Source organism: Brachionichthys hirsutus, unplaced genomic scaffold, assembly GCF_040956055.1.
Source record: "Brachionichthys hirsutus isolate HB-005 unplaced genomic scaffold, CSIRO-AGI_Bhir_v1 contig_981, whole genome shotgun sequence".
NCBI classification, from domain to species: Eukaryota; Metazoa; Chordata; class Actinopteri; order Lophiiformes; family Brachionichthyidae; genus Brachionichthys; species Brachionichthys hirsutus.
This window is the reverse complement of record NW_027180464.1, coordinates 59017-129188: the sequence shown is the minus strand read 5'-3', so window position 1 is coordinate 129188 and position 70172 is coordinate 59017. Positions and strand designations below refer to the sequence as shown.

Sequence of the window (70172 nt, the reverse complement as noted above, 5' to 3'; positions counted from 1 at the left end):
AAGGGGTAGAGCTGGAGAGTGCCATTGGCATGCACGTGGCGGATATGGGGCACATCGTAAATGTCGTCTCCGGCTGCCAGGTACCAGCGCAGGACGGCATGGGGGGCACCGCCCGCAGGGCAGGGCAGGGACACCCCCACGGAGCTGGAGAAGGTCACCCGCTGCAGGGAGGCGTTCACAAAGTACAGCCGCGTCGAGGCAACATCCTCAGTGTTGACTGTTAGGATGATAGAAAGAGAGACAGTGTGAGTTGTTGGGTGTCAGATCTACAGGCAACCAGCATGAAAGTAGAGAACGTCTGAACAAAGTCCATTCCTGAGGAACAACTGAATTAGCGATGGTTGAAGCAACACTAAATGAGAGTGAAGTCCATCTGCACCTGACGATAAACAATTAAAACAACAAATACAACTTAGAATTGGCGGCTCGGTGGCGCAGTGGTAAGCACTGTTGCCTCACAGCAAGATGGTCACAGGTTCGTCTCCGGCTTGTGGCCATTCTGTGAGGAGTTTGCATGTTCTCCCCGTGTCTGCGTGGGTTCTCTCCGGGTTCTCCGGCTTCCTCCCACCTCCAAAGACATGCAGCCTAGGCTGATTGGTGACACTAAATTGCCCGTGAGTGTGAGTGTGTGTGTGGCTGGTTGTCTGTCTCTGTGTTGCCCTGCGTTGAACTGGCGGCTTGTCCAGGGTGTCCCCTGCCTCTCGCCCATTGACTGCTGGGATTGGCTCCAGCTTGGCCCGCGACCCGATAGCGGAATAAGCGGTTAGAAAATGAAATGAAATGAAACAACTTAGAATTAATATCTCTAATCCAATACATATGTGGATATCGGAATTCTGCCCTCTCAATTGACAGAGAAAACGTGGTCACGACTCGATGCCACAATGCTCTCATCTTTTCTTTTATTATTCAGGAAAGCAAAATATTCATATTGGCTTGATGGCTTCACACCTGCTCACATCCTCTAGTCTGCAATATTTGCTGTCGGTATTGGATCAGGATGGATAAGGATGGATGAGGATGGATGAGGGGCTGCATCAAACACATTTTTTTCTATGAAACAATGTTTTTGTGGTCCAGATGAGAAAATGCTGCCTGATAAGTTGTTGAAAGTCCATCCGATGGTTCCTCTCTCAAAGACCCGCTTCCAAATTAGGGTAACGTCTGTGTGAGTCAAGGTGTGTGTGTGTGTGTGTGTGTGTGGTGGGTGTAAAGAACTGCAGAGCTCACATGCTATTCCCTGAGTCAGAGAAGTTTCTTCCCGGACAATGATACTTTATCCCTTTTCTATGATTGTGTCAACAATGCTGGATTATGCTTGTGTCTTAAATTTATATTCATGCAGGGAGGAAACTGTGTTTTGAATAAGACATGAAAGAAACAAATAAAACTGCTATCAGACATCATTCATCAATCATTCTGCTTCCCAAAGCTGCTGTACATCAATGGATATAATAAATAACAATCCATTAAAGATAAAGATGGCAAATTATGATTTTTAAAAAATATATATGTTCTATCTTGCATAACTGGTAACAATCAAACACACAACATTAATTTTATATCTGTATTAATTTTATATCTGTCACATTAGAAAAAGCTCATAGGTATAAAAAAAACCTCATGTAATGTAAATGTAATTTTTACTCTCTGCGATTTGGAATTGTATGCCAGACACAGAGACGTAAAGCCACATAAGCTCCTTTAAGACACACACAGCCAATCCACAGTACAATTGCATGGCCGTGGGAGGCCGATGTCCGACTTCCCTGGATCTTTTGCATGTGTGAAGCAGAAAGAGAGAGAGAGAGATTAGGGAGTGCAGTGTTGTAGACAGGATATGGCTGGCTGGCTGGGTGGACAAGGTGCTCAGGTGCAGAAGTATTTGGATGTGCGAGTGACAGTGTGTGTGTCTGTGTGGTCATGTGTAAGTCAAGTAAAAGCGATAGAGAGGTTGTGTTAGATGTTTGATGCTCGGGCAAAAAGCAGAGGCTGAGCAGCGCAGGAAAAAGGTGTGGCCGATGATCGGCGCATCACAGAGAATTATAAGCAGGTAGAGAACGAGCGCTTTGCTGCTTACAATATAGAGCAGATGTGTTAAAAATGAAAAGAAAAACAATGGAATTCAGGTCAAGTTAAATCCAACCCACCCTTTGAATCAATCACTCCGGATAGCCGGACTGATCAGATCTGGTTGGGTAAGGAACGCGAATGTATCCACACCTCTGGACAGAATCCTCGGCTAACGGGTCGGGAATCTGTTGCAGCCATTTGGGAGGCGATAGCCAGTTGAGAGGCGATAGCCAGTTGGGAGGTGATAGCCAGTCATGCACTCGGAACGATTTGACGTTCTCCTTCCACAGCAGTTTCATTATCCGTTTTTTGATCGTACTGCTTTTTCTGTTGTTAGGGTTTTTCTAAACCCTCTTCCGGTTCTTTGTTCTCCTTCGTGGGTGCGTAGTCAATGAGGAGAATGGGGGTTGCGATTATCTGATTCTCTGATGTCAGCCACTTCTTACCTGCAGATGACACTTGCCATGAAAGGGCTTGAACTTTTGCAATAATTCCTTTTCCTCCTTCTGTCTCAGGTACTTACTTCAGTCTGTCCAGTTCTTCTCCCTGGTGTATTCACGGATGCTGCTTGTTTCATCAGTTTCGTTGAACCTTCGTTGATTTCCTTCCATTACCAGCTGACTGTTCAAACTGGGTATCCACTGACTGGTAGGGCACAAATGTTGGTGGCTTGGGTCTCATTGCTGAATTTAAGACGTCGTCTCTGTACTTGTCTTACCCTGCGGCTGCAGCTGCTGGTTGTGTATTTATGATACAGATGTAGGAGCGCTTTAATTCGGAACTACAGATTGTATTTGCTTGTCTTCCCTTGAGCTTTGCCCCTTTATATTTGACAACTGAGGTATGGAAAAGGTACAACAAACATGGGCATTAGCTTGAACCTTAAAATTCACAAAACTGCATTAAACTGAAAACAGAAGAAAATATTCCTATCCGATGTAAAAGTAGAAAATATAGCACAGGTAAACTGCAGAAACAATGCTATCAGCCAAATACCAGGATAACAGTAAATAGCTCATACAAACCACATGAAGTAATAGCCTATAGTTTTTGCACTTTGTTTTGGTAACATCTAACCTCAGATGGTTCTCAGAAACAACGTATAGCCTCGGGCTCCCTTTCCAACCTTTCCCCAACAGGGACGGAAGGAGCAAAAAAAAAAAAAGCAACATTCATCCAATCATGAGCTTTGTTTCGATTTGCAAGCGAGGATGAATAGATTATGATGAAGAAGGTCGAAGAGATTTGTGCTACAACACCCAGAAACCTCTTTCTTATCAGTTGAACCCTTCACAACATTTGTATGCATTTGTTCCTCTCCCTGCTCCTTTTCAAACCTTCACTTTTCATTCTGCCCGTGTTACCTTTACAGTTTTTCTTTCAACTTGAATCTTTCTTTGCCGTACAGTCAAATACTTTTGCACTTATTTTTTTTTCCTGTTCTTGCAGTGGATATGAAAATGGAATATGAATATGTATGCTGCAGAAGCAAAGATATTGCCTATGGTGAACCGCTATGCATAATGCAGCTTTTTCTGTCTCATCTACATTCATTCAGGCACACACACCTACACGCACACACACACACACCCACACACACACACACAGATTAATAACATCACATGCGTGGAAAAAAGGGAATACAAATTGTTCTCTCTCTCTCGAACACACAAAGTCGCATAAATACATGTGCGACTGTACATGTACGTTCATAATAGCAATCAGATCTTATATATGGTGAAGCATGTATTGCACTAACAGCACACAAAAGACATTGAGACCAGCTGAAGCATTGAAATCAGTGGCAGCCTCTGCAGCAACGCTACAGACAAATTGCAGCACATAAAAGCCAAAAGATATGATCGTGTCTGATTGAAGGTGCTGCTCATTTTCTATTCAATGACTCCAAATAGAAATGTGCAGGAGGGTCCCTCTGCTTTCGTGTGCAGTCAAAAAAAAAAAGGAAATATTTTGTAATGTGGTGTAATTTCTCTGCAGGAAACACTGCTGCCGAGACAAAATGCTGCAAAAATAAGGATATTGATAATATGCATGCAGACACACGGAGAGGGGAGGGGGTGTCCGTGATGGCGAAAAACTCCGATAAATAGTTTATGCAGTGTCAGTAAAATATTAGGATGCCTTTTCATTTCAGTTGTTTTTTATTTACATTTTGGTTTCCCTCTGAGGCGGGGCTGTAAATTGTTTATTAGTAAGCAGAGCAAAAAAATTACAGTGGTTGTGAAAGTTACAGTGTGGTTGCTGAGCCATTGTGCCACTTTCTCCCCGCGTAATGGAGAGGACTGCGGACAACAACGCTCTACTGTTGTGCTTAAAACCTGTTGAGCGACCGGTAAATATCATTTTAGCAATATAATTGTTGTTCTATGGACTCCACGCGTGGATAATGATAAACAGCGAGACATGTGGGAACAGTGTGGCGCCTTTGTAATAACTTGCATACTAAACAATAACCGTTGCATAATATCTCTCGGTGTGTGGTTATCCTTCCAAGTCTGTTCGTGCACTTCTCTTCTTTACAACATCTCATTTGTTTTCGGTGAGAATACAACTTTCATCCCAGTTCCTATTTTGATCAAAGCGTGGAGCGCTGCTTTAACGCGCACTCGGGAGGAACACGGGCGCCAGATCACCGTCATATACGGATCGCCCGGCTTGTTTCGAATACAATGACTCGATAAGAGTCGCACGGCAAGCTTCAAATGCCAAGAACAGAGCGCCAACACTCGACAATGAAAACAGGTTTCGCTCGCTGGAGCGGAGCGCAGTGAGGACTGAGGAAGGCGCGTTAAACTGAGAGTGACATGTCGCTGTTTCTCCGCGGACTGCGCGGAGCTGTCGCTCGCCGTGAAAACTGGCAGGTCAACGCAGGAGCAGCGGGACTCCGGCGCGGAGGGAAATAGGGCGCATGACCCGTTTATTGTTCATGCGCTTTATTGAAAGAAGCCGTGCTTGTTCTCGATGCAATCACGATGAATGGATTTTAGGTTACGGTACTTAGAATTACTCATTTCTGTTCGTGGCTGACCCAATGTCAGATATAGGTAGTTGTTTGACAGATAAATTGGCGTGTTTGCTGTTGCTGGAGTATAATCTGACTGAAGTACGATGAAATAATGTCTTACGCATGGACCCTCCCTCTTTACAAACCGCTTTAACTTTGCATCAGATGGACGACAAATAGATACTATTATTGTGTGCCGCACAGCACACCCCCATGGCCCCAAAATAATAACAATTTCACCCGAAATTGACATCACGACTCATAAAATTGGAGCACAAAGACAAAATATATATACATAAAACTTCAAAGTCGTTGTCCCATTATCCACTGAGCCCCATTTGTCCAATCCAGACGCAACATCTGAGTGTGTCGTGAGGCTGTATCCGAGCCACCAGAGTCTGACTCATAGCGCAATTACTGGGCTGCTCCTGCAAACACTTCTCCTCGAGTCTGGTCGGTTTTTCTCACGCAGTCCGTTGTCTGTAACGCCACCGATCACTGGTTCAGGACGGTGAACGAATGAGTCTCAATGGGAAGCCATCGCTCTGACCTCCTGCCCCACGTGGAGGTCAGAGAAAATGATATACCCAAGACGTCATTCATGCGTAATCTATAGGTGTGAATGTGTATATTATTAGATCAATCTGTCAGAAAAAAACAATGTTTTCACGTTCATTGAAATTCTATTTCCCTCTCTTACATGCACACACACACACACACACACACACACACACACACACAGTGCACGTGTCTAAGTATAGCTGAATAAAAAAAGAAACACGATCCACTTGATACTCGAACGAAATGAAGAGGGATCCACAGTGTTTTATATCTGTGCGGGATCAACACCAACAACAGTCAATATTCGGTTCAATGTCGAGCATATGCTGCTGGGTGCCTGTCGGCCGAGACCGGATAGAACCGGAATCACATTAATTGGTGAAATAATTAGAGCAAGAGCTCTCACTCCATCTCGATCAGTGCCTGCATGGCGTTTCTTCCGCAAAATTTAAACAAGTGATTGAAATTCCTAACCAAAGGGACAAGTGGTTTTTCTAACTATAATTGAAACATATATTTATTGTCATAATTATTAAAACTCGGGCCTTGATCTGGCCTAGCGGGCCTGACAGCAGATTCCCACGCGTGGTCTCAATTTTAGTCCCATAAAATGACAAGCAATCTCCCAAATCATGACAAAGAACAATCAGCATGACCCCCCCCCCCCCCCCCCCACACACACACACACACACACACACCAGCCCCACCCTCTCTCTCTCTCTACATCACTCTCTCCCTTGCGCACTCATGGGTGCAGGTGTGCTGATATGCTGCCAAGCCAAAGCGCCAAACGGTTGATAATAACCGAGTGAACGACAGAAAAAAAACTAAAATGTATGTCTTCTCTTGAAAAATGTGATCTAAATGCATTTTCGTACTGATTCTAATCTAGAAAACACCGGTTGAGAATTGTGTGCCATTCTGGGAGGCGTGGTCGAGCCAGGAAAATACGCAGTACTGATGATGCGTATGCATGTCTGATATAATAGACCAACCCTCCTCCTTTAAAAAACATATTAGTAAAATGTACACGCATCTAAAATACACACAGAGCACGAGACGACAAATCACATTGAAAATGAACGAAACGCGCACGCAGTTGAAAAACAACGGAAAGGGGAAGTTTGTTTTCCACTGTGTTATCTACATCTCTCCCATCTCAAGCACTCTTTCCGCTCCAGTGGATGCTTGCAGCCCGAAAAACCCTCCCCACACACAATACATCGCTTTCAGTCACGGGACATGGCGGTGCGTGTGTATAATCGAAATAGACCCTGTAATCCAATTACAAATCACAAAACAACAGAGAAGTCCTCACTGCAGCTGCAGCCTGACAGAGGGCACTGCCAAGGCCAGTGACGGAAACCAGGACCAATTAGACACACAGAGAATTATAAAAACAGCAAAGGGCAGTTTAAATGAGTTCAACAATTAAGGGTTATAATTATTCATACACCCGTGCACGCATAGACGATAAGGATGAAAAAAATGAGATCAAGTCTTGATTCTCTCTCTGCAGATTTCGGTGCTTTCAAAGAGTTTCATTCACCAGAAAAGAAAATATATTTTAATATTTTTTACAGATTAGCTGAATCATTTTCTTCCATCTGCAGCATTTTAGAATTAAGCCAATCAGTAGGATCTGCTGCTAGAGAAAATGGTGGGTGAATAATTAGACCAGTGAAGGCAGCAATTGGCTCTGCGCACACTGGCACGCCTACATTTGATCAAGGAAAATAACGTGTAATATATGGCCTAGTCTTTTAAATGTGCAACTGGGGCACATTACGCACAAATTAAAGGCCAAGCGCTCAATACCCCGAGCAACAGTTCACACGTCTCTCATAAAATGTATTGACCCTTGTTGCCACGGCCGCACACACACACGCGCGCGCGCGCGCGCGCAAACGGGGGGTTATTAGCTATTTTAGCGTTCTTTCAAAAAAAGAAATATGATTCAAAATGATGCTTTAACTCCAGGAGGCCCCCTCCCCTCATTCCATCCCCGCGCGCACACGCAACACACACACGCACACCACGCACGCACGCACACGCACGTCTTGTCTATGTTGGGACAGGACAGAATAAAAAAAGTCAGCATTACACCAAACTCCTCTGCTCCCTTGACTTTCGCAAGTAAACTGCCCACAGATGCGGCCACGCGGCATCAGCGCTCGGGGTCACCCGCACGCCCGTGCGCGCGCCTGCAGATCCTTATCAGCCTCTCCTTCTATTCATCAGCCTCCATATTCACGACACCTCCACGGACTCATCATGCAAAATGCAAATGAGGCTGTCGTTCTCGCAGCATCTGCTTTAGAAATCGATCTGATCTGGCATGCCTTTCATCCAAATGAAGTCCTGATTAATTTTAGATTCACTGCGAGGGTTTTTTTTCCCATCATTAACAAAAATGATTAGCTATAATAAGGACAATGAGAACGGGAGATAAATCCTCGGTCTCGCTCCAGGAGGAATATGATCGGTGGACAAGGCATTAAGCATTAAGATAAAAGTTACCAGTTTTCCCATTAAAGGGAACTGGGAGTTTGGTAAACACGTATACCCCTCATCTCAGAGATGTGTCAATCAAATTCAAGATCATTTAGTGCGCTCATTGCGCACAGCAAAGTTGAGGAGGGAGACGGCGTGCAGATAAGGAAAACTTGTCCCATGTCCCACTTACCTTTTTGCAAAGAATACAGCAGAAGTAAAGTTACAAGCCACATGCCATTAAAAGCAGTTATATTTCACAGGAATGTTGCGCAGCCCCCCCCCCCCCCCTCCCCCCGAGAAGAGTGCACGGCGGGTGCAGCGGTCGGCCAGGCGTGGCTCCGTGCTGGACTACTAGTTCTGCTGATGCTCCCCGGCAGTCTCTCCAGCCCTGGACCCGCAACTCTCCAGCGCCGAGACGCGAACCTCGGAGATAGTACCGCCTCTGCTCCCTGTTCTCCCCTCCCCTTACCGGGACAGGCTGCTGTCGCCCCACCCACCCCGGTATCCTAATGATGCACCGTGATCTAGAGGTGAGCCTTATGGAGGACCGAACGGAATCCAGCGGGACGTCTTTATTACGCGCGCTGGTTACATGGTTCTGACGGATCCCAGAAGTTTATAATGTATACTATCAAATAGTAAAGGACAAAATGATGGGAAACAGCCGTTGCGTGCGTGTCTGCGCGCGTATTTCTTATGCAAAACCAGTCAACTATTTCCATAAATCAGTCGTCATTGTCTTACTGGTGGTGCGCGCTCAGAAAAGAATGTGCGCACCGACAGAATGGCACGGTGGAGTTTTGAGTGTGAAGAGAAGAGCGCAAGAAAGCTGCTGCCTCATGCACGCCTCCAAGTGCGTGTGTGTGTGTGTGTGCGTGCGTGTGTGCGCGGGGGGGGGGGGGGGGGGGGGGCGCTCAGCGTCATTACTACCACTTGTCTTAAGAGCAGACTGAGGAGTTTATTAACAAATAATGACCTACAACATATGACCTTCTTCAGTGTATCAGTATGTTGCTGTGGCCGAGATGGTCGGGTATAACACAATATATGCAAATTAGCAGTGACGCACACCTGTACATATTTTGCATGTGTTTACACAAGTTTAGCATATTAGAGGACAGGCAGGCGTGAATGGAGGCTCCACCTGAAACAGCTTCCGCTCCAGTGCACAAACCATCACTACTGACGTGCTCATCTCGTACTTTACGAATGGAATAATTTCCCTCACGAAGAACTTTTAGTCCAGAATACTTCCGTCCAAACTCACACAATCACTTGTCACTGCACGGATTCAAAGCTGCCATTCAGCACCCAAATGAAAAGCCACGGCTAATCGTTGTCGTTCATGTCAGACCTCTTTTCATTGCAAATCACTGCAACCTATCGGACATGAAAAGCCTTCTTTGTGGCGTGACACTCCGCCGTCTCCCTTTCTCTGTCCTTCTCTATTCAAATATGGTGTGTTGAGTGTTGTTTCCAAAAGCAGAGCTGGTTGTGGAATAGAGTTGAGGCAAGCTGTGGCTTCTCTCACTCCTTCTGAAGAGGCACTGCAGAGTGGCCGGCAAGGCAGCACTTCACTTTCCATTATGTAACAGGTGGAGACGCACCCTCCCACGCACGCACGCTCTCTCTGTGTGTGTTTCACAAACACACCACAAAGCTGAACACACATAAAAACAATGACAGGGACACATTTTGAGAACCGCCATTATATTTGGACATGAGAACTATATTTTTATAGATGAACACGTTTCCAGTTCTATATGTACTCCAGCCACAAACCGTAGTCCAAGCATCAAAGTCCCACCTGAAGTGCCCAGTGAAGGACGTGGACGTTTTGAAATTGGATGGCAACTCGGGGAATATAATCTGTCTCAGCATCATGCATTCTGCATGGCACCTCACACCTAACACCTCGGCACGCCACCCAGCAGATCAAGTCTCCGTCAGGAGTTCAAACACAGGATGGTAAGCTGGTTAAGTTGCTGATGTGAGCCGGCCTGACAGCACCAAGCAGGTCACGCTGTATGTCAGCCAGTGATCATCATGTGGGCCGACAGGCTGTGCTGGGCCAACCATGCAGGCCTGAGAAAAGGCAAGCGGCTCCCAGACAGCTCAAGCGACTGTTAGCAAAAAAAAAGAGAAGCTGGGACAGGCTGCCACCACAACACTAAGAAAAACCCACAGTACCCATGTGACTCATCTCCATCACTGTCTCCATCACTCTGCACCCCGATTGCCTGAAGATAGGGCGGGAGATGAGGCATGTGAGAGGAGGAGTTGTTTGCTGACTGAGGAACTAAACCGGGTGAGCAGGGCAGCTGAGAGACAGAATGCAGGGGGAGGAGTTGGCGGGCAAGCACAGAGGAGAATGAGGTGAATACGTTAACGTGCATATTAACGCTACTGAAACCAAAGGTGCCCTCGGGCCCAGACTCCAAGCTAGGATCGTATTAGCGCTAATGTGTGCATCGTTAATGCACAGCCCCGGGGCAAAAGGACCTTATAAACCTCAATAAGGTCAGAAGTAGGAGAGGAAGAGGGCATGTGGTGCTACCGCTAAGCTCTGGGCAAGGTCACAGGGGTCCAGCTGAGAAAGAGGCGAGAGCTGCAGGAATTGGGATGGATGGGGGGCAAATTTGGATTGAAGGAGTTGAGGCAAAATGAATGATGGTGGCTCAAATGTAGCAGTAATGTTCCTTTAAATCTACATTGTGGCAGTGTGAAAAAAACTGAACATTGTCAAACTCGAGCAATGTGCTGCACAACTTCTCTCCCTCTGTGTGGGCCGCCCAGCTAGCTCCGCATGCTGCCGTGTATCAACAAGCCTCTGCGTCAGGCTAATGTGAATCACACACCACCATACTGCAGGGCATTAACAGGAAGGCGTCGACCAGCGGCGTGCGTTTCCCTTTAACCAAGCATGCACGAGAGTTGTGGCAGATTTGTGAGCGTGTAGATCTGCACAGCCGAGGATGCATGCGTGTGGCAGCGTTTACCTACAATGGTGGCAAAGCACTGGCCATCCAGTTACACGCTGCACACTCATGCATGTGTGCAGTGTCTGCATGAGAATGTACGTACACACCAGGGGGTGTTAATTTATTCAAATGAGGCTGGGGTGGATAACGAGAGGGTGGGGAGGAGGGGAGGAGGTGGCGTATATATAGGGGAGCACCTTCTTCTGCAGGAGCTTCATCGCTCCACCCCCCCCCACCGTTGTTTTTTTCCCGTTTGCAAATGAGACCATTTGCCTGGCTAAGGAGGAGGAAGGCAAGGGAGATGGAGCGAGATGACGATGAGCCTGAAAAAGACCGAAAATATAAACTATTGGAGCTATTGAGCAGAGCAATTCTGAGGCAGACAGAACGCCCGCAGACAAAAAACTCACTATGGCAGGGAGAAACCAGCACTTTCAAGATGGCTGCTGCTGGAGGCGTCCTCTGTGGGACCAACTCGAGACCCACTGGTCTCTCTCCGTTGTGTGGGGGGGACACACACAAACACACCTTCTGACTTGGACTGCATTCCTAGCGTATAACGAGGCAAATAATATTTGAGCGGTTTAATTAAGGATTAACATTTTGAATTTGCATATATTAGTGGCCGAGTCAGATGAAAATGGTTGTGTTTGCACAGATATTGATCAGAGATATCTAGTGACACCCAGTGGTTACAATTAAAGATGTTATCAACCAATCTGATCCTCGATGTCCTCTAATGGCTGGTCTGATCGCACTAAGTTTTCACACGGGCAAACTAAGCTCCGAGTCAATTCATTTTGATTTGAATGAAAATGAATTTGATTGACAAAACATTTCCCTGATAATGGGGAAGTTAATAAACTCTCACAGAGAACAATATAATGTTGCTTCTCTAATAAGGGTGGATTATCATCCAAACAACGTGGGCACAAGTTCACAGCATGTCAATTACTTTAAATGACATGGCTTGTCATATATGTGTGACTAGACTAATGAGAATTCACACCAAAAAGGATCATAAATAGCAAGAAGGCCTCACATTCCGACATAATCCCGTGACTGTGGGCTCAAAATACTGGATTTGTGGAAAAGTCTACAAATGGTTACGTTTTTAAATGTTGCTCACATTCTTACTATAAATTAACTAATTCACACAAAAATTTAGGACAGAAAACCTTTTTCATTCTTTAATGAGTCATTCAAACATCATTTAAAATTTGCTGACTGATTTCCCTGTGTTACAACCATGTAATGGAGGAGGAATATCGTGACGTGAGTTTTATATATATTTTTAGATTAAAGTCAGAATTCTGAGAATATCTGAATTCTGAGAATAAACTAATTCTATATTATGGAATATATTCTTAATTTCTTAAATTCTATATGTCCTCAAATTCTGAATGTTTAGATTTACATTAGAATTACAGTCAGAATTCTGAGAATAAATTCAGAAAACACCTTTAAAAACAAAAAATATTTTTTTGACTGATTATTGAATTTAAATCCAGAAAGATTTTCATGTGGTGATAAGTATCTTCTGTAGGAATAATATTATTAATAATTATAATATTACTTGTAATTCTAATGTAATAATAATGTAATAATGTAATGTATACTACATTATCCTTAATTTACCGATATATTGTTAATTCAGTACACACAAATTAATTGTAATAAGAGGGGTATTTGTATACACACAGTGGCACACAAGTATTCTTAAGTCTCCACGGCATCCAAAAGAGTTCATGTCTAAATAATGGATAAATAAAGCACTGTTTACACCTAAATCTCTCCAGTTCTGCTCTGTTACATCACATGAAGTCAACAATAAACTGGTGCGAGGGAGAGAGAGACAGAGAGAGAGAGAGAGATATGGCAGGTGTGAGAAGTGTTGAAGTGCTTCACTGAGGCCAGACTTTCCATCTTGACCTTCAGGGTTTTGATCTTATCACTTTCCCACGCTGTACCTGCGTGTTAGTGCTGAACCTGTACCACACACAGACCCACACACACACACACACACACACACACACACTGTTACACAAAGCTCATTCACAGTAACTGCACGCGGCTGCCGCCAAACAATCGAAAGCTTAAGTAAAGTAAACCTCTGAAAAAATGTAATAGCTGTAGAATCATGACATGATCAACATTTAGATTGCTTCCTTAAAACGCCCTCTCTTTGATTTGCTCTTTTGTAAAGTGAATCCGATAGCAGATCGTTTGTGTAGTTTAAACTACACAAACGTCAGCTCTACCTTAAAACGCCCACAGCAGTGAATGCAACGCGGTAACAATGATAATGATGATAATGAATCATATTTAGTATTAAAATATTGATAAGACACATTTGACTCCACAATGAGATAATATCATTAGCGTTAATCGGTTAGTATGACTACTTTTATTGAAGTTCAGTAGACAATTAGCCATTTTGCTAAACAATATGTCGAAATATTTACACTATTTAAAGCAAAGTGAAATGACAACGAGAGATGGAGCACAGATATAATCTCAATTTAAACTCAAAGCAAGTAATTGAAATGGATTAATTTGTGAAAAGACAGCTTCTTCAAAACATAATTTAACAACGACAGCAGAGACGCCGGTCTTCACTTTGATATTAGTCAATTTAATTTTTACGCTGTCAAGATCTTATAAAATAATTTGGCTTGAATTCATCCATGCAAGGAAAATGTGTAATCAGTATTTTTGTTTACCCGCTATCCTGATTATCAGGCTTACTCCTAAATCCTTATGGGAACACTAACTGATCAGCTCTCTCACACCTGTCTATAGTGTGCAATCACTGTGTGTGTGGGTGGGTGTGTTATCAGCTTTAAAATCAGTTTGATGAATGGCTTTTCATGCTTACCTTAACTGAAGCCCTCATTGAGAGCAGCTGACCCGAGGCCCCGAGGGCTCCGACCGGTAAAACTGCCTGCTTTCGCTTCCTGCTGCGTGTTAACCTTTACAGGACTGTTCTTGGTTTCTATCGAAGTCGATGGAAATGCGTGTGTGAGAGCATAAATATAACTTTTGCAACCATAAAAAACAGACCCTCCTTTCCAAAGCTCTCCAAATCCAAGATCTGAGCCCAGGGAAGGGGAGCTGCTGAGAACGGCTGCTCTGCATGAGCGATGCCAGAGAAAGACAGCAGACGCAAAAGTTCATGAAGTATAGGCTGCCAACAAATCACCAATCAAAGGCAGACAAAAATAGCATGCTGCCTCTGTTAACAGAGATGCACCTCCTAGCACAATGTAAAATATTAAAATGCATTTAGTTCAACATTCAGTTAAAATAATAAACTAGAAAAGCAATCAATGTTAAAATGTTGCATTATTTCCAAACATCATTCTGGATCCGATCCAGATGTAATTCGGTGATGAGATAGAGGCCCCCACCCTACACAACTGTGTCAAATTCCATAAACATCGGTCAATAATCAACCGAGATTATTGAGGAACAAATTTTGAAGCTCCATTGACTGCAATGTTAACGACATTTTCAAACTTATCCATAATCCAGGATCTCTTCTGGGTCATCACCAAAATTGAAACATCTGTTCCTGGTAACATTCCCAACATTTCCTGAAAGTTTCATCAAGATCCGTCCAGATCATCTTGCTAACGGACGGACAGACAGACGATGACATAACCTCCATGGAGTTTAGTTTTAATGTGAACAGAGGGAGGAAGAGGAGGATGAGGAGGGGGGCACGGGGCCGCTTGCCCTACCCAGTTGACAGCTCCTGTCTCCGCATGTAACGACTTATTTATTCAGGGATAATTAATCAAGCGCAGTTTTCTGGCTATAAGATTAATGCGCCTTGTCATCTCCGCTGCAGCTGTGGGAAATACAGCGGTTTATGACCACAGTTTGGCTTCAGGTGCGTGACGTCACGGCACAGCGGCGATGTCCTGGTCGGAGCAGTGAAAAAAGAAAATGACCAAAAACAATCAGAACACTTCTGCTTGAAAGCTTAATTAATGTCTTTCGCTTTCATTTTGGGAGAAACGAAAGGGAACATCTAATTTTCTCGTTTTATATCCTCGTCAGTTGTGTATTAATATTTGCATCTATTTGGTTATGTCTGATTTTTTAATTCATGCAGTGCACATAACTAAAATTGAGATTGTGAAAACTCTTCTTACTTGTTCTTTCCCGCAGCATTCGGGGTCTTCTTGTCCTCTCCTCGGTGGGCAGCTTCCTTTCAGCTTGTGAAATTCTGTGTCCCTGCTGGTCTTATGGCGCCATCTTGTGGTCATTGTTGTACAGATAAAAGGAACTTCGCGAATGTTTTCTTATTACTATAATAATATCGTTTAAAATAAATACATTATTATTATTATGGTTTTTTTAAACAATTTGTTTTTGTTTAAATTCAACACTATGCGCAGGTAATTCTTGGTAATTTTGAAGTGTAATATAATCTGATTATTTTCATTATCTTTCAAATTTTACTTGATTATGCAGATACTTTAAATGTAATTTTTATTTATTTATTGCAATATTTGGCAGTCTGGTATACTGTATATTGATTCATTTTATTGCTTTTTGCTTCTTCTCTTTATTGACATTGCTTTGTTTGTTGTTATCAATTCGCAAAATAAAGAAAACATCATGATGTTTCAGACTAGTACATGTGATTTAAGAAACACAGCAGATTACATTGCAATATGTTTATTAGTAGAAAAAAAATCTCTTTATATTTAGATACAGAACATTTGAAAGCATCAAAGCGCTTTCTGAAATTCTCCGGGTTTCTGCTCAGTTTACTCGTCTTCAACCTGTTTTGGCTGCAAACAATAAAGTGGCAGTTGAAATATTTATCTGAGTCCAGAAAATGTCATTTCTTCTCATGCTAAACGTTTAAAAACAAATAATCAGACAATAAGGCAGAAGATAAAACACTGATCATCTTTTTGATCCTTCATTATATGACATTTTTTCAGGTTAAAAATAATAATATTCCTAATTCTATAAAGAATTTCTTTAAACTAAGGTAAAGTTGTTATATCTTCTAAGAGTAGGAACCAATTTGAAAAGTGTTTCACTTTTGGGAGTGTTAAGCTATGGAATAGACTAATAGATGAATTTAAACAATGTACTTCTCTAACAGGATTTTAAAAACTGTTTAAGAATATGATTGAATATGAGTGATTACCACAATGTGTAAAATAGAGAGATATTACTTTTCACTTGATGATTTGTATTGGCTAGCTTGATTTAGTGGATAAGCTGATTCAGTTTATTAGAATAAGGATAAGCAAAAAAAATAAGCATTGCTTCAGCCTCTTTGGTTGCATTGATTTGTTTCAATTATGGAAATGTTTGATTTAACTGTACCGATTTAAATGCTTCAATGAACCAAATCAACCATTCATTCATTCATTAATTCATTCATGACCAGCAGCTATTACTAAATAGATAAATGCCATTTAAACTGTTGGATAAACGTCCCCTTACCTTGCTTTTGCCACAGTTGGCGAGCTTGTTGCCTTTAGAGAGAAAAAAAAAACAGATGAGTGATCAATTCCTCCCAAAGTGCAGAACTATCGTGTTGTTCTTTCAACAATAGAAGACCATGACAGAGAGGGAAGGTGTGAGAAACAGATAGTTGGTTTTGTTTAGCATCAAAATACAGATGTTCACTTACCTGCCAACAGTAAGACGGAAAGGAATACAATGATCCCGGCGAAGACTAGACCTCCAACACGCAAAGTGTGGTAGTCTAGAAAGTCACATAAAACACCGTCGCTGTCAACCATGGCAACTGCTAGTCTATTGCTCATTTCTCCTTCATTCGACTCCTTCTTAGTCTTCCACTTTGTCTCTCTGATTCCATCCCATGGATCTCTGGTGTTCTCTTTTTTCCAGTTTACACTCGTATTAAACGTTGCTTTTGGTCTCCATAATTAGGCTCTTTTTATCCGTCATCCACATCTGCTAGAAATGTCTCCCTTTATCCCGTGCAGACTTTTTCTACTCCCTAATTTCATGCTGACAGATGGTAAAGAATTGGAAGATTTTCTGGTATGGTTAATCCTTGCTGACTGCTTTTTTACTTTGTTTTCAGCTTTTACTGGTCTACTGTCACTATTATTATTATTTTTTAATTATTTTATTCAGACCCCTGGAAGACTAATAGCTATGATATGAGGAATAAGGAACATTCCATTCCATTCAGCCCAGTAGCTGCACATTTAAAATTATGGTCACTCACCATATACAAAGTCTGCATCAAGGTCAATAGCTGCATCTGGACATAGACAACGAAAGCACACGAGCAGACATGTGGTTTCAAAATAAACACATACTTAAATGTTTGTTTGTCTTAACTCTCAAGTTCATCTCAATCCTTCTGGGTAGTATTCCGACTGAATATGTCCACCAGGTTAAATAAACAGCCAGATAAACATCTCTGCATCCACTGGCAGGACAATCGGTATGACGTTTTTTTTTTTTGTCAAGGTGTCTTGGGACACTGCGTGGCCTATAGTTTAAAGTTCAAGTTGTTAACAATCATTTATTTAGCTCATGCTACTTACAGTTAATAATTCATCCCACATATTCCATTATTCCATTATTTACACATTGGTGGACGCAAAGTTTGAAAGCAAAAGGTGCGGTGACCTTGAAGATCATTCTAAACGGTGCTGTGTTACTGCGGTTCCTTTTCATGTGCCCCCCCCCCCCTTCCTCTTTGTGGACACTCGGCGGGTCACCTGTTGTGTATCTTACCTTCAGAAGACATGATGACTCGCCTGCGTGTGCGCTTAGCTGACAAAGCTGGAGGGGACATCGTACGAAAGGTTAACAGAAGGCAGGTGATAACAGGCAGCTGGGTGATCTGTGCACGTAATAATTCAACCGGGAGAATCTTGCTTTTTAAGTACAGTAAAGGCTATTATAGCTTCCAATATTAGGTGTTGTGTCTGCAAAGTGGGGTTTGAGGGAAGAAGATGTGCATTGATTTGTTCTCTCCATTTTAATTAGGTTAGGGGCTCTTAGAGCCTCATTTAAATTGGTTTTACTCTCTTTAGCCGAGAAGCGCTCAAAAGGCTCGGAAACGCTATGTTTCCCTGACAAATTGCCTCGCTGGGATCCCGGCTGCAGAACCAGAGGCAAAATGATTGCCTCGCTCTTCACCGAGAACTTTGAGAGGCTAATAGCGATATTGATCCTCTCACTTCATCCATTTCTCTTCCTTTCTCACACGCACTGTAAACGGGCTTTTCCTCTGATCTACATCGTCTGACCTATAATCATTAACTTACACAGATTAACGGAGAACAGAATTCCGCGTGCCGCCTCCATTTGGTTTGGGCGTGCCGCTGTGAACTGTACAGCTCGGTGTGCTTTCATTCATTATGTGTCTGTGTCTGTTTAGTGCACCAATGAGCACAAGGGCATACCAGACAGTCACTCATTAACAGCTCCAATATTCATTAACCTTCACTGTTGCACAATCTAATCAAGGTTATAGATGCGGACCAGAGAGGCTGGTTGCAGCAACACCTGCCTAATAAAGGCAGAATTGATACCCAATGATTTTTGACACAGCACCTTTAACCAGCAGCAACACTGCTATTAGGTTCCTTGTGGGGGTAATTAAAAAGAGCAGTAACAATGCATTATCCTCTACGCCTGCTTTTAAATGAGATATTACTCGGAGCATGTATCCCTCAGTCTTACGACAGTACAGTATACACAGAAATGCATGTTCAGGACATTATCCAGCTCCAAGACACCCACTTCCTTTTTAATAAGTAATAAGTGACAGACAAGCTCCTTAGATGCCAGCTACAGTTTGAATATTTCATTAAGAATGCAAGCGTTCACTCACCAGAGCTGCTGAAGGCTGCGTTTTACCTTTGTTAAGGTGTGTGTGTGGTCCCAGACTGTGGCTGGAGCAGACCAAACACACCCATCCCACAGATCCACCCTCTGACATCCAGAGACGAAACCACCCCTCCACACCCACAGACGTGTTATCGAGTTACACATTTACTCAGACTATAAAAGTTGTGCTCTGATGCCAATAAAAAAAAGAATATATATGTCAGCCTTTGGAATCATCGAGGACTGACCGGCTTGTCTCTATTTATGCAATGACCCCCCCCCCACATACACACACAATTCTGTTAACCTTGGTTGACATTGTTTGAAATTGAACAACACACTGACTTCAATAGCTTTGAGATTGTTGATTGTTAAAGTCACTACAATATTGGAGCAATAAAAAAAACCTAGGAGACAACATGTGTGGCCATACTTTGATTTATTTACGCCAAAAGCACAACAGGTCGGTAGACAAGGCCTCGAGCACACAAAGAGCATCAGCCTGGCCGTGCAGCGGATGTCTTTACACAGTTGGCCTATACCCAGACTTAAGATTGGTGCAAGCCTGACCTGAATGGAGACTATTCATGTATTCTTGCACATAAATTAGGTAAATATTAAGTTCTCTAAAAGAGACTTGGCTAATAAGCAATTCAATAAAACAGAAAGAAGAAAAACAGAAGCAGGCATTTCCATTTGCAGCACTTGTGAGTGTGTGTGTGTGTGTGTGTGGTGAGACTAATCACAGTTTTGTGACGCGTATCGTTAATCCTGGCGGCGCCGGTGACGGTGCATGGGTGGAGAAAAAGGCAGTGAGACAGCTGATAGAGGAGCTCCCTGCTGCCGTGGAGCTCATGCAGGTTACCTGGAAACAATTCCAGTGCTCAGACAGAGAGCTATGGGAGTCGAGATTGTCTTATGTAAGGCTAATCACATTTACATGTAAAGATACACATGCACATGTGATACACAGGCAATCGTACATGTACAGAACATGCGTGCACATGCAGTAGGTACCCACATGTGCACGCACATAGACAAATCTAAATGAACCCTACACAACTGTATAGCTTCTTGGTGAGCTATCCGTATTCATGTATGTATTTATATAATGTATATAATATGAATATATCTTACATAACCTAACAAATCTGACCAATTGTTTGTTTTTTTTGGGGGGGGGGGGGGGGCAATTGACACAAACACGAACTGACACTTTCTCAAAGGAGATAAACAAACAACAAACAGCAGACTGCACAACATTATAAATTGTTCTACTAACTTTTTCAGTTAAACGTTCTACTTTAAGACAAAGATCCAAAGTGAAAGAGACTGTCACGGAAAGGCACAGGGACAGACAAGAGCACGGAGGGAGGGACTGACAGTCACGACGAAGCACGACACGGTAAAGGTTTCCCTTCAGGGAACACATTGTTTATGTGTATATTACACCTGGAATCATATATTTCTGTTTCTCAGTGCTGATGTCATCATCATTTTTTCCCAACGTTACAGTGACTTGATTTCAAATAAAGGTGATCAATTCAGAGGGTAGTCCGGTCCAACTGAGACGCCTCATTCCTCCGCGACAGTTTCTGCAACAACTTTACCTGAAACAATTCAACAATTCAGATCAAGCTCAAGATTAAGAAACTTTAAGCTTTTGCCCAAAGTTATTTTACTCGACGAGTGTGAGCAGTACTTGAAAAAGTGTACGACTAACGTCGTTCTTCATAATATCGCTATTCCCCTTTTCCACCAAGTAGGATCTCGACTTATTTCTCATCGCCTCTGCTATGGGCATCTTACCCTTGGGGACAATCAAGTTCTCCTCCTGTTTCTCTTCATCTCCAGGGGCCCTGAGGAGAAGATCCACAAGATGCCATAACCAAAACATGTCATATAAAACAATCCTTCACATCAACAGATTTTTGGTTCATTTTCCCCGCTCAGAGGAAAACTAATGTACCTGGGCTTCTGGTTCACGCCGCAGCGGCATCGCCGACCTAGAAGCACGAGTTCAAGACTAATTTAGTTTAGGTGTATTATCAAAATGAACAAAATGATATAATCAATGATATACAGTATTACTGTAATATAAACTGATGCAGAAACACAACACAGACAGGTCGACTTACTGAGGATGAGAAGAATTCCTAGTGTGAAAAGTACAACGGCAAGTGTCAGCCCTCCAATCCTCAGGCTCTCATAGTCTGCAGAGAGTAGAGACACAGAAACAATTTGGAGGAAGGAGAAAGGCTTGCTACCACTGTGCTGTTCCCTCAGAGGTATGAGCACAGAAAACACCAGAGTCTTCTAAACTTACCATAAACAAATGGGTTTTCTTCTTCCTCTTTGCCATCTGCAAAAACAAAGGCATATGCATCACATGTCCCTGAACCTGAACCAAAGGCATTCCAGTTACATTTCTGAATGTCCATTGTCTTATAATCACCAAAACGCTCCTCAAACCCTTTTTTAAACAGGCAGTGGCTGAAATTGAAGAAGCCAAACGTTGTTGTGCCTGAATGTAAAAACTTTAAGCCCATAGCAAAGCTTCCATTTTGATCTCAAACCCAAATGGAAGCAGCATTTTGGATATCGTTCCAACGAAGCTGCAGCAAAATGCCTTCCGCTGAGTCAGCCTCCAGTGACATCATGACGGCAGCACACGGTTTTAGTGTTATTAGCTATAACTGCTGCATTTGACACAGTGATCACAAAATACTGATAGACGGGATAAAGGACAATTTTGGAACTTCTATATCAGTTCAATAATATTTCCTATCATCCAGCTTTGCTGCTCGTTCAATGAGAATCACCTTTACAAATGATCTAACTATATGGCCATCAAGAAATGATTGACATTGATCATTGCTCCGGATGCTGCACTACTGAATTTAACAGCTCTTTCTAATTATAATTATTTTCTAATATTATTCTATGCTTTCGTCTCTCCTAAGATTCTCTGTTTTTTTATATATATATTTTATCCTTTAAATCTTGTTGTAGCTTCTGTATTTTATCTAGCAGTGAAGTACTTTGTGATTTTAATCTTTTGGAATAAACTTTACAGTAACTTTCTTTATTATTTTTCTTTAATTAATTCTTATTTAATAGAAAAACTAAACTTTTAGGCTGTGGTGAAAGAAAGCAAATTCTTATAAAAAAAAAAGACAACAATTAGTCAGTAACAAAATTCCATGAGCAAGACAATAAATGAACTTAGAAAACTTACAAGGGCCATGAAATAAATTCAACCAAGAAGGCTGGCGTAAAAGGGGACACAGAATATACACACAAAGTGACAAGACAATGACAAGCAGGTGAGACTGGGAAGAGGAGACAATAGGAGAGAGGTGAAAACAATCAGACAATCACACAGCAGGAAGTTAAGAAGCAAACAAAGTAAAACAGTCAATAAACAAGGAAGGAACTGAATACAGGTGAAAATAAACCATCAGACCAAACCAGGAAATAAACAACTAGTTATAAAATAATACATTTATAAAAAAAAAAGAGCAAAAAAAATAGAATGTTTCTTACAATAGTCCAAAAGTCTATAGCTTTTCTTTTAAACTCCAGTTTAATGCCATTTTCTGAACTTAATAATTCTGTATTTGATATTTGAAAAGTAATCCTGCTGCCCCAACTCTCGTACAATGACGTTGTCAGCTGCCACTCAGTGCTTTCTCTCAAGGAATTTATTTCTAACCAAGGTTATAGATGTTATAGATGACAGCTGTGTCTGATTATCTGTAATCTAACACAGCTGCCACGTTCTGCTGTCGTAGAGCAATCCATAAGAGCCATTTGATCTGAAAACTAATGATCCATCAATTTGTCAGTCTGAGGCAATTAAAGATTACATCTAGGGTACTCACCCTGCACGCTGGGGTCTGCTACGGCTGAGAGGCGGTGGAGCACGGAAGAAGTTTGAGTCAGAGGGGGAAAGGAAAAAGCACAAAAAGGAAATTAAACAGGAGACCGGTAGTTTTTATTAAATTATATCTATATCTATCGAGGGTGTGACTATGTGAACGTGCATTTACATCTCTTACTTGCAGTTTCTCTTTACACACACAAGTAATGACTTGTATGTGTGGGGTGTGTGTGTGTTTTGTGACAAGTGGAACACTTACCAGCTACACACACCAGGAGAGAAGAGAGGAAGAGCAACACAGTTTCCATGGCAACTGTTGAAATACAATAACATAGACGGAGGGTGAGAAAGAAAGACTGAAGAAAGAGTCGTCAGCTGTCGAGAGATTTAAACTCCAAGAGACACATTCAGTCCCGTGTGGAGTAAGCGGCGTGTGAAAGCAGGGGCCGCATTACAGAACAGCGGCGGTGTCCAAACCCCTCGAGTTTGAACGATGTGGAAGCGGGCAGACGGTCTTTTGAGTCTTCGGTTATTATGATGTTATGCATCGACATTCAGAATCCCCACATAATGGGCTCTAATGGCTTTGGTGATCACATGGCCTTTCCTCCAGAGCCACCTTGAGGTTGATTTATTGTAATGACATCTGCTACACACACATCCACCCCTCCGTTAATCCATCATTTTCTGTCACTACTTATCTTGTGTAGGGTCACAGGGTATAGCTGGAGACTATACAAAATGAAACTGGGCAAAAAAAGGAGGATAAAGGGCCACACAGAAATGCAAAAAGACATTCTCACTGTCAGTTGAATCGGCCGTTTAGATTCACTACTACTTCACATCTACTGCTTGTTTTTGGACTGAGAGGAGCTCCTGCAGGAAACCCACATCGACACGCTGGAAAATCCCAGGACCCAAAGGGGGCTGGAGCCCAGGGCATTGCTGCTGTGAAGGTTCACACTTATGTTCCCCTCATACAACTAAGGTGACTTTTTTAACATCAACAGGTCAATATTTTACATTTTGGTTTATGATTGGAAAAAATAGCAATCATAAAATACGCATTACAGCTGCTAGTTTCACGGTTAAAGTATAGATCTAATATGTTATGTCAAATCAAAGTAACTGATGATAATAATAATGACGGCACTTTCTTCCTCTGAGAACTCGATGTGGAACTGAGACACTGGACTTGATTTAATATGAACTTTGGCTGGTAGCACTCAAGCAAATTTCTAGGTTCAGTCACTTGCAATTATAACCTCATGTAAAAAAAAAAAAAGCTGTGACCTAATCTCATAATAAATGTAGCCCCGATGAGAACGTATCCAAATGTGTGAGTGGTCCAGACCAGTGCAAAGGAAACCCCGGATACCTCTACCCAGGGGTTACCAGAGAATAGTTCAAAATAGAGATCGTAAAAAGGTTTGACATTCAGCATTGCATTTGATGCAGCTTTTCAAAGTAGTAAAGCGGAGCTCCATTCATCCTGGCCTTATCCTTCCTGCATCAGGGCATCACTTGGCTGTCCACCTGTCTGCTTCGAGCCCATCGTTTAGTTCCATCATCTGACTAACTGGATCTCTGATTGAATAGATCCATTCATTTCCATCGACCTACCTGGCTGTTTGTCTGTCTGTTGAGTGGGTGAGGATATAGTGCACTAAAAACGAACAGAGTCCATTGTAGATATTAGGCGGGGTACTCACTCGTTTCCTGCCCGGGTGCTATTTGTATGTTAGTGCACTGTTGTGTATTTGATGTGTGAGCCGTCTCTAACCGATCAGAGGAACACACTGGTAACTCGGACATTGATGAGATAATAGAACACAAGATGGCAACAGTGAAGCAGAAGACCTGTACAGGCATCATTCTAAAGGCATTATACTCTTAGCCTACACAGGATAACGGCACAGATGCAGTCACCAGTCCTTAATTAAAGAAAAGGTTAACAGGATGAGGATTTTCTGCACGACAGAGTTAAGTATTTTTACATGTTTTACCTCAAAATAAGGCCACATACTTTACTCTGTCGTTGGAGAAAATCCTCTTCTTGTTAACTTTTTCTTTATATTACCAAAAATGTAGTCTGACAACTAGCCTCGTTATTTTTTCTAAAAGAGAAGCTGTAGCTGTTTGGGCAGGACAAGGGGAGTTGGGGTAAAGAGTCTGCTTTCAAGGAGACGCCTGCAGGAGGGATGAACAGATAGTATCTGGAAGGAGAGGACAAGGACAAGGTGAAGGGCACACAGAGGAGACACTGTTGAGGAGTGAAGTGAGGGGAAGGGGGGTTTCTGTATGATTACGCAATTCTACTACAGAATGAATGAAGCATTTAAAGATAAGGGCAGGAAATGTGACCTGAGACAGAGAGTCAAAAAGAAGACAGTCTCTGAGACGAATGCAACCAAGAGGACGGTGAGGTCGGAAAGCAGATCCAGACAGAAGCCACTGAAAGATGATGAAATAATCTGTTAAAAATAACAAGATTTTTGGAACAAATACCTTACATTTGCAACAATCCCCTCTCACCGCAGCTCTAGCGTAATCGGGGGGGTTAAATATGAGGTTGGGTTGGTATTATAAACTCAACATTTACCTCCAGGCTCGTGCCCTGGATTCTGAGGGGACCGTGGTGGTGACCATGCAGTGACTCAGAGGCTTTATATGCACATATATTAAATGTCAATGTGCATTTAAAAAATAATAATAATAAAAAAAAAATCCCATTCCTTATTTTTCAGCATCCGTTAACATGCGGATGCAGCTAAATGGGTCACGCAAGAGGCTATTCGGATGATAAAACAACTTGATGCCTTACATCATCATGTCCTTAATATCCCAGTTATCGCCATAGCAACTGCCTCCAAATAATAGGTTGAGCTGGTTGATCATGTTACAAGGACAAATGAGGAGAGAAGGGTGTGGCCCGCGGCTTTGAAGACGGGATGAGTCGGGCAGGAGGACGTCTCTGGGATAAATCGGCGTTACATTGATATGGGCCAGCAGACGTCAGATGCCCAGAACGCTCTGCCAAGCATCATCGCATCGCAGCGATCGATGGCGCGACACACGCGCGCGCGCACACACACACAGCCATCATTTGATGCGTGACGTCTGCGCAGCCAACCTGTGGCTCATCAGATGGAGCAGCAGAAGACAATGACATCATACACGACATGTTTTTGTTTGGTGGGGGGGGGGGGTAGAAAGATAAAATGCATCTTTCACAGGCGTTGTCGGATTCCGTGAACAGACTAGTGATCAGTGGCAGCAGACACACCCTGCTCCTCCAGCGTTAAACAGCGTGCTGTGCTGGACGGCAACGCGCGTCAACCGGAGCAGGTCCAGAATATTATTGCAAACGCGTCGGCGTGAAATGCAGACATTTGCTTGATCCGTTGAAAATCTTTCACCATTGAATCATCTGCACGGAAAACGAGATCAAATGCATGGAGTCCGAAAAAATAAAAATGTCGACACCATCAAAGTGGATCTTAAATATGCACGTTGATGAACTCACCTCTTCTCCAGATGAAAGCCACCCGCAAAAATCGACCAGTTAGTATCACAAGGATCTTGTTTCAGATAATCTCATCGGTCAATGTGCGCGCACTGCACGTCAGCTTGACCTGGGAAAACGTGCGCGATGGATAGACTCCTTGAGTTCCGGCTTTTTTTTCAGAGCGATGGAACCTCTGTCTATCTCCTTTCCTTTCCCTCTGCCTTTATCTCCCTCTCTCTCTCCCACACACACGCGCGCACGCAGCAGCAAGCCAGCCTCCTGCGTGAGCAACTACACAGTAACAATCTTCATTCATCCATGTTTCATAAATGCTCAATTACGCATGTAGGTGACACAGTATAGTTAACTGTTGCCTCACAGCAAGAAGGTCATGGGTTCAATTCTCAACATGACCTTTCTGTGTAGAGTTTGCATGATCTCAAGGCACTCTATAGTACTGTTTCCCTTACCTTAATAATATTTTTTGCTTAGATTTTATGGCTAATGTCTACAGTACTGAGACAAAAAAAATGACATAATGACATCCTCATAATATTTGCACAATAATCTGGATTCACATAATAATTCAAATTTGGAGATTTTCAGTATTTAATTTAGGCCCACATAATATTTATCACAGTGAGATAAACAATAAAATGCAACTAAGATGAAATCATTGCTGATATTATGCGGTTTGATGGAGCTTCGAAACTTAAAAAAAGAAAAATTAATTATGATTCTCTGACAGCGTTGTCATTTTAATGCTAATATGTGTTCATTAGAAGAAGAAAACCCATATCCATACACTCTTACCTGAATACTTTCTTATCAGGTAGATTAACAAAAGTATACAAGCAACATAAGAATAAAGTGTGCAAAACCTAAATCAGTGCATTTAGTGTGTATTCATGCATGACAGAGGATATTATAGACTATGAAGAACACTGAGAAAGAAGTCAGCGTTTGTCCTGCTGAAACCTCCCACCCCAGAACCAGCATGCAGCCATTCCTTCATCCATCTTCCTGTCTTCCGTGTCTTCTCATCAATTACAGTTGTTAATGTGCAAAATCCATCCATCCCATTGCGATGACTTCATAGAGCATGGTTCACTGGGCCGGTTGTTCATTAGCAGGAGACAAAACCATTCACTGCCCATTTCTGCAGGAAGGATTGCGATGAAGAGAATCACACGACTGGCAGCAAATCTAAACATATCCTAGTTGTCTGATGTCAAACATGCATTTCTATGCCATTACCCTCTGGTTCTCTATTCTTACCTGCAAATTTTGATAGATCCATGGCAACAAGCGACTGACGCGGGAGTAAACGCCAGGCCACTTTGCCTCAGCACAGCCAATTCCCCAGCTGGTGAGCCCGGCCAAGTACCAAACCTCGGCTTCACATACGAAAGGTCCACCGCTGTCTCCCTGGAGACAACAGCTTGCTCTTTAACATGTTTCACTCTAATGTTTGCTGGATGTATATGCAAAAGAATAATCCACATTCATCTGTTGAATGGCTGCTCACATAACAGGAGTCGTATCCTCCGCCTTCAATTCCAGCACAAATCATGTTGTCAGTGACAGTGCCGTTATACATTTCGTTGCTGTTACATATCTTGTGTTCAACGATGTTCACCTGCACCTGCCTCAGATCATTGCTGTAATCGTCTGTATTATAGGGAACAAAATGCTCATTAATTTTCCAGACAAGGCTCTTATAAAATGCCAAATTAGAATCTGACAAAATCAACAAGATTTGCCCGTATCCACCACTGCCTGGAGACGACAGGCATGCGTCACTGTCTGGGAGATCCTCATGTTCCACTGGGAGTTCAGACTTTATGTTTCTGTTCAACCTGCAAGCATTTTCCCTGATGGCTATCTGACTGACCTTGTTCCCTCATTTTTGGTGCATGTATATTAATTTCTAATCCAATATTTGCCACCCCATAAAGATAAATTTATATACCAGATTGCTGATCATGTGTTAAATCTATAAAGTTATTTTATATTGTATCATACAGTTTCATTTCTTATTTCTATAATTAGCATCATGAATTGAAGCCATTAGGGATGCTAAAAGGAGAATTTACATATCTAAGCATTGAATAAACAGAGGGAATAAAATATGTATGTGTAGTCTATCTGGAATAATTTTACTCGCCCATTTTCTGAGGCGTATTCATGTACATGACTATATCTGTCGTCTCTAGACAGTAGCAGGTAAACAACTATTATACTGTGTATACCTAAGTCCAAGACCTTTTAACACTACAATTATACACAGGGACCTACTTGAATTAAACAAAATGATCAAACCAACAGAACTAGATAAAGAGGGGCCAACGGGTTTACCAACCTACACAGTGGAAGTATAAGGGATAACCAGTAAAATCTACTCTAACCTTTGATTTGTAACAATTTTAACATACTTCTGTAGGTGGCTTCATATCAGAATCAGTTTATTGACTTTGTCAATGAGGGTTCACAGACTAGGATTTCTTTTTCTGGTATTGACAGTAATAAAATGCAAACTACAGCGCTATGCTACAGGTAATGCCGAAATAGTCTAAGTAAAAAAATAAATGATAATCCCATCCTACCATGTCCGGTTGCACCAAAACCAGTAGTTGAGCATAGGGCCCCGCCTTCAAATTCCTTGCCCGTAGGTGGCAGACAAACTGGCCAGAGTTTATCTGTATAACAAAAACAAAACAACAAATCATATTTAACATTTGCAACTGTGTCACCAACCCCGTGTGTTCAGTAGGATAGCACTATAAACCTATAGCGTGCTTTTCAGAAATGACATCACTTTTCATATTAAAAATACACAGTTAGAATTAAATGGCCTAATTAATGTGACATTGTTGCAACCAAGGAGTGGCAGTTAATAATAAAACATCATTAAGCTCTTTCAGTTTCAACCATGGCAGTCATAAATAAATAAAAAATAATGATTCGATGAACTCAGTTGTGTGACTGACCATTGAAAGTAACTGGACATTGCAGTATGATGATAGCAATGTCACTGTCGTGAGTGGTTTTGTTGTAGTTCTCATTGATTATGATCTTCTTTATCTGGTAGGGATTAGGTGGACTTGTCAGTGAAGCCATGCCACCGTACACGGCCCATTCTGTTTCGTCATCGTTAGGACTGCAGCACATAAAGACACTGTTCAGTAAGCAGCAAAAAGGCTATCAAAAGAGGCTTTGAACCTTTAAACCCAAGAAGACAGACTTTTTGTTTTATAGGAAATCATTTGGTCTAATTCTGGGGAGAAATTTCTGCTCCAGCACCGAGGATATCCAGTTAGACATGCAGCTCTGACTTGACTGATGCCTGGTGTTGTGTGTTTGTGTGTTTGTGTGTTTGTGTGTGTGTGTGTGTGTAGGTGTGTTTGTGTGACATTAAACTCTACTGTTAGTAAGTGCTGCTTGTATAAGACAAGCATCACACATGCATTATGGTCGAATTACATTAGCAGACATTTCATTTACAGGTAAATAAGAATTAAAAACTAAATTGTACAATAGGTTCTTGTGGCAGGGATGATCTCCTTTGAGGCACACGATTGCTGTGTCGGTCACCTTAAGACACAGTGAGCAGCAGTCAGGACAATATCATGTGCGATCAGGACTCCTCCACATGTGTGCTTCCCGTTGAGTTGCAATGACATTTGCCAAGGCCACTTTTGAGGCGTGGCTATTTGGCCCCCAACAATTTTGGACGTTGATTGCCTCTTGCCACATTCTAAGAGATGGGACACGGAGTCAGGTTGTTTTTACGAGATGGAGGGAAAGAGAGAGAGAGATAAAAAGGTGCTCATGTAACGGCAAGAACAAAAGGGAGGCTCCTCACCCACACACTTCAGGGAAACAACCTCGTTGTTTGGACAGGAAGTGCTGCGTAATGCCGCAATGAGAAAATCAGTTAACATGAAAAAATACAGCGAGTCAATGTGCTCATTGCTGCAGCTTTGTTGTACTGTGTGTGTTGCATGCAGTCATAAGAAAGGTAGAAAAAAAGTAAAGGTCATATTTTTGGAGTAGCTTTCATTAATTTCAATAAATAACACATAATGAGGAAGGCTTCATCAGCATGGGAAGGCCATCCGTCTGAGTTGTGAATGACATGATCGTACCTGGCATCCAGAACACCCTGGATAAACTGAGAAGAATTATAGGTCAGTGCTAAACCGACGAAGTCCCCGGTTATCTTTATTTTAGTTAAGGTGGACCTGGAGAGAGAGAGAGGGGTTAGTTCAGCGGACGTGCAAACACAGAGACCATTTTATTAAAACAATGCCTGATTTAAAAAAATAGTTATTCAGGTTCTGTCATACAAGACATTGCAGAAAGTCACGAAGAAACGAAATCGGTCTCAGTGGATAAATCGCACAGAAGCCTGTATTTTCTCTGACTGCAGCTCAAATGACTTTTTTCACCTCCAAAAAGGTACGGTGTTGTTGTTCACCAACCCGAGGCCTAATTAGCTTTGGCATAATTACTGTTGAGTAAGACTGATGATTTACTCTCTAAAGCCCAGCTGGGCGCAGGTCTGGTCGGCGTAGCTCTGGTTCCAGCCCTCGTAGCACACTGGCAGGAAGCGGTGATCTCGAGCTGTCTTAACTTCTAGACGACCATTTTCTATGAACCTCACTGGGGAAAAGAGAACAGAAGACGGATTAGAGGGTGTCACACCTATGCATGTCTATGTACAGTGTGTGTGTGTGTGTTGCAGGATGCCCTGATATTGACAAAAACTAACTTTTTTCATCTTGCTTTAACAATAGTACATAAATGAGATTACTTGATTCGCTGGGACGACATACGTTACACGTACCGTGGAATATTAGTATCACTCATTAAAACGCCCTGCTTATGAGAAGTTAACATTATTCCTTGTTTTTGCGCGGAGTTTGTTACGTGTGTGCGCGTGTTTGTTTACTCACCACAATTTGTTTCATCAGTATAATCAGAACAATCTGCAACTCCGTCACAGTCGATGGCGTTGCTGGGGCAGTTGTTATTTTTTACTGGGGGAATTACTTTATCTGTGTGTTCCCCATCATCATCATTGTGCCGAACAATGGCCATCTTGAACGGCACCAACCGAGTGCCGAAACGAACTGTTAGGGGAGAGCGGGCAGGATTCAGTCTGGGCAAGTCCAGTGTGGCATTGTTACTGTAGTTAACATCTTAAATGGATACATCATGCCTTTTCCTCTCACTTAATCAATATAAGTGGATATTCTCAACACTTTTAAAGACCTATAGAGAGTTATCAGAATCAAAGTTTGTAGTAAATGATTTTTTTTTTTACATTGAATATATGAGACAGGTTCAACTAAATAAAACATATAAATGTCAAACTATGAGAATATTTTGAATAGAGTTCAATATAAACAAGAAACTATCTGCATTTATATCCATCTTGCAAGCGTTTATAAAAGTGTCCCATGTTATGAATAGATCCATCGTCTGATCAGAACCACTGGGGCAGCATAAACGCTGTGGCTAACTTAATGTAAAAGTCCTAAATGCAGTAATGTGTAACAGTAAATGCAGTATACTTCCTAGCCAGATGGCCAGCATCAGCAGAGCAAACAACAGCAAGCCTGCCCCCGACCCGCCGTAACACCGGGCATTGGTTCTGCAGCACCGCTTCTTCTGACTGCCCGATGCTGGGCACACAGTACACAAATAAACACGCATGAATGATCCCCACAGTGTTTAGGCGGAGCACCTGCACCCACTCTATCCTCAGCACAGTACGTAATGAGGATGTACCACTCACATGCGCCTTTCTGTTTGATTTGGGGAGCGACCACAGGCAGCGGAGCCTCAGGATGTGTACGGACTATCAGATCTGGAACCGCCTCCCCCTTGTAGGGCTCCTCGACGTCCACATCGTTGAAGTAGTAAGGAGGAGGGGGGTCGTTCTGAGAAGGAAATAACAAAGGCATGAATATATTACTTTAAAGACGTCATTGTTGTCTCTATAAATAAAAACCTGTACAGTAATCATGTTTTATCTATCGGGCACGATGCTATCACTACACAGACAATAGATAGGCAAACACCCCCATAAAAACCATGGAAAAGTGCATTTTGTATTATATTGGCCTTCTTTCCTCTCACCTGTTTGACTAACAGATCCCAGCAGCCATACCAAGGTACTTTAATTAGTTTTTGGGTGTTTTTGACTAATATTGTGATGGGAGATAATCTGAGGATTAGCTATGAGGGCTAATATTCGGATTTTGAGTGCATTTGTCCATTTAGCTCAAGTTATATTATGAGCTCAATGACAAATACATAACAGATCATCTGACTAGTCAAATTCATTGCTCGTATTCATCTGAATCTGTTTCTAATGCTTGCATTTTGTTTCATTTTAGTTCATATTGTTTCACTGTTCAAGTTACATTTCCTGCTTCCTGGAATATACAGTGAGATCAGCTTCAGCAAAACAGGAAGTCTTGACAGTAAGAGACAACTGTGACAGATTAGCTTCTCCTGCTTTTGTTGATCCTGATGGTTGATGCCAATCTGGGTACTGGGTACATTCAATCCTGTATTGAATGTGACTAAACCGGTATTTTTAGTACATGGCAATCCAGGTATGTTTGTTTGCAGTACCGCCCAGTAATTGTGACGTGTGAAGGAACAAGAGTGACATGGCATTACAGTTTCTTCTCTTATTCTTCCAAATTAAACAAGAGATAAAATAAGATTACATGAATTCCAAAGCGTAGCTGATGTGTGACACATCTGTCCAACATTTTAATGTTGGACAGGATTAATTCCTCAAGGACACACTAAGAAATTTATAGTTGCGCTGGCGCAAATAGTTCTTTTTATGTTGAGTTTCAAAATACAGTACACCTCAATTAATTGAAGGGAAATTGATAAATTGATTTTTTTTCCCAGCATCGTGTCCTTGGATTCTCCAGAAGGTTAAAGCCTATGATCAGAGGGAAAAAAAAGTTGTTGTTTTCTTTTTTTACATTTACATTTACGCCATTTCATGTTTATCTGTGTCTTCTGCAGTGCTTCAATTCTGGCCGTTGACTGAATCTGAGTATCTAATGCTCTAATCTGGACTGGTGGCAAATCCAAGATGAAAGATTCCCCTTTCTATCCAGTTCAGTTTAATTTCAACTACGTACTTGCATTAAATGGAATATTTAATGTGCTTGACGTTTGACGAGTCAAGTGTACTTCTTATCCAAAGCCATACCATTCTCACAACAAACAAAGCAAGGCTATAAATTCTTAGACTTCTACAAACGGAAAAGGAAATCCAATTAAAAATATGGAGAGGTTAAAAGGCACTGTTTAGAAAGAAGGAGATTTTGAAAGACTTACCGGGTCATGCACTCCCATTGGATTTAAGTCAGCTCAGCGGATGGTGGTCTACTCTATTTTATTCCCTACTTTCTACTTTCTACTCTCTAGTGTGATTGTCACTGGACTTCATCTAAGCAACAGGTAAATCTGCTTTCCTATCTGTCTGCCTGACGCCGCCCACCTGCAGCCTCCATCGTTCTCTCAGTCCTTCATTCTTCCACGTTTGAGAACAGGCGCACCCACAGCGCAAGATTTGCACCTGTCGGACCAGTTTTGTTGCCATAGAAAAAAAGAAATGTCATGGTGTGAAGCTCAGTTATGGATAAAATGACATCAGCTGACCTGTTAGGGTTCTGGAACATAAGCTCCTCCTTCTCACGGAGAATTCAAGACCTCGCAAACCTAAGGGTTTCTACGAAGTCTCGATAAAAATAAATCCGGATTTTTCTATTTACTTATAATGGAGACTTAAAAAAAAAAAATCTTGTAAAATATGCATCCAAGTCAGGGGTCCGATATGAACTATCATGTTAAACGTCTTCTGGATCTGATCCAGAACAAGGTCAGGAAAAATCTGTAATTTTAACATTGAAAACTCCATTTATGGACTCAAAAATCAGTTTAAAAATACACATCAACTCTGATTAACTTTTACCTTTCATGGTTGGTGTACAAAGACAGCAAGAACAATTTAGAATCTTTTGATTGTGATCCAGATCACCATGCGGCCGGTGTAAATCCAATTAGGAGGGGAATGAGAGCCGTTTGGCGGAAGTTTGCGCTCTCATAGTACTTTCCTAGTTATTAACTGGAATAGTATAATTATAGTATAATATGTAGTAAAGCCAAAAATAGTATAATTATTTGAAATTGTATTACCAACACAACTACCATGACATACAAGGTAAATTGTGAGCGAAGCCGCTCCCTCTTAACAGCAGCAGACGAATCTCCGTCCGCCTGCGAGAAGAGAAACCAAACGCTGACATACAGGTTCCTGCTCAGACGCATTTGCAGATTTGAAGAACTAAGGTCACATACTTGGTCACGGTTAAGATTAAAGTACTTTTCCATGACTGTTAGTCTATTTTTAGAATAATTCTGCTGCTATTATTGATGAGATGACGACGTATTTAAGAACCAAACGATGAGAAGACTGTGGGTGAAGGCAGGCAGCGAAGCCATGAATAAAGGAGATGTAAGAGAGACTATGGTGAACAACGTTAGTTTCAGTTAGGATTCATTTATGGCGGCGTTTCTGACCGAGATGCTTGAGACAGAAAAGAGGAGCGCTGTCCTGCAGCATCTGATTACTATTTTGATCAAAAACTGTCACAGATATTTCATCTGTGTTTGGGAACTGCGTTAACTTGTGGATAAAGCGTACAATATGTGACCATTAAAGACACACTGGCCAATGGCAAACGGCAAATAAGACCATGCATGTATCTGCTTCTGTATTTAAATTCTATTTCACACAATGAAAGCTATGAAATGAAGAAAAAAAAGGATATTTACATATACCAGGAATTCCCTCTTAATAAACTACTCGCAACTCAGGAAACCGAAAGTCTCTGAACGCCCCCTTCTCTTGCCACTGAACCGCGTAAAGTCCATCTTTTTGGTTACAGCCCTCGGAAGTTATTTATTTGCATCATGATTCCACTGAGAGTGTGAAAAGGAGAAACAAAACAGCGAAAGAGGAAGGAAAATGAAAAATAGCTGCTCAAACAAATGAAGCTTGAACAGGAGACGTGTCATCGAAGAGGGAGGAGAGAAACCAGAGGGGTGCATTTGGGTAATTAAATCACAAAAAAAAACCCACTTCTATCACCGTCACCTCATCGAAGCGGGAACAGCTGCTTCACTTTCGACATTTTTCATCACATCCTGTTAATAGAAACTGGAGCCGATTTGCTGAAGAGAAACGTTTTCCTCGCTGATTAATGGAATGAGGATCTTTATTCGTGGCTACAGTGCGGCTTATGTCTGAACGATCGTACCTCTCGCAAACAACAGAAATGGATAAGAGGAATCAAATACTATTTCTTGTCATCTTGATTATCTATACGGGCAGCGCATCAGGTAATTAACCAAATGTACTGCTTTCTGTCAAATGGTTCAGCGGTTTATCAATTTTAGTCAAACTTTTAGTTACTGAATGAGTGAGTCATGCATTTGAGTCCTTCTTCAAAAAATGTTATACTCTGCAACATTTGCTGTCGTTTCATTTTACACAGTGTGACATTAAAAACGGAATAAATCCCTAATCTCGCAGTCTTAATTTATAGAACTCCACATTGTTTAAAGAGATTGAAATGAAAGAAAAATATATAATAATTCCACCTTCTTTTTCTTATGTTTCAGGCATTCCTAAGCCTGAAAGCCTTGCAGTTGATATTTTGGATGGGGAGGTGACAGTACTTTGGAAACATCCTCTGGACGCACCCTCTGACTGCCAGTACAATGTACAATTTGCAAAGTATGTTTAAGTTCAAAACTTCATTGATGAAAGTTGAGTCAGCGAGGATGAAGGGAAAGGTTTACAAGACAGTGGTGTGGACAGCCATGTGGACGGCTTAGAGACAGTGTCTCTGAGGAAAAGACAGGAGGCGGAGATAGAAGTGGAGGAGATGAAGATGCTGAGGTTCTCCTTGGGAGTGACCAGGTTGGATAGGATTAGAAACGAGGTGTGACGTGGTGAATACGGGGCTAATCGGCGGTCGCCAACAACGCCACTTTAGGACCTGCCCCTAAAGATATAGTTTTGCCTTTTGGTCCCCAGCTCGCTTTAGCGGGTTTCCCACCCACAGGTCCGCTCACAGTGATGACCAGCACGGCATTAGGAATTCAAAACATTTATTTACACCCTAAAACAAAACTAACAAAAGAAAAGGAGAGACACGGCAGTGACAGTCTACGGCCAACCTGCCTTTGAGACGGGGAAAACACAAATGAGGACGCCGGAACGAGGGAGGGGAAGCACCTATATACGCGCCCCCCCAATCAGTGGTAAACGGGCCACAGGTGCTTCCTCCCACACCTGCCTGCCCAATTAACCCCAATCATCCGGTTACAGAGGCAATAAGAGGGACAGTGAAGGTTAGACGTTTTGGAGACAAGGCCAGAGAGACCAGACTTGGATGGTTTGGACATGTCCAGAGGAGAGACAGGGACTATATCGGTAGAAGGATGTTGAGGATGGAACTGCCAGGGAACAGGGCTAGAGGTCGACCCAGGAGAAGATACATGGAGGTAGTGAGGGAGGACATGAGAGTTGTTGGTGTTGGGGAGGACGATGCAAAGGACAGGGTGAAGTGGAGAAGGTTGATTTTCTGTGGCGACCCCTGAAGGGACAAGCCGAAAGTTCAGTAGATTACTATTATTACCTTTAATTAATCACCAGTTGATCTCCTTCCGCCTGATGACAGGTTTGTTTTCTGCCCTCAGCTACACTGGTGATTGGGCTGTGGTGGACAGCTGCAGTGGAATCAGCATGACCTCCTGTGACCTTAGCAGCCTAATACAGGACTATGGCACTGGCTACAAGGTCAAAGTTCAGCTGGTTGCAGGAGATAGCAAGTCTGCTTGGGCAAAGAAAAAAGTTCTCCCAAATAATAGTAAGCATATTGCTGCAGATTTAGTCACGTGATTGTTGAATGGTTAAAAAATTATGGTTAATAATGCTAATGTTCTCAACGTTGTCTTACCTGTCTGTCTTCCTACAGCCGAATTGCGGCCGCCCTCGTTCAGCTTGTGGGCCACATGCAGCACGCTAACAGTTTATGTTCACAAAAAGTCCGTTCTGAAGAAGCTCTTTCCTTATGGAGCTGTCTACACCATCTACCTGCAGGAGAAAGGACACGATAGTAAGGTCAGCATCTGAGTTCGACAGCACCAACCCATCCTTACAACAATATTAATAACCATCAACCGATTGGCAGGTCTGAAAAAACATACCAACACAAAAGGCAACAGTCAAATCTTTCATTCTGTTGTTGATTGTAAAAGAAAATAGTTTTTTTATTTACAAGACAATCACTGAGTCGGTGAATGAGTGTGATTTATGTTCTAGTAATTCTGATTTGGCCTGGATTGATGCAATGATGCGATAAAACATGAAAGCGATCCTTTATTTTATACATACTTACTCCTTACGGTCTGAACCTTAGGCTAATTGATGCCTACACGATGCAAAGCCTTGAACTGCATTGACATTTCACTTATACACCGCAGACTATCACAGAAGACCTGGAAGATAGTGCAGAAGAGGATCACAGGACCTTCACTTTCAGTTCTCTCCGCTGGGGCAGAGAGTACTGCGTCAACGTCAAGGTGGCGGGCGTTGGAACGCTCTCTGCCAGCAACGCGTCCGCTAAACAATGCCTGATGCTCCCAGAGCAAGGTAAGAACTGATGATGCGCAGCTAAACCCAAAATGTCAAACCATCAGAGCCAACAAAAGATGATGCATGTTGCACGATGATGCAGATTCTAAATCTACAGTTGTCGATTTCTTCTTTTTTGCTCCTTCCAGAATGGTTCATAATTATTGTGACATCCCTATGTAGTGTGTGTGTGGTGGCTTTTGTTGCAATCACGGCAATCCTCTGTTACCTGAGACGTCCGGAGAAAACACCTGCTGCATTAGTGAGTACAGAAATAACAGAGATAACAACAGGAGGAATTGGTTATGTTCTGTTAGTCACAACCAACTTTGCTCTTGAACGCGTGTAAATAAAACAACAGCTGATACGACGACCTGCCACTTCTTCTTTTCTCACCATAGAAATCCCTGACAGACGGTTGGTCTCCGCTGTCCATTGGAGACATGCCTCCCGAGGTTGTGACAGACAAAGGCTGGTTCCTGTCCTGTCACAGCACAGGAAAGAGAGACTGTGCTAAGGGCGCAGTGATCCATGCAATAGCAGATGGCGATGGAGAAGTCAAGGGGACAAGCTTGGACAGTGGGGTCGGTGTGGAGTGCACTTCTAGGAAAGGCAGCAGAGGAAGTCCCCCGTGGAGGCAGGAGGACAGTGGCTGTGGCAGCTTAGGAGGATCAGAGGGCTCTGTTACCAGCCAGACTGACTTCCCCCCGCAGGAAGCGAGCTCTGACAGACGCGTAGCGAATGAGAGAAAGGATAGTGGCGTGGATTTGTGCGCCCGCATTCATTCTTCTCCCATGAATCTGAACGGACGAAACAGCGGGTCTCCTAAGGAGGCTGTCGCTCTGGGCAACTACCGAAGACAGAGCCCCCCTGCTGTGCACATTCAGGTCTGCGATGACGAGGAGACTTTTAAACAGAGGCTCCCTGAGTCCATTTCAGCCAAAGTGGTCACCGGCTACAGGGCCGGGCCTCGATGGTGCATCTGCTCAGGAGCTGGTCAATGCAATTGGTGCCAGCAAAGCCTTTACGGATCAGGCGTCATCAGACAGTACAGAGCGATGCACGTTGAGAGGGACCTGCAGAGAAGCAAATGTGGTAATGACTTTGACAAGAAGTTAGCGCTTTCAACGCAAATTATGGAAACACCTTTCGTACACATGGGGAAGGATTTTCCACACCTTCCGCCCCTGGCACAGCTGACGCTAGTGGAAAGCAAGGAGGACTTTAACATGGATAATGTGCGTCTCTCGCTCTGTGACGTACAACTGACGAATGACTTACAAGCTGTGGAATGATGAAATCATGCCACCAGACGGGTTTCAACCGCTGCTGGTGGAATCCCTTTTAGCCCATAACACACTGTTGGAACTGCATTCGGGCAGCCGATGAAAGCCGAGCAAGTGGCAGGCTGTTGTTGTTGCTGTTGTTGAACGTAGGCAGGAAGCAGAGGTTAGCCCACGCAGCTGCTAAATGTGAGATGTCAGTTGGACTCTCAGGGGCCTCTAGAGAGGGAGAGCCGTGCCAAAGATCACTTTGACAGACTTTTCATTTGTATTCATGACTAACAGTTCGGCGTTATGCCAGAAGTGAAACTAGTTGCTGTGCTGGTCAAAATGTGATACAAATAAAACTGGAATATTTCATGCGTAACACTTTCAGGAGTTTTCCCAACAAATATGACACATGGAAGCAAGCAAGCACAAGGTAAAATCTGAAATGCCGCTGTGATACGTGATGAAAACAAACATTACATGCTACACAATTATACTTGGAGTGTTCATATGCAAATTCTTCACAGGACCGAGAGCAGCAGTTTTGGCCTTCTAATCAAAGACACATTTCCTCTATCAGACTTTCTCTGGGTTTTAAAGAAATAACACTTCATGCTGACAGCAAAGAGAGAAAAATGCTCAGCTGGGCTGAAAGTTCCTTTTTATCTCTGTATCAGCATCTATAAATCGCTATCGGGATAAAGCTGATTTATGGGTTCAGAGTCTTCTTTGAGTTGCTGGGTGAAATATTTTCGCCATGTTGTGTCAACTGATCATCGCTAAATGCAGATCGTTTTTCAAACGTCTTCATGTTTGTGTGGATAAACCTGTTAACAGGCCGAAAGGTAAATATGTTCCGATGAACGCCACAGTGAAAGGCAATCAACATTCTTATCAACTGCCAAACAGCCAAATAAAACAAAAATGTATTCGTGTGAGTTTTCACATTTTATTTTTATCATCATCTTTTTCTAAGCATGTCTGCACTCACACCATTAATTCATAATGGTCACGAGGAAGTACTTTTAGGTTCACTGAATTACAAAGGAAAATGGTGACTGTCCAGTAACAGGAAATAATGAACACACTGTGGCCAATCAGAATTGGCTGTGACCAGGTCATTGGAATAATTTGAGGTTTTCATCTTTCATTTTCAATTTTTAACTCGTGCATAGCCGTAATCAGATTGTAAATTAGCACATGTACATGGATTTACCTTAAGAAAAAAACTTATTTTTGTTGTTATTTATTGAAACACATACTACATATAATACATAATAAAAAACAGGTCTGAGATCATACACTGTACAGTATGATTTATTTGTCCTAAAACGTACATCATAAATATTAGACATGAAATATATTGTGTTTTTTACAAGCTGTCTATACTGTATATCTGCTACATTACACTTCCACAGGATATAATTCAACAACTAGCATTGACAAAGAACAGTTCAGAATGAATTTAAGAGCGAGGAAGACTACAGCTGAACAAAAAACTTGGAACTGAACCACTTGATTTGTGGAAATCAGATGGGGTTTTTTTTTTTGTCATTCTTCAACCAGACAAACAAGCAAAGCAAAAAACATTTGGACACAGGTGGAAAACACAGAGAAGCATGGCTTAGTAGCATTAAGTTGGAAAAAATAAGAATAAGCAAACCACAGAAAGGTTGTGGTGATGCGAGTCGCCTGCAGCGTGCAAGAAGAAGCGATATGACAGATTTCTGTCATTGAGCTGATGGAAATGTGTCTTCACCTCAAACCTGCTCCTCATTAGCAGCATTGTCACCATTTGTTTTTCTGTGGTGTGAATGTGTGTGTGTGTGTGTGTGTGTGTGTGTGTGTGGTGGTGGTGAGTGGGGGGCTGCTTGTAGATGGGTGTGAGCGTGGGAGTTCTCAACTTTGTAGTCACAAAATGTCAAACTTGACACAGACTGTATGACTTGTAGCGGAACCAACCGAGTGAACTTGCATGTATGAAACAGAATTTTCAATGTTGTTGTTTTTGCAATGGAATTTAAGTGGTATAAAAGCATAAAGACAGATGTAAATAGTATAAAAGAGCAAGCGCACACAAGGTTTGGAGACAAGTCAGCGTGTTTTGAAAGCAAGGCATCAAAAAATGTAAAATTCCCTCCTTCTGCACGGTTGTTTAAACACGCATCAATTAGAGCAAACCAACTGTCATTTTACGATGCTGCTGATGGAGAAGGGAGGAGGAGATTTCTTTAAGCCAACTTTGCTGTAGAAAGAGATGCCAGACAAATAGAGATCACAAACACAGCACTAAAATACAAGGACATGCATGTGTTTGAAACATCTGAGAGGGGAAACACACTCACGTGAGCATTTTGTCTTTCATCGATGGCTCTGAGGGAATAAGAGGATATATTCATTTCTGTATGACGGCACGGCAGATTCATCATAATGCAGTATTTAAAAGAGTATGTTCACCACAAGACAGGTTCTTTTCCAGCAAAGTACACAGAAAGTAGAATATATATACTTTATGTAACAGAACAGACGCAATATTTGTTAATGCTGTAATCTGGCAACTCAGTTTCCACTCACCTTTTTTCTTACAGCATTTTTTGCACTTTTTGCATTTATATTTGCAGAAGAAGTGTACAATGGCAATGGTGAAGAGGATGGCCAGGATTCCAAAGCCCACAGCGACGCCCACCGCTGTTGAGTTTACCCTGCTGTCTGCAAACACACAGAGAATTACATTATAGCCACATAAGAACTCATTTCACAGATAGCCTTTCATGTATTAAAAGGACAGGATGCAAAGCAGGGATTGACAAGAGTCTTCTTCCATGTTCTTATTGAAGTCCTAGAGTCCAACTCAGTATACGCAATATGTTTAATTTGGCTTTCTGGACATAATTAAGTAATCAATCTGTTTCTCATTAATAGATATTTGCTCTGGTCCTCTGGCTTAAGGCCGTTCTTAAATTGAAACTGAAATCACAAGTTCTGACAGATGGCTACACGAAGCTGAGATTGTTTTGAACGCCATCCGCCATTACTTTACTGTCTGAGCGGAGGCGCTTTAGTGTCAGCAGCAACAGATCAATAAAGGTTTATTCCTCAACTTTGGACATTTGACTAGAGCTGAGAAGATGACTCTTTTATTATTTTGAAGGTTCTAGCGAACACAACAAAAGCAGCCTAAAATAAACAGGACAGTGTGGAATGTAACAAGAGCTTTTAAAAAAAGACACTCATTGTGTATAAAATATCTGAAATCTGAGGAGCTACTTCTTGAAAGTTGTGCGTCACAATTACTGTAAATGGCTGAAAGTCTCACTTACCACCATTCCCCATGGCTGACCAATATTCTGTCTCGTCCGTCTCCTCTCCTCTCCAAGGTTCTTTGTAGAGCTTTGTCAATCCCTTTTTTTAACTTGAAATTATTCTTTGGTTTGAGGCGACTGTGAAGGGTATGAACTATCCTTCCTCCTTCACCTACGTCAGTCCTTCCACGTCCCCATTCCTGTCATTCCTTAAAAACCAGTCCATCTTCTTTCTCTATCTTTCCCGTCTGCTGCCGTCTCGCTATTAGAAGTTATCATCACAAAGCTAATCTGGCCATCTCCAAGTCCCACGCAGACAGCACTGCTAAGAACACCTTTTTTTAATCCCATTGAAATACGCGAGTAGAAATGGAAACCCTCTCAGCCATGTAAGAATTGCTATTTGTTGTTTGTCTTTGAAATTTAATGCCATTTAATTAAACAGCATTAAACTATACTATTAATTCCTGTAGTGATTAATCCAATGGGACAAAATCATGTGTGTACAAAACAAAAACAATTTATCGATCTGCCATTTGTTTTGTTGTTTTGATACTGATTGTGACTAAATAAATATTCAAATTATCAGTTTTCTAAATATATTCTTTCTGCATTTATTATATACACATGAACAAACATAATGTGCTACAAAAACCATTCACAGAGAAACTGATACTTTTCATCCATTAATTTTGAGATAAAAAGGTTAAATATGATCAGACCTGATTCCATTGCTGCTTTTGGGGGGCGTTACAAACATGTAGATATTAGGTCCCTGTTGATTGTGTGTGTGTGTGTGAGTGTGTGAGAATCAACCTTTTCTACTAAATAAAGGTCCCGTGTGCAGAGTGGAGTGTCCTCCAGTGGTGAGGTTGCAGATTTCAACCTGCACCTCACCTCAACCCTCCTCGTGTGTGAATGCTGCGTTCGAGAGCGAGTGATTCTTGGCTGCTGTAGAAACATTACCTTTTTAGGTTAGAAATGTCCAATTAATTTCTTTTTTTTTTATTATTATTTTATAGTAAATCTAACCAAAATAGACAAGTCATAGGTTTATGGAGGGTTATTGGACTTTATGTAAATCCAAACTAATTACCTATCAGTAGCTTCATATTTAAAACATAGACATTAAATATTATTGACAACAAGCCCCGTGCTTTATCTTGACACATTGAATCCACAGACAGCATCTCTGACAACGTTTCATTTTTGATTTCATAAATGTATTAAAATATCAGTAGAACTACTGTTAAATTACACAATATTGAATAATGGGTGAACATATCAATATCTGCGCCTGTTTATTTATAAGTCTGTGAGGTCTGCACTAACAGTAAACTGAGACTTTTCAGGAAATCCTTTGGGAAATTACTTCAGCAACGGCAGAAAATTCCCAGAAAACTATAAAATCCTTACGTCACACATGAGCGTCACTGATCCTCTTTAGAGTGGAGGGAAATATAACCCACCAGGCATCAAAGCGATCTATCACTATCAGCTATCACTGCCTCAATGCTGCAGATACATGCAGCCTATCATGTGGCACCAGGATTTCCCTACGCTCTTACTTCCCTGTACGTCAGAAAAGATGGGAAGCCGGTAACACAATAGAATATTTTTTAAATCTTTCCCTATCACGGTGAAATTTGATTTGGCAGTGTGGTGTGTCTCTTAGGCATTTGCAGTTTGAATATCTGATAGTCCTGACTTGAAATCCAATTATGTTGCTTTTGGGTTAGGGTTATTTTTTTGAATCAATAGATAATTTCAAATACATCACATAATATACCGTACCTGAAAATCCTGAGTAGCTTTAGCTTTAGTCTGTCAAAAAGATTTGCTCCATTAAAAAAAAAGAACAAAAAATAACTTTCATCCAAAGTTATTGTTTCTCTAGTAACAGTAACCGCGGGACAACATACAATCTTTAAAATCCATAGCGGACATGAAATGAAAAATATGTTAATTATTAACTGGCTCTATTTCAAACCAGACTTAATATCAAGTTTCGCTAACCGCACACCTGCGTGAACAAAGGAGGGCTTTAGGTGCATCCGCTGGTGGAGATGTGGAGTTTGGTCGGATGTGTGATTGTGTGTGTGTAAGAGAGAGAGCGAGAGATAGAGAGAGACTTACATTCGTCAATGAGCTGGAGGGCAGGGAGGTGGAGATGAAATAACTCTGAGGGGTGTTTCCTGTTGACACCATAAAAGATCCTCGCTGCAAGATGCCGAACTTCAGACACCAGGAATATTTCTCTCTCGCATTTTCTCCTTGGCCTTTACTGATGGGGAATAAAAGCGACTTAACAGGTGAGGAAGAGTTCAGTGGTAGATAAGGAAAGGTGTTTGTGATGGCGCTTTGAAGAATGGTCAGTATCTAAACTCAGCATGATCAGGCAACTTTTTAATGTGGTGCCTCATAGTCCTTTGTTGTATAACGGGATATAAAGTCTCACATTCTGTTACTGTATTAGAATAATTGAGCTATCTAATCTAATTTCCATCTGAAAATCAGATGAAGTTCTTCTAAAGATCATACAGTAAGATCATGGTTCCTCGCTGACTTGATTTGAGTTTGTCATTACACTGTTTGCGTTTTTCAAAGATGCCCTCGAAAAATAAACAAGAGGGCATCTATAAGAGGACTATTAAATGGCATATTATCACGCTGCGAAAAACAGAAATCAAAGCAACAGTCTTCAGCCAATCTGTTAATATGTAACTGATCTGGCCTAAACGTTCAGGAAGTAGCGGTGACCTTGTCTTTTAGAGCAAACATCATTGGCTTCAGCATCGACAGGTGGTGCCAACAGCAAAGAGATGAAGAGCCACGAGCAAATGAATGAACGGCAGTGATCTGATGCACGTTGCCTTCAGGAGAACAATAAAAGCTTTGAATCAACCACAACAACAAAAAAAAGGGCAAACAATAGATGTATTAGATCTTTGAAAAGCGCTCATCTCCTCTTTTATAATGTGCAAATATTTTACATCCTTTAGCCACATCAGTCGGTTGTAAATGCAGAATACTCACGAGTCACAGCGTTCCAGACACACACACTGTGGTTCCATAGTTCTTGTTAATTGGAAGAAGCTCTCCTAACAATCTACAACAATCTGTCTGTGGATTACCGAGTCCACGGACCGAGGTTTAAAATGCAGGTCAAGCAGCACAGTCGGTTCCTGTTTCTGACCAGGGACAGTCTCTCTTCAGCCAACCTCATCAGCCTGTTTCCTCGCTTTGTCATGTTTGGCCGTGCTCAGCGTATCCATGGCGCTCGCTGTGGTTGAAATCTCACAAAGTCGTGGGCCGATTGTCCGAGCGGTCTAATTGAAGAGTTCAGTTGCACAGAGGCGTTGCTGATATTTTGTCATTTACAGGTTGGAATGCTTTTGAATCCATCAGCGACGCGTCAGGCGGTTGTGCCGTGCAGCAACTTCAGCATTTAGGTTTTACAGAAGTCCGACAAAAGTAGCCTTTCACTTTTTTTTTAAATTATCCGTGTAAATGAATGCCATATTCAAATACATTTTAAAAACATTATTTTGGTATAGGATCCATAAATGTTTTTTATATTCATATTTTCAGAGAATATTTATGATTTTCGGCCATTCCCAGATTTATTGCAGACACCTAAAAACTACTACTGCTCTACACTTTCGTCCACAGCAAATCAACCTTCTCCACTTTACCCTGTCCTTTGCGTCGTCCTCCCCAACACCAGCCACTGACCTTTCGATTAGAGGATGGCGCTCTTACTGCCTAAACCACCATTTGCCATCCCTGCCATTCAACTAGAACTCACAATTATAATGTCAAATCTTTTATTTGCCCCATGCAACTCTTTGGATCACGACTTAAACCCCACAGCACTAACGAACATCTCATTAGCTGCACTCTGCTTTGAGCGCCAACACGGCGAGACTCCATGCTACACATGACCCCTTCTAAACATCTGCATTGCCATTGTGGGAATGTGCTTACCGGTACATATATCATGTATTGACATAGTGTGTTGTGGTGTTGTGTGGTGTTGCGTTGACACACAGCTATTGGAAAGGATCACCAACTGCCTTCCACTTAAAACTGTCAAAACATGAGACTTGCCTCAGCCTCGGGGCATCTCATCGCACTCGTAAAACACCGCTCATGTGTTTCTATCGTCTCTGTGTGTGTCTGAGCATGCATACGCACAAACAGTCCATTGATTTCTGCAGCATTGTAAAATTGGACAGGCAAAAAAAAAAAGACCCTTAGGGGAACTGATGAATAAAGGACACAATGAAGGCAACAAAAAACCAAGAACAAGGTATGCTTAAAGTTTGGAGTGGGCGGGGTGTGTGGGAGGAGGGACAGAACTGGGAAGTGCACACAGGTAAAGAGCGAGGGCAGGGTTCAAGCGTCGGTTTACTGGTGTACCTTTGTTTTGTAGGCAGGAGATCCGCCATTTAAAAACAACTCTCTGAACAAGTCGAGCGTCGGAACGCAGAGCTAAAGTCCAGTAAGTCTTCATTACAGCTGTGGGGGTTTCAAACACAGGGGGGGGGGGGGCACGTCAGGTCCCCTTCAAGCCGGATTCAGTTACACAGCCAGAGAAGGAAAGGTGGAGGGGAGGAACAGCGACGTAATCAAACCAGGATTTGTAGTTGAAGCCAGCGGAGAGGGAGGGCGAGAGGAACTGAACGAAGGACAGGAGGTGGACAGCGAGTTACTTTAAAGTCCCTCCTCCGGGAAGACAAAGCTGTGCTTGAAACGCCGTGTTGGATGAGGCACGTCTGGGCCTTACCAAAAAGAGACGCGATAAAGACGACTGCATCATGTGGGTGAGTAGAACTGGAATGACCTCACTCCTGGGAAAGGTCACTAGTTTGTGGGGGAGAGTTTCTTTGAGAAGCATCAACACTGGCTTTCCTGGTAACGTGTCAGTAAGAAGACATTGTGTTTGCTTTGTTGTGCTCAACCGGTTTCTGCCTTCCACCTGCTATAACAGCAGTTACAGAGAAGATGTTTGCAGTATAGCCTCATATCCAGAGGCTGCAGCTGGTGTTTATTGTGTAGTATCAAATATGTCATTAATCTTTTTAGTGGAAATAGGAATCAGGGATAAATTTAGTTTATTGAAGTTGTAAAGTTTATTTCACTTGCGCAACATTATTTGACTTCAATATATATTTACGGTTTTGTTTGATTTTCTATTCTTTATTTCAAATCTTTTTCTTGCACTACACTAAAACGGAATTATTTATTATTTATACTGTAGATCTCTCCTTTGGTTGAAAGCTCCACCAACATATTTCAAAAGCCCTTTTGTGAACAGATCATTTGAGAGGAACATAATCCAGCAGGGCCAAGAGAACAGATCATTTGAGGGGAACATAATCCCGCAGGGCCAAGAGACAACCAGCAGCACCTTGTTTCAACAAAGGCTTATAATATAAAAGATTTCTATCTGTTAAAGCTGACCCAGTTATACCGGAGCAGCTCTCACCACACCGCGGGTTATCTGGCAGGAGTCGGCGCTCAGCATATGGGCCGGACGCAGACAGGAACCAAGTTCAATGAGCGCAGGGATGGAGGGAAGCTTGACTAACGACATATGATTGTTATGAAATATTGCTCTGGTTTATAAATGGTACATCGCAGCTGTCGTGTACAAACTGGCGTTTCACAGTTCCTCAAAAAGGATTTTTATCCAACTGTCATGATTAAAAAAAAAAAAAGTCAAGTTCATCAGGTACATACTATTTTGGTCTCAGGTGCATAACTGGTTTTTTTTTGTTTGTTTGCCATCCGGCCGGTTTCTCAGGTTGGATTCTAGTCTTCTCTCACACACTGAATTAAGAGGGGGGGGGGGGGTCACACAAAGAATGACTCCTCACTCTGGCTAAAACTGGAACGAGAGGTCATCTCATAATCCTCTGACACCCTGCTACATAAAGTGAAAGTAAATGAAAGAATACAGTATTCTAGTATTCGTGACAGTAACACTCATGTTACGTACCACAATGCTCCAGGGCTTAATACACACTGGTGAAACATGTCAAACATTTCAAAAAAGAGGACTCTGAGACAGACAGGACATTTTCTGTAAAGAACAGCCCAGTCTTTGCTCCATGCAGGTAAATTGGAAATGATCATATGAACACTGTCTCTCTTGTGCATGAAAGAGTTTTGAGATTGTCCCAGGGAGTTTCTGATTAAACTGTTTTGGGATAGTTGATTCAGAGAATCTGCCCAACAGCATTATTGACCCTTGCAGAGACGAAACTCTTTGCTTTGTTCTTACATTTTATTTTAGGCAAGGTATGAGTGTGGACAGCAAACAGTTGCAGTGGCTATTTTTTCTCGCACGCATTCAAAAACTCTCTGTTGAGTAAAGTAACCACAGCGGAATGAGCCTCATACATTTAATTCAAAGCAGTACAGAAAACAGTAATTGTAGTATTTAAATTTCAAGATTTATTAAGTTTTGTAGATTTATGTTTACTGTGAATTTGCCAACATGTATTAAACATGTTGGGACAGGGGCCAGGATGGTTGTGGAATGCTTAATCAGCATGAGCTACGAGAGAGGCGTCCTCAAAACACACAAACTTCCATCCATAAATCATTGTGGATCCTCCTTTGGATTTTTATAGTATTACAAACACATGACTCCAGTTTGCTATAGTTTGTAGGAAAACAAACACAAGTTACTCACAAATAATGAGAGCTTGAATCATTACATGAAAACCGGTTCAATAAATTATCCTATTACCGACGCCACCGATACTCAAACACCGTGTGTGTTTTCTCAAGCTGTGCAATGTTGTCTCAACATCTTGTTCAATGTGTCATCATTTCAATAGGCGGCTATTCAGGTGCCTGAGGAAAGCATTCGACCACTGAATCCCAGGCAGCAAGGTAATCGAATAATCTGCTAATTTCATGTTTAAGTTATTTGGCGCACTCTATTTTATTTTATTTTTTATTTTCTAATCTTCTCCACTGTCGTGTCTGTCATCCTCTCAGCTATTCCACAGCCGGGGCGCCACAGAAGGCCGATGACAGCTCCGAAGACTCAGAAAGACAAGGCATCCAGGAGGAGACGCGTCCTGTTGTCTGTCCTCACAGTTGTGGTGATCCTGGGCATACTTGCAACTGCAGGATACTTCAGTGAGTCACAACTCTTGAATGGTAGCTTCAGCCTTCAAGGACATGCACGTAACACAGCAGGATGGCAAATGTCTAGAAGCAACAGAGAAACATGTTTTGCAAAAGTCTAAAAGTCACAACAGGGTTGTGCAAAACTCAGTTCATCTATTCATCTGAGAAAAATGATCCACCTCTGCCCTTTCTTCTGTCCTCTTCCAATGTCTCCCTCCTCTTCCCTGCAGTCAAGCACCTGATTGACAGCAAATATTTCTTCTGCAGTCGTTCTGTGAGGTTCATCTCATTAGATCTAGCCTGCGATGGGACAGAGGACTGCTCTGGAGGAGAGGACGAACTCACTTGCGTGTCGACCTTTGCGGTCAATACTACCTTTCCAGGTAAATCAGACACTCTGCACTGGTTGGTTGTCACCGATGAATAAAAAAAATGGAAAAAAAGTGCTTATTTTTTTTCTTCCTTTCCTCAACGCTCCTCCTTGCAAGTGCGCCTCACATCAGTCCGCCAAGTCCTGCAGGTGTACAGCCCCGGCTCAGGCTGGCGGAGTGTGTGTAATGACGACTGGACGCAGCAGCACACACAGACGGCTTGCAAACAACTGGGATACACACAGTGAGTCACGGCCTCGGGGAGTCACAGCCTGAGTGCAAACTCAGCTCACGTCTTACATCTGGCTCCATCTGTATTCACAGCAACCCCCGCAGCACCGGCGTTCCAGTGGACCTACTAATACCTTTACTAAAGCCCGGACCATTCACAGCCGTTAGGCCCGGCTCCACCGCCACACCCACACATCAGGCCACCCTAGACCGGTGAGGAAGGCAACAATCCTCAATTCTGTTTGCGTGTCTAAACCTGCACTCTGTGTGTGTGTGTGTGTGTGTGTGTGCGTGTGCGTGTGCGTGCGTGTGTCTAAGTGTGTCACGTAAGGGCCGCAAAGATTGATTCATCCTTGACAAAAGGGAGCAAAACAAGTCAAACAAATAATTTGGTCAGGACAGCATCAGGGTGAAGTTAGGTCCACATGGGACTTTTTATTTTATTGGACTAATTCAGTGACTTGCGGTGAGGCTCGTGGCTGGGGAGGCACGGACTCTTTCAAATTCACATTTACAAATACTGAATTCACCATTCACCGACTGGCTGCTTGCACATTGTCTACTGGTTATGTTTGATATCAGCATTCTTTACACACACACACACACACACGTAGGTAAGGTAGATATTTGGCCAAAGTAGAACACTTAATTTAAATGTTGTTGTGGACTGTACCGCAGCGTAGGCGTGGTCTTACCTCTACTTGGAAATGGAATCATTTCGCCTTTCCTTCTGGACGAAAGCCTCAAGTCTCAAAGCAGGCAAGGTGGGCGGTTTCCCCGTCGCTCTTTTCAGGTGTACCACTCTGTTTGAAGCAAATCATTCCGCTCCGGCATCGGTCTTCCATTATTTATCACTTCCAGTTTTGAATTTTTAAATTTATCGATATAATCTTCCATTTTTGCAATAAGGGTAAAAAAAATACAATAGACGCAAACGGGCTGATGCGGCACACTTGACTCTCGACTTGACTGGCTTTTTGCTAACATATTACCCACAACCACTTTTTGTCTGTAACACATGAAGAAGAACACTTGCACAACGAGCCTGTGTGCTCACACGCGCCCCCTTCAGTGAATCTGAGGTACTGGCTGCCTCCCCTCCTGCTTTTTCACCTCGCCATTTTGTCAGATGAGCAAGAATAACATGTTATATACTACACGTACATGAAATACATTGCCTCGAGGAATGTGAGGACATATATTAAAGTTTGTGAGCGATTGGGCAGCTCGTCGCTGCCACACTTCCACACTGTCCACCGTATTTGAACAGGAAAATACACAAATTCAGCGATATTGACAATCAAAAAAATCATTGGAATGATTAGAATCCTACAATAATAAAATTTATATCACAGATCAGTGGATAAATATTTCAGAATAAATTTTATTTTATCGTTGTTTGTTTTTCTGATGCACGTCACTGCTTTAATCATGTGGTCATTTGTTTATTTGACAAATGCATTTCTTTAACAGCGGTGCCTGCAGATCCAGATCTGTGGTGTCCTTATCCTGCTCAGGTGAGTTTTATAGAAGTGACCGCATTCACTAAATCATCATCTTTATTGTTTCTGTAGAATATAGGTGAAAAAAGGATTATAGCCCTAAAAAAAAAAGAGTTGTCTTTTTGACTAATAAGACACCTTTATCAGATTGTGGACAGACGGGATCGCAGGACCGTATTGTCGGGGGCACGGATGCTTTCATTGAAGACTGGCCCTGGCAGGTTAGCCTGCAGCAAGGAGGCCAACATGTGTGTGGGGGCTCTCTGGTATCTCCACGCTGGGTTGCCACTGCCGCCCACTGCTTTACTGGGTCAGTAACAGATCCGTATGAGAATGGCTTTCCCCTGTGATTTGACGTGCTTACCTTTCCTCCTTGCACTCTTGTTTTGGGCACTGCAGCAGTAAAAAGGAGCTGACTCGCTGGAAGGTGGTGTCGGGTCGGACATACATGGGCACACTGGGAGGTTCTAGCGTGGACAGGATCATACTGAACGGGGACTACGATCCATCCACTAATGACTATGATATAGCCCTGATGAGACTCAGCAGCCCAATCAGCGTCGGAGGTCAGATTGGACTTTGTTGTTGTTGTTTTTTTAAAGAAACATGAAGCTGAACTCTATTAAGACAAGCTATTCATTCAGCCTCTTTTACTCTTGATCTCAGTTCCAGTCCATTATTGAGTTATTATTAACTGAAAAAGCTAAAAAAAAAAAAAATCTCAATATATAAGAGGATAAAAAACGTTTAAAATGCACTGCTCCTGTCTTTCAGATAGCAGCAGGCCGGTCTGTCTGCCTCCTAAAGCCTTGGGCCTTTCTGCCGGCACCACAATGACCGTGACCGGCTGGGGATACCTGGAGGAAAACGGTGACGCCCGACATTTTGAACAACAAAAGACAACTCTGCTGCAGTAACCTCTATCATCTGAACGTTACATTTCCTGCTTCCAGGCAAGGTTTCTCCTTCACTTCAGAAGGCCTCTATCCCTCTGATTGACAAAGACAAATGCTCCAGTCCCACAGTCTACGGCAAAGTCATCACCTCAAGGATGATCTGCGCAGGTTTCCTGGGTGGGAAAATCGATGCCTGTCAGGTAAAACAGATCATTTTTTCATCACTGTCAAACAAGAGAACTGGATTCAAATGGATCCATTTCTCGTTTTAATTTATGCCCACAGGTCAATATTAGTAAAATAATTGACGTTTTCTTTGGATAATAACTTGCGTTAAAACTGTTGTTGCGTTCCAGGGGGACAGTGGTGGTCCCTTGGTGCACTTCTCCACCTCAAAGTGGCGGCTGGTAGGCGTGGTGAGCTGGGGCGTCGGCTGCGCCAGGGCAAGGAGGCCAGGCGTCTATTGCAATGTTGAGGAGATGCTAAACTGGATTTATACAGCCATTGAGGTACAATCAATGTTAGTACAGCACATTCACTTTTCCCAGTAAGACCCCAGTAATGATTGGTAAGGAGGTTTATTTGACAAAACACTGACTAGATAATAGCAGAGAGAATACATGACCCCCCCTGATCATCTTAACTATTCCTCCAGAAAAACTCCTGATGAGCAACAATCACGAGACTGCAGTCCAATCCAGCGTAGACAATCTGTGGAACTAAAAGAAGACTTCGATGTGGTTGACTGGAGACTTTACACAGAGAGGAATGAAGAACCTGAAAAATCCACCTCAGCAGCGAATGCAGATACATTTGAAACAAGGCTCGACGTGAAATCACGACACGTACGCGAAAAAAATTATTCCAGGTGTAAATAGGTGTGATTTCGGGTGCTTACCTCAGGAGACAAATGTATTCACACTCTGTGTCAGGGATGGGTTTAGCTTTGATAGAATTGAAAAGGGCAAATTTACAGATTCTTGACAGAAATATCAAATAGAAAGATATGATTTAATCAGAAGCACTGAAATGGCTGGCGTACGATACTTGATTCAGGTAAGACGTCCTATTTCACTGTGAAATGTGATACAAAGCTGACCACAGGTAAAATCTTTTATAGTTCTGAGTCAGTCAATCTGGTGGCTTTCCATATTAAAGGACCGATGCTTTTTTTTACAGCACAGACAGTACAGTCTACATGCCATGGACTAATTTGCATGAGCACTTTAAGTAGAAAGCTGGAAATACTTGACCTTATTTGTATATTTAAATGATCAAAGTGTCATAATGCCTTCTGGACCAGCTCAAATCATGTTGTTGTGTTTACGACAGCTCTGCATTGAGTTTCAAAGTGCTACCATAAATCCAGTGCGTCCTCAGGAAACCCAACCGGGGCCAAACATTTTTGACCTTCACACTTTGGAACATGCAATACGATTAAGTGAGAGCAAACATGTGATGACCCATTTCGAACACGTGTTTATTTTCACTCTCTGCTCTGTCGACGCCTACACCCCGTCAGCATGTAAGCGCTTCTGGGTGTAATAATAGTAAACTTACTGTGTGAAACTGTAAAATAGTCAGACATGAAAATGCTTTTTAAAGTTTATGTATTATTGCAAATGCTGATAACATGTTGATATTGTTCAATTTAATAACTTGTTACATGTCAGTAAATGTAAATAGAATAAAAAAACATTATTCTTTGACTTGGCAATTGGAAAAGTGTCTTTTTCTTTCAATCTGTATTTTTTTTTGCAAAAGATAAATGCCGTTCTTGCCCGAGTGAAATTATGTCATCGTCTAACCCCAACGACCCACAGTTAAAAGGTCATACAAGCTAAAGGATGTTACTTCTTTCAAATATCTTTTAAGAATTATCCAAGCGGTGACTTTCACCGCAGCGAGATAAACCTTCAGCATATTCTACTAGGTTGATGACAGAAATGAAAGTCTAATTTTCTGAGGAGCAATGTACGCTACAGTTTGTTTTTGCCGGACATACAGTGGCTGTCAGTCAGCATTGTTCCAACCCCCTTGTGATGAATAAATACATGTACAATTCACATTCACCTCTCTTTTGCATTTTCCTACCTTCGACTGCAGAACCTAAAATGACAAGAAAGGCAGTGCAAAGGCCAGAGTAGAGGAAATCATGGGCTATGCTTTGTCACATTTGATGTTGTGCTGCACTATAAGCGTCTCCTTCATGAGGGACACAAGCAACAACTCAACAAAGAATGAAACATTAAATGCATTTAATGTTTCTTGCATATCAAAGAGGTACAAAAGTTATCGACGGAAGCCAACATGGATCAATGCTATCCAACACCTGACATTAACGTGTGTGCATATTCATCTCAATCAGTCACTGATCACCCAAAATTCAGGAGTGACGAGAAAACAGGTGCATAATTTAAAGTCCTTCAGAGCGTCAATGAAGCGGCTTATTTTGTGGTTGGTGTTTACGGGACGCTTTGGAAAATGAACATTAACAAGCATTGCGTAATAGATGCATTCAGTTATCTCCGTGAAGTTCTGCTGGGGCCTTTGAATGGGTTGTCCTGCATCAAAAAGATGAAAACATTGTTCAGGAAAATCAGTTTATGTGACAAAATTATCTTTAAGATAATGAAGATTTTGGAAAGCAAGCATATATATAAAAAAAGATCATGCAAGATGGATTTGTGTCAGAAATGTTGCATCAACATTGTTTGTTGCACAATTTCATCTCTTTACCTCATTTTCATCATCGCTTTCATCAAAAGTAATTCCCCTAGACGACTGACTCTGGCTCTGAATGCTGGACTTAGTGAAGGATGAAGACGATGCTGCTCTGTGGTAAACAAGAGGAAGGATTATAGCATGTAGATCCCCACTAGAATGTGTCCACAGTGCAGCTTTTCTTCCCCTTTTATATTACATATTTATTTTACTACATACCTTGTGGGTTTCCTTACAGGTACATCTTCATCAGAGTCATCAATGGTCACCTGGAGACAGACCAGGAAAATGCCATTCAAGTTGCTTAAAAACTTCTCGCATGTTTTTCATCATTTGACTTACGGCATCTTCGGCCTTAGATGCGGTCACTCCAGTCCGAGATGATCTCTGGGACACAGTTTGGAAAGCTGAAGAATGAAGAGGAGGGAAAGGAGGTGCTCCACTGTGGTAAAATGCAATATTACAGTTTACACTGGAAATCTCTTTTCCTTCATTAGGCCCAAGCGCCTATCCTAGTTATTCTTGCTTTTTCCCCCCCATTTGCACCCTTTTCTTTTTTTTATCAAAAAGGAAATTAGAGCCAGAAGAGTGAAATGTGCACATATATATATATATATATATATACACACACACGATATTTTGTTGTAATCTTTGTTTCCTCATTTTGTTCAATCCTGGAGTATCGTGTCAAATCAGGACCTTTTTTGTCACATAAATACCTGGAGCTCTAAAAGATGCAAGCAAAGCTGCACATCGATTGCCTTATAATGAGAACCCACAAAATAACATCCAGGTAGAATCTGGCTGGTGAGCCTCCGACCCCCGCCCAGGTAGAATCTGGCTGGTGAGCCTCCGACCCCCGCCCAGGTGGAATCTCGCTAGTGAGCTTTCCTACCTTGCAAAATGCTTCTGCTTTGAGCGGTTCCGGTGGATCTTTGGGAACGACCCCGGCCAGCCTGCTTGGGTTCGGTGGCTGTCGTACCTGGATGAACAGGTGAACATACATGTAATGCACAATATCATTTTATACAGTAGTGTTTTCTGTCTGAAATGACATTAGACCCAAATAAAATATGAATTATCACAGTACTGTGTCGAACTTTAAACAAACCAAATATAGCTATAGGTTATATTTGCTGGATTCTCAGTCTCATTCTCTCTGTGTATATATATCGTTGTTTTAGGAGAGATTGTTTTTTTGCTTTATGTCCCTATGTGTGCCTGAAGCCGTGGGCCTTCACACGATTTTGTTATGTCAGCTAGTTAGCATAATGACAATAAAAACTCCTGAATCTTGAATATTCATATTTACACTATTTACAGTTCACAATTGGTGCTTCGACTTTGACTTCCTCTTCTTGGCAGCGAGTTCGGCGCCACTTTGTTAAACAAGTGTTTGTATACACAGTTGGAGGATCTCCCTGAGATCTAGTAGAAGCGATGGTTTATGTATAATTGTGGGAAAATAAAATAATTTTAAGATGCTCTTAATTTAAATGAGGCTTTAAGTAAAAGCCTGATCCTGCAGGTGTCTTCCATTAAATGTCACTGCATTCACGACACTGCTTACCTCTCTCTGCTCCACTATTTTTATATTTGTGTCAGGCATGTCTCACCTTTCCCCCTTCCCCGGCTACCCCGTCCTTTGCCACCTCGCCCTCTGCCTCGCGTTGGGGGGGACAATGGGATTGAGCCTTCATCAGAGTCCATATTAACATCAGCAAACTCATCAGGTATGTCCATGACTCCACCGACGTCGCCACGTGTCGAACGGTTAGCTTTGGCTCTGTTCATAGCCTGGGAATTAAAAATGAGATTTACACAGCTAGACAAAGACAGCTGCCGCTGTGATCATACCAGCATTTAAAAACTGAACTTACTTCACTGATTTCATTCTCTTCTTCAGCTGTATTCTTCTTGGAGTCTCGAAATCGCTGGATCTGAAAATGTAACACCTACTTTTATGAGAACAAACTGCATCAGCTTCATCTCACCTGCATTGAAAGGCGTCCCAGGTGACCTCTGTGTCGATATCCTGCTCTGTAGTGACACCTCTGGCCTGGAGGTGGAGCTGTGTCTTCTCCAACTGGTAATTAATAAGCTCCTCGATGGCATCTTTCTCATCTTTGTCAACAAACTCCTGGATGGCCTTCGCCATGCCCTGCTCAGTCAGAAGGGACAGCTGCACTGTCTGTGAAGACAAGAACACGAGTGTCACACTTACTTACTTGGATTACAAAAAAGGCACTAGTTAGATATCGATGAAAATAAATAAATCTGAAGATGCGTCTGGGTCTAACTTAGATCCCATTAAATTTTGAGAGCAATCTGGATACCCGTCTGGATACCAAAAAAATCTGGATTTTCCCATTTTCTTATAATGGAGGCTTTAAAAAAAATCATATCTTGTAAAATATGCCTTCATTTCACTCATCAAAACATCACAGTCATAAAGGGGTCTGATATTAACTATCATGCAAAATGTCTTCTGGATCTGATCCAGAATGAGGTCATTTTAACATTGAAAAAGGAATTTATGGAGTCAAAACTCAGTTAAAAATACAACTCGGATTCACTTTTACTTCTCATGGTTGGTGTATAAAGATACCAAGAAAAATTTAGGACCTTTTGGTGATGATGATCCAGATCAACATGTGGATTCAATATTTCTTTTTATATATGACTGGGTTATTTTTCTTTTTTTTGCACTCTTGAGTGCTTTTCTAGTTTTTGGTATGTAAATCAGTGTGTGTGCGTGTGTGTGTGTGTGTCATACCTGTTCGGCTGCTTCAAAGTACTGTTTAACCAGGTGTTCCACTCTCAGTCCTTCAGCTGCTGTGGTTTTTACCAATTTGCTGTAGTCAACATTAAACTCATCTGAAAGACACAAAGATAAACACAACAAACAGACTGTCAGCTGATCTATAGCGCTGCAGATCCAGAGCGGCGTGTTGGGCTCAGGTCACACCTTTGATGTCCGCATTTTTCTCACGGTGTCTCAAAAAGTGAATGATGTCTTTCGGATTGGCCACGAGGTCCACAAACTTCTGGCAGAATCGAGACGTGTTGAACGTCTCAAAGCCTCCGCTGTAGTCCACCTGGGGGAGGCAGGGGAGGAGGACGTTATTGTCCGTGGACAATTGACGGGCGTGTATGTAAATGCGGCGTGTGTTTCACGCCTTACTCTCAGGCGAATGAGAGGCTTCTCCGGGGTGTCTGGACAACCAAGTCGTTCTCTTTCAGCCTCCTGTATCATCTCTGCGACCTACAGAATTACAGAGTAAAGATATAAGGACATTTCTGGCGGAGCAGAAGATGAAATGATCGGCTCTGTAAGTTCAGCGGTGACTTTAAGGGTTACCTTTGCGTGGCAGAAGTTCTCGACTTTCTTTATGACTTGCGGCGTGCCGGGTGTGAACACGTCTTGGTGGTCGGCCAGCACCACATCCTGGATGAAGAACTGGCGCACCGTCTTCAAGGGGATTTTTTCCAGATTCATTTTATGACCCTTCACCCTCAGCAGGCCGATGTGCCTAGATGCGCACAGACAAAGCAATTAGGCTGCGTCATCGTTTCTGTAACGTGGGGTGGAGACCCCCCCCCCCTCCCCGTTCAGGCTGTGTGAGTGTCTGCTTGTACTTTTTGGCGGCCTCTCCGGGGGACAGGGAGGTGGCTACGGAGCTGCCTGGCTGGGTCACATAAAAGAGCCGCTGTTCGTTTCTGGTCGGTGTGATCAAACACTCGTGTTCGTGACCCCACACCACCAAGTCAAGAAATTCATCCAGGAACTGCTCCGGAATGTAGTTAGTGGGTCCGTGCTTACTCCTGGAAGGAAGTAGTAACAGACATAAAACACACGACAATTAAACAAACATAGGAAGGCCCAGCCTTCTTCACAGAGTCCTATTAAAGCCCACGCATCAACGTAAACGCCGGATACGGCCAGAATAGAGACTCCATCTCCCCTCCTTCCAGCAATGATCGCTCCAGTATTCTGATGGGACAATGTGCTCATTGCGTCAGAAGGCTAATGGATGATTAGAAAACACCTTGTGCAATCCTGTTAGCACAGCTGAAAACAGTTAGAGAAGCTATGGGGCTGCATTGGATGTCCCAAAACTTCTGGCCGCGGGCGTATTTTCTAGCAACAAGCACATGCACGCACACACACACACCTGTTTTGGTGAATGGCAAAGAGATTAAACCACTCTTCCTGGTCTTCTTTGGGGCGAAGCATCATCACCTGATTATTGACAAACATCCTGTACAATCGCTCATCTGGGATGGAGCCTTAAACAGATGCATACATGTATTAGACAGACAGACACACACGCGCACACACACACACACACACACACACACAACAATCACTGTTTCCATCTATCCTAGAAGAATGTCGACAATAATTACACAGACTTACCAAGGCCATATAAAGCCAGCTTGGTGTTGCCTTTCTGCAAGAGAATGGGACTAATCTCTATCCTCTCTACTGAGTGGGAGTGGCCGAAGTGATTGACCAATCCAGAGGAACTCAGCAAATCCAAAGCACACAAACCTTCAGCCTGAATGAAGGTATGCCATGAAAATAAAGAATTATAAAGGAGCAATCAAAAGGTGCACACACACAAACAAATATAGTTCTTATTTTCTATTACGACTGGGACATCTCACCCCAGTTGGGTCATCGTGGTTGCCGTGGATGCTGAATACAGGAATAGCTATGTTCAGATTTTCATCCTGATAATTAACCCAGGGGAACCTAAAACATAGGCAGCATTAATGTAATATTACTTTAGCAATGTTTTCCTATTTTTAAATGAACATAAAAAGATAGCAGAACTTACTGGGTAGTGTTGAAGTTGACAGTCTGGTCACTGAGAATATTGAAGCGTATGGGCGAGTCGCCCATGCAATATTGTCGTAGCATGGTTATACATGTGTGGAGGCACCGGCGTGACGGCTTGTTGTCGTGGAACAAGTCGCCGCCCAGCAGAATGAAATCAACCTGCAAGAAAATAAATAAGCAACATAAAAAAGTTTGTTGGTAGGAATTGGTGGTGATATGCAAGAAGACAGACAGATAAATCTGATTTACTGATCCTCATACACATTCATGTCTAATAACGTGTTCACACCTGCATCGTCTTGGCATAATTCAGGATCTCATTTAGCGTGTTGTACGAGTCATTTCCACGAATAGCGTCCTTCTCGAGGTAGCCAAGGTGAATATCTGTAGCGATCAGGATCTTGAAAGTATCTTCATCATCTCTAACAAAAAAAAACGAATCAAAGAGCACATTCAATAAAAAAAAAAGTAAAACACCTATTGAATTATATTATTCTAAATCTGAATGCACCTGTACATTAAACTGTTGTGGATTATCTGGATGAATGTACTAGTTATTATTCATGAGGGAACACTCGTGTAACGAAAGACAAAATTGCAGCATAGTTGACTATAAATTATAATTTGAACAGACTCACAGGGTGTCTGCTGAGGACATGGTGATGTGGGAAAACGACAGCTCCGTTCACAGCTCTCAGGCAGTCAGAGAAACACTTTCCTGCAAAAATCAGAACATGATTTTACCTCAGCTATTACATCTCAGAATTGCTGCAAAAAATATCACAGAATGATGCTACACCGTGTTGCAAATGTTCTTAAGGGTTTGAGGAAATGGGAAATTAAAATCACACTAAATATAAGGGACTTCGGCAAATAACAAAGTTCATGGAATCATTATTTTGAAACATATGCTTCAGAATCGGGATTCCTAACTATATAAACATATCGTTAGCCTCATAGCATAATGCCTCATCATCAATATGCATTGCCTAAGACAGGCAATTATGCTATAAGGCTAACGATATATAGAAAACTATCGATTACAACACATCTTGATAACTTATTTAACTATTTAGTAATTAGCATGTGACGATATACAGTGCATTTATTTTAGCAAGAAACCCCGTGGGTGGGTGTAATCAATGTGATAGCTAACACGAAGCAATGCTAACCTGCCATTAATAAATGTTTGGCTAATTACTTCGTTAATCTAATAAGTATTTATTTGTAACGTACGCTATAAACAACGTGTCGGAGAATTGCTAGCAAACCCACCTCCATAGGCTTGGGTAATGCTTGCTAAAATTCCCGGCGAGTCTTGCAAATGCTTTCCCCGCCCATAATGGCTGGCTCGTGGTTATTGTAGTTTTTTATGTTGAAGAATTGGCGTTCTGAATAGAGTGTATACACAGAAAGAAAACTACATTTCCGCAAACCAAGTTATGTGCGTTGAATTTTGTTATGGAGACGCGCCGATCTTACGTTCATACACATCTGGTGTATTCGCGCGGTGACTGACGGGCTGGAGTGGTCGATATTTCAGACATATCCCCGTGAAACCCTGTTTCAACGCAAGCCAGGAAGGCTGGGATCGGCTGCTATTTAATGGAGATGTCAAAAACACCCATGACTGATCGTACGCGAGAGAAGGTAACTGCATCATTTGCTTGATTTTAACTCAAAAAGCTGTTTATCGCTGTTTACGTTCCTCGTAATGTTATTGAGGTTGAATGCACTCCTACCTAGCAGCTGTTGCTACAACTCAGACCAGTGAAAATACACACAAAAAAAACCCCTCAAATAAACGTTTCATCTGTGGATTTTAGGACAATAAAATCATGTCGTAACGTCCAGTTCAGTTAAAACATGAATTTAAGGTGTTTTTTTCCCGCAATTTGCCAGTTATTGCACAGGATGAGCTGTCGTTACTATCGGATTATTATAAATTGCACATTATTGTTGCCATTGACAATATGAATATATAATGTGTGCCAGATATTGTGGATGTTGTTCTGTTTCCCTGCAGGACCCCTGTCCACCACCGGCACCCAGCGGCATCGTGTCTGACAGCGCCTCTTACAAAGAATACCCTGCTAGTGCTCACCATGTCAAGACACTTGTGCAGCATCACGCACCCCACGTGTACGCACATGAGTCCTGCTATCCGTCTAAGCCTAGCAAGGCATTCCCAGAGACCAGCAGTGGTGGTAACTTTCATTTGTGTCGGGGGAATCTTCCCTTTACAATGTTTCCATTCAGGCATTACGGTGTTGGACAGCTCCATGGTTACGTGTGCAATATGATGCCGCACTACTTGAGTGTCTGAGATACACCAACGTCTATTCATTGGGTTTCCATCCATCCATCCCTCCTATTCTTTCTGTTTTGATCTGAAAATCACACATTATCACATCCGATTATGATCAAACCGTAAATGTTTGGAATCTATCTTTGGTCGCATCTTCATATGCATCATATTTAAAAACAAAAACAAAAAAAAGTTCATTTTGTGTGTGTGTGTAGCGATCCTTTCTGCATTGAGAAACCTCCAGGAGAAGATCAGGAAGTTGGAGTTGGAGAAAGGGCGTGCAGAGCTCAGTCTGCGCGCTACAGGGAACGATGCATCGCGCTCATTTCTGCAGCGAGATAAAGCAGCTCAGAGGCAGAACGATCAGACGGGAGAAGATGCAAGAAGAGAGACAAGTAGCCAGTCTAACTGCAATCAAGGTAAGTGTGGAAAATCACCGACGTTTTTGCCGCGGTAATTCATTGCTCCTCCTTTATCTCTGTGCCTCATTGTCTCGCTTACAGCACTGGTCACAAACTTGGCTGCGGCAGAGTCTCGCTGTGTGAAGCTGGAGCGACGGCTGGATCACATGAGGAGGATGCTACAGAGTGCCAGGGCAGACAGGACTGGCCTGATCAAACAGCAGGTGAGCCTCGTGTTGTTTCCTCTCTCGCGTTGTGATGCAGACGCTGATAATGTTCGCTTAACAATAAAAAAAAATAAAAAGGCGTTTCATGCTTTGGTGGCTTACGGGTGAAGCCTTTTATGCGAGTGAGCAAAGTTTGCATGAGTGTAAAAATGTTTGAATTCTTTCTCAGGCTCACAGGGAGACAGCCGAGTCAGCCAATCAGCAGTCTGACCCAGTGAGCGAGCGTTCCCAGTTGGTTAAGCTGGAGCGACTGGAGCAGGAGCATCTTCGGCTGAGCCGCACACAAAGTCACGCTGAGGTACACACAAAGTCACGCGGAGGTACACACAAAGTCACGCTGAGGTACACACAGTCACGCTGAGGTACACACAAAGGCACGCTGAGGTACACACGAAGAAGGACTCTCTAGAATCTAGATTGTCTCGAGCAGCTTCTGTCCTACAGAGAGCATTTCTGTTCCAGCCTGACACGTCTGTCTGTCTGCAAATAAGACAACGGCTGGAGGAATTTAAAAAAACAACAAAGAGATCTAGACTTGGATCCTCAGAGCAACTCAGAACTTGAAGTATTTTGTGTTTATTATCCCGTTGTGATGACTGTGAATATGGCAGATGAAGATTCGGCGACTGGAGATGAAACTGCAGGAGGAGGAAAAGCAGAGGAAGCTGGTTCAGGATAAGGCCAATCAGGTGACAGCACTTAGATCTTCATTTCCCTTCTTCCACATTATCTTTCGCTCTCAACGGACAGTTTGCAATATTACTTATTACTTCTGAGGAAAGCTTCTTTTGCTGTTTTACACACGACGCTCCTCAGCTGCAGACGGGCTTGGAGGTTAATAGGATTCTGCTGCAGTCGGTGTCGCCTCGCTCGTCCAACAGACGGTCCAAAGAGAAGCGGTCCAGTTCAAAGGTAGACGTAAGTCACGCAGACGATTCTCGAGGCTTACTCCGTCTTTAAACTTCACTTTAATGGTAACAGTTTGGAGATGCTGAGATTCCATCATCAGAAATCTAAAGAGTCAGCCACTGTTGTTTTAGAACAGCTTCCTTATATCTCTTCATGAACTCTGTAGAGAATCTAGGGATATAAAAATGCTTTGATATTTTCAACAGTAAATGGTGAAATTAATCACTTTGCCCGGTTCCCGATTACAAACAGGACCCCCCCCCCCCCCTAATTCATACGCCAAAGTTTGTTTTTTCCTCTGAACCGTGCTGCTGCGTAATTTCATGGCGTCTTTGCAGAGATCTTCACCACAGCAGCCCCCCCACACGCAGCCACACTACAGACTGAACCTCAGAGACGTGCCCTTTGTCACTGGGACGGTAATTTTGCCCCGTAGGGGACCAATCAAAAGTCTGGACACTCCTAAGGTGTATCCAAACATTTGACTGGCATGTATTTGTGCTTTTATGCTTAAAATCAAATGATTCCTTATATATATATATTTTTTTTATGTTGCACTTGCACTAGATTTCCATCTCTCTCTACTTCCCCCTACAGTCAGTAAGCTGCAGCCACTCAGTCCGAGCAAACGTCCAGTCAGTTCTGTCCCTCCTGAAGCAACACCAGCCACACCTTTGCAACAGCCGCATCCTCGCTAACGTCGGAAACGACTATGAGACAGGAAGTTGCAGGCATTCAGACACTTCCTCCTCAGCGAGCGGGGATGAGCTGTCAGAGCTGATTCAAGCGTTACGGGGGGAGCTACAACTCATGAGCTTGTGAGTATGGTTCCATCAAAGCTGCAAATGGAATGAATTGCTTTAGGATCGTGCTAAACCTTGTGGCTTTTTTAATTTTTTATGTCTGCATGTGTTTGTCAAGGGAGCAGGACGAGTTGATGAGACAGTCAGAGGCCAGCGTTTCTGACTGGGAAAGAAAAGAACTTCAGAGAGAGCAGGAGAGGCTCCTGATGAAAATGGAGCGGAAAGGAGAGCAGATCAGTAAGCTTTACAAACACAAAACACAGGTATGTTTAAACCAAAGAAACAAAATCGCTTCACACAGAGCCAAACGGCAACATTTAGAGTGAGTCCTCTCGTTTATCTTTGCTTTCTTCTCCACGTAGATAAAGAAGTTAAGAAAGGAGGCTAATGGTCCAAATCGGTCAAAGAGTCGGGATAAGATGAGAATGAATGCCACGGCGTTCACTAGAGGTCGCGCTGCCGGACCGGACCAAGTTAGACCCGGAGCCAGAAGCCAGAGGAACCTGAGGCTCCTGAGGGACATGAAGGCTCTGCAGGCTTCACTACGGACCTGAAACCCACCCGGACATGTTCAGTTCATCGTATCGGTGCTCATCAGAATGTGACTTTTAAGCCCTGATCAATTATTTCCAACGGTTTAAATTAAGTATTTCATGTCAGTATATCATAAGATAATAACCACAATACAGATCAAAGAGACTGAAATGGAATACCAGTTAGGCGCTCGGGCCTTATAGAAGTTTTCAATTGTAAGCAGCCACCAGAAGATAATCTGCTTTTGTCACCTTAGAGTGAGGCTATTGTAATCTAGAGTGGGAGTTGGATGTTCTCAGAGTCTGCCCTGCTTCCAGAGTTGCTCTGATTATCCAAACACCGGATCTAGATTCTTATACATTTAAAACATGGCTATAATAAGGGAGCATAAAATCAGAGGTGTCCAGTTAATTGTTAACCATCACTAAATCCTACACACTTGAAAAAATAAGAGACTTGAAAGCCTGAAAAATCAACTGACCTATTTTTCTACCCGGAGTGTCATCCTTTTCTTTGAACAGACAATGAACTCAGCAATTGTTTTATTTTTTTGTAATTAGAGTAGATCTCTGTCCACAAAAACAAGTGAAACGGTATTTGATGAACAAAACTCGTAGTTTAAGAAAGAAGAAAAAAGAATTGGCCACCTTTTTAATTTAAAGAAGCCAAAACACCATGGTGCTAGCGACCATTAGTAAAATAAACCACAGCAGTTTCATACATAGTGCCCTTGATTGATGTGTTTTATTAGAGACTCAATGTGTCTGTGTGTGCTCACATGTTGTATGTTATTATCAGACTATTTGTACTTACTTATTCAACAATATGTGAGTAAATTTGGGGTATCTTGCATATTTGACAATCAGATCGAACTATTTTTGAGCATAACTTTATTTCTTTGAGAAATAAAAGTATTTACGTTTGCATATGATGACATCACTGTTTTGTCGATAATATATTCTTTATTTTATGCATTGCCAATCTATTAATATTTTTTTGCAAGGATATTCCTAGGATTCACTCTGTGCCTTTAACATGAGAGTCCTTCCTGTTCTTTTATTTCACATGTTTTGTTTATTATTCTAAGTATCATTGACCCCAAATTTTAACAAAGTGAGGAAAATATTTCAAGATGCTTTTGCTCTTCAGGTTGATCACATCTGTCCATAAAAGACGCGTCGCCTGCACGTGTCTATCGCTGCTCCAAATCCGACACCTTGAGTCTTGAGAGGAACCCGGACATGTGATCCTCGTGGCAGAGGGTCCCGTGTCTCATCGCTTCTGACCGGGCCTGGATCGCCAGGGCCAGATGAAAACCACACTCGTAACAGGAGCCCAATGTTTGTGTGGTCAGGTGTGATCAAATCAGTCAGGAGGGCGAATGCCCGAGCCACGCCCGCATTAATGAAGAAGGACAGAACGCCACGCTTCTTCTCTCAAGACCCCGTCACAGTTCTGGAAGCCAGCTCTTTGATTTTAGGGTCCTCCTGGTGTTCGGTCAGAACCGGTCGGTTGGTGTAGATGTCGTCCACGGGCAGAAGGAACGTGACGGTTTTTACCTTGGCCCTAAAAAGGGTCCGTAAATCAAGAGAAACAAAGAGTTAATACGGCTACATATTAGAACCATAAGAAGCAGGTCACTATTTGTCAAATGCAAGCTGAACTGAAATCCAGAATGTTGCTCGACGTCGTCGTCGGGACGTCCCGGACCTGCTCTGACCTGCTCTGGTGCACGTATTCCTGAAGCGAGTGCCTGTTGGAGGCTCTGCCCACGTCTCCACTGGCTGAGCGTCCAAAGACGACGTTCCCACGGTGGAAGTCTTTCTGCAGTCGCCCCCATTCGTTCTGCTGCTCCCCGCCAGCCCGCCCCTCTCTCACGGTCACCCCAGACGGGTTGGAACTGATGGAGTATCTTCGGACAGTCATGACGGTGTTTTCTGTGTAAAGGAACGTGAACAAGGTGCTTTGGACTGGATTTGTTGCCGCAGCATCGATATGAACGTGGAAATGTGGAAAAAAAAAAATTAAGCAAAGAATTGAGATAAATGTTTTCCAGTCATTACTCATTTGGGTTGCTAGTTCTCCGAGACGAGAGTGCCTTTCTGTAAACCATTTTAGTGAAGGATCACCGAGTTGCCCTGAAGACGTTGTGGGATCCAGTGATTTTGGACGGAGGGAGTAACGAGGACACGTCTCCTCTTGCTCCTTAGAATTCGAGCTTTTCGTCCCTTCTTGTCTTTTTTTTATTTTATTTAAAGGCCTTAAACAAAACAATGATGCCCAGATCGTTTGGGTGCTCCTTTAATAATGGATATTCACTTACACCCTTGTCCATTGGCTTTAATCAGGTTATGGGAAAAGCAAAGTTCAGTGAAGCATAACATTTGATCTACCCCCCCTATCGGGTACATTATTAACAAACGCGTTCATGTGTTCTTGATCACAGCTACGGTGCTGTTTGAAATAAAAAACAAGTCACAGCAATGACCTGAATAAACTCTCTGACCTTTGTATTGTCCCTCCAGGACCGGCGCAGACGAAATCCTCCTCAGGTTGGCGTAGGGGTTTTGCTCAGCCCCCGTCCGCCGCTCTGCTGCTACTTTCCCGGGCACACTCCCAAGTCTCCGCAGATCTCGGTTCTCCACCTCCAACTTCTTGATTTCTACACTCATCTCCATGATGACCTCTGCCAAGCTCCGGGTGCTCTCCATGGCGCTGCTGCTGCGCTGCCAGAACCACGGCTTCCCAAAAACCGGAGACTCGTGCAGGAGGAGCTCGCCGTGCTGCCGCTGGGGATTTAACATGTTCCTCCGCTGCGTGCTTCAATCTCAGTCAACATTTTTTGCTCTGGGGAGATTATGTCGCCTTTCACCACTTATACAGCTGAAAGCGCCCCCCCCCCCCCGGTGGTCAGCCGGCAGCACACAGCTGATGTTTTATTCATCAGCAGTCGGCGTCCAGTTTCAGGAAAACCAAGCAGGGGGTCGGAAATGAAATGTGCACAGCGACGGAACTTGAATGTCTGGAGACCCACTAAATCTGAAGAAACACTGAAATAACAACAATGTCATCTTTTTCTTCTTGTACTGCAAAATGCTGCATTTATGTGGTAACATCATCCCCGAGCTCAACATATGCAAGAAATATTGTTTTTGGCACCCCCAAAAGCAGTGTCTCTGTTCTCCCTCCCTTGAAACTATTACAGCTCTGAGGAAGATGAATCAAGGAAGGAAACGTCAGCATTTTCATGCAGACGATTGGATGTATAATTCAGTTTAATTAACTTTACTCTGAAGACAGAGAGACACGGGGGCTGTCCTCTGTCTTAAGGCCATACCAGTAACCTGGACTAAACAGAGCTGGTTCAGGGAAACCTGACCCGAGTCTGGGTCACCGGTTTGTTCTGGAGGTCTACGAGAGAAACCCAATCAGCCCCCTTGTTTCTGGCTAAGGGGAGGGAAGAATAATGATTGGCTGGTGGTGGAAAAGACACAGGAGGTCGATGAAACTAAATCTGCCGCGCCTCAGGTGTGCAGCCACAGAGGATGTGGAGAAGGACGTGTGTCAGCAGCCCCCCCTCCAGCACAGATAGAAACGTGGATATGAGGCAGAGGACTGCAGGATGTCTTTCTCCACCAGCCCCGTGTCCACGAGTTATTTAACATCTTTTTGTGTACAGAGCTTCAATCCTGGGCTTAGAATCACTAAATGAACAACTGTGCTCCTCTCTGCATGGAAAACTGTTCTAAATCAGAGAACATGTTACATTTGAGAATGGGTCTGTCATTTAATTGACAGTCTTTATTGTTATTTTGCTCATTTATTACGTAAAAGATTCAAATGCTTAAACCGAAAGGACCTCATTTGACGCAATACAAGATCCATAAATCCAAATATCGTCCTGCGGATATCCCAACAACGATTCCACGTCACGCTCGAGCCACAGACGCCTCAGTGGAAGCAGTTTTACTGCAGATTGAACTCTGCACACACAACAGACTGACCCAAAATACTGCTAATACAAGGTTTGTCACCACAAGTGTCATTCATCATGACGTCATGAAGTGAAATATGACATGACATTGATTTTATATTACAATTACGCTGCATCATGACGTGTGCACCTTTACATCATACTCAAGCCCAGAGTGCCAACAGTTACTTATTTAATAAAATAAGAGGGGGGGCAACTGAGGAGGAAGAAGAGCATGGAGAGAAATTTGTTTCTTTTTATGCAATCAAACAAAAAAAATATTTGCAACCAAAAGTAATGGACTTGCAATTTAAAAAAATATTTGCAAACAATGCTATTATTATCTAGCAACATCATTATTTTTGGTTGCAAATCTTTTTTTGCTTGCAAAATCTGTTTTTTGGTTGCAAACCTTTTCTTTGTTTGATTGCATAAAAAGAAACACATTTCTCTCCATCGAAGAGGAGCCGACACACATCAGACAAACCGCATCGTAGTTTAAAACACAGCTGACTCCGTTCCAAGTCTTAACTAGGCAATTAAGCTTTTTAAACTGCTTCACAGGATTAATTAAGACAAGAACTTGGAATTTATGAAAGAA

General features: G+C 42.5%; 7 protein-coding genes across 7 annotated transcripts; 3 read left to right on the top strand and 4 right to left on the bottom strand.

The window, feature by feature from the left end:
• Positions 1-20562: 20562 nt before the first annotated feature.
• On the bottom strand, positions 20563-23178 carry LOC137915098 (FXYD domain-containing ion transport regulator 6-like). The gene is made up of 9 exons (XM_068758584.1): positions 23130-23178; positions 22872-22895; positions 22756-22805; position 21460; positions 21314-21349; positions 21126-21200; positions 20957-20993; positions 20797-20846; positions 20563-20597 (listed from the first exon to the last, which is right to left on the bottom strand). The coding sequence occupies exons 1-9, from the start codon at positions 23176-23178 to the stop codon at positions 20563-20565; spliced, it is 357 nt and encodes a 118-aa protein (XP_068614685.1).
• Positions 23179-26976: 3798 nt separating this feature from the next.
• Positions 26977-33837, bottom strand: LOC137915096 (transmembrane protease serine 13-like). The gene is made up of 13 exons (XM_068758582.1): positions 33756-33837; positions 32182-32326; positions 31958-32068; positions 31337-31513; positions 30917-31043; positions 30527-30622; positions 30244-30287; positions 29973-30135; positions 29369-29538; positions 28985-29077; positions 27907-28049; positions 27657-27806; positions 26977-27537 (listed from the first exon to the last, which is right to left on the bottom strand). The coding sequence occupies exons 1-13, from the start codon at positions 33771-33773 to the stop codon at positions 27505-27507; spliced, it is 1470 nt and encodes a 489-aa protein (XP_068614683.1). The 5' UTR covers positions 33774-33837; the 3' UTR covers positions 26977-27504.
• Positions 33838-34629: 792 nt separating this feature from the next.
• Positions 34630-39419, top strand: LOC137915094 (uncharacterized). The gene is made up of 7 exons (XM_068758579.1): positions 34630-34648; positions 36105-36219; positions 37188-37357; positions 37466-37611; positions 37974-38142; positions 38274-38386; positions 38526-39419. Exons 1-7 carry the CDS (start codon positions 34630-34632, stop codon positions 39417-39419), a joined length of 1626 nt encoding a protein of 541 aa, XP_068614680.1.
• A 7879-nt stretch (positions 39420-47298) lies between these two features.
• Positions 47299-54563, top strand: LOC137915095 (transmembrane protease serine 4-like). The gene is made up of 13 exons (XM_068758581.1): positions 47299-47523; positions 49549-49603; positions 49712-49855; positions 50077-50229; positions 50335-50461; positions 50542-50661; positions 51922-51965; positions 52098-52260; positions 52350-52516; positions 52725-52820; positions 52904-53046; positions 53203-53355; positions 53502-54563. The coding sequence occupies exons 1-13, from the start codon at positions 47518-47520 to the stop codon at positions 53511-53513; spliced, it is 1383 nt and encodes a 460-aa protein (XP_068614682.1). The 5' UTR covers positions 47299-47517; the 3' UTR covers positions 53514-54563.
• A 559-nt stretch (positions 54564-55122) lies between these two features.
• LOC137915093 (double-strand break repair protein MRE11-like) lies at positions 55123-61692 on the bottom strand. The gene is made up of 20 exons (XM_068758578.1): positions 61653-61692; positions 61055-61134; positions 60706-60838; positions 60415-60575; positions 60242-60329; positions 59991-60132; positions 59746-59860; positions 59210-59395; positions 58932-59103; positions 58755-58835; positions 58539-58668; positions 58347-58447; positions 57591-57761; positions 57451-57510; positions 57187-57367; positions 56466-56552; positions 55913-55977; positions 55790-55839; positions 55586-55682; positions 55123-55410 (listed from the first exon to the last, which is right to left on the bottom strand). The coding sequence occupies exons 2-20, from the start codon at positions 61072-61074 to the stop codon at positions 55369-55371; spliced, it is 2082 nt and encodes a 693-aa protein (XP_068614679.1). The 5' UTR covers positions 61075-61134; positions 61653-61692; the 3' UTR covers positions 55123-55368.
• Positions 61693-62027: 335 nt separating this feature from the next.
• On the top strand, positions 62028-65618 carry LOC137915097 (centrosomal protein of 57 kDa-like). Its single transcript, XM_068758583.1, has 11 exons — positions 62028-62066; positions 62443-62623; positions 62940-63143; positions 63228-63353; positions 63538-63650; positions 63964-64041; positions 64169-64264; positions 64600-64680; positions 64859-65079; positions 65183-65327; positions 65427-65618. Exons 1-11 carry the CDS (start codon positions 62028-62030, stop codon positions 65616-65618), a joined length of 1476 nt encoding a protein of 491 aa, XP_068614684.1.
• A 1416-nt stretch (positions 65619-67034) lies between these two features.
• On the bottom strand, positions 67035-68402 carry LOC137915090 (putative coiled-coil domain-containing protein 195). Its single transcript, XM_068758576.1, has 3 exons — positions 68105-68402; positions 67319-67535; positions 67035-67164 (listed from the first exon to the last, which is right to left on the bottom strand). The coding sequence occupies exons 1-3, from the start codon at positions 68400-68402 to the stop codon at positions 67035-67037; spliced, it is 645 nt and encodes a 214-aa protein (XP_068614677.1).
• Positions 68403-70172: the final 1770 nt, after the last annotated feature.

Excerpts from the sequence above, each read along its gene's own strand:
- LOC137915096 (XM_068758582.1), bottom strand. Across the intron at positions 31,044-31,336 it reads TACTGATGAAACAAATTGTG|TGAGGTTCATAGAAAATGGT; the intron begins GTGAGTAAACAA and ends TCTTTTCCCCAG. Across the intron at positions 27,538-27,656 it reads GGATCTATCAAAATTTGCAG|AAATGGGCAGTGAATGGTTT; the intron begins GTAAGAATAGAG and ends TCCTTCCTGCAG.
- LOC137915095 (XM_068758581.1), top strand. Across the intron at positions 52,261-52,349 it reads GCCGCCCACTGCTTTACTGG|CAGTAAAAAGGAGCTGACTC; the intron begins GTCAGTAACAGA and ends TGGGCACTGCAG. Across the intron at positions 53,047-53,202 it reads GGAAAATCGATGCCTGTCAG|GGGGACAGTGGTGGTCCCTT; the intron begins GTAAAACAGATC and ends GTTGCGTTCCAG.
- LOC137915094 (XM_068758579.1), top strand. Across the intron at positions 36,220-37,187 it reads TACAATGTACAATTTGCAAA|CTACACTGGTGATTGGGCTG; the intron begins GTATGTTTAAGT and ends TTCTGCCCTCAG. Across the intron at positions 38,143-38,273 it reads CCTGATGCTCCCAGAGCAAG|AATGGTTCATAATTATTGTG; the intron begins GTAAGAACTGAT and ends TGCTCCTTCCAG.
- LOC137915090 (XM_068758576.1), bottom strand. The coding sequence starts at position 68,402 with ATGTTAAATCCCCAGCGGCAGCACGGCGAGCTCCTCCTGCACGAGTCT. Across the intron at positions 67,536-68,104 it reads CCTGGAGGGACAATACAAAG|AAAACACCGTCATGACTGTC; the intron begins GTCAGAGAGTTT and ends TCCTTTACACAG. Across the intron at positions 67,165-67,318 it reads GAATACGTGCACCAGAGCAG|GGCCAAGGTAAAAACCGTCA; the intron begins GTCAGAGCAGGT and ends GACCCTTTTTAG.
- LOC137915098 (XM_068758584.1), bottom strand. The coding sequence starts at position 23,178 with ATGGAAACTGTGTTGCTCTTCCTCTCTTCTCTCCTGGTGTGTGTAGCT. Across the intron at positions 21,201-21,313 it reads AGAAAACCCATTTGTTTATG|ACTATGAGAGCCTGAGGATT; the intron begins GTAAGTTTAGAA and ends TACTCTCTGCAG. Across the intron at positions 20,994-21,125 it reads AGGAATTCTTCTCATCCTCA|GTCGGCGATGCCGCTGCGGC; the intron begins GTAAGTCGACCT and ends TCGTGCTTCTAG.
- LOC137915093 (XM_068758578.1), bottom strand. The coding sequence starts at position 61,074 with ATGTCCTCAGCAGACACCCT. Across the intron at positions 60,576-60,705 it reads ATTATGCCAAGACGATGCAG|GTTGATTTCATTCTGCTGGG; the intron begins GTGTGAACACGT and ends ATTTTCTTGCAG. Across the intron at positions 58,448-58,538 it reads GAAAAATGCGGACATCAAAG|ATGAGTTTAATGTTGACTAC; the intron begins GTGTGACCTGAG and ends TGTGTCTTTCAG.
- LOC137915097 (XM_068758583.1), top strand. The coding sequence starts at position 62,028 with ATGTCAAAAACACCCATGACTGATCGTACGCGAGAGAAG. Across the intron at positions 63,354-63,537 it reads CCTGATCAAACAGCAGGTGA|CCGAGTCAGCCAATCAGCAG; the intron begins GCCTCGTGTTGT and ends ACAGGGAGACAG. Across the intron at positions 65,080-65,182 it reads GAGCTACAACTCATGAGCTT|GGAGCAGGACGAGTTGATGA; the intron begins GTGAGTATGGTT and ends GTGTTTGTCAAG.